This window comes from Aythya fuligula, chromosome 4 (genome assembly GCF_009819795.1).
Source record: "Aythya fuligula isolate bAytFul2 chromosome 4, bAytFul2.pri, whole genome shotgun sequence".
Classification (NCBI taxonomy): Eukaryota; Metazoa; Chordata; class Aves; order Anseriformes; family Anatidae; genus Aythya; species Aythya fuligula.
Genome location: NC_045562.1, coordinates 56879591 through 56951679, shown reverse-complemented (window position 1 = coordinate 56951679; position 72089 = coordinate 56879591).

Genomic DNA, 72089 nt, shown 5'->3' with positions numbered 1-72089 from the left:
TTGTAACTTTTAACAAGATACATATTTTAATTAGGTTAAATCTACTAAATACTTTTACTCTTTAAACATTTGACTTTGCAGGTCAAATCCAGAAAGGCAGGAAACTGACAATTTTTATAGAAGTTCAGAGTGGTTTTTTTTTTTTTTTTTTCCTTTGTTGTTTTGTTTGTTGATAAATTTTATGTTTAAAACATACAGACATCTTGGAAGTGGGGATAGGACAAAATATGCAGATATAATTCTCTTCAAGTTGTAAACTTTGTACAAATAATTAAATCTTAAATTAAGATATATTAAAAGAAAAGACTCAGAATAATACCAAAGCTAAGTAATAGTTAGAGGGAAGAGCATATGCATGATAAAATAAAAATAGAGTCTACAAAGACAGCTTTTACAGAATTAATGAAAAACCTAATTTACTTGAGATGGTCACTCCTGATTGTCAGGCAAAGCTGATCTCCTAGCAGCAGCAATACCATGATAATCTTATGTTTGTTTCTTTTATTTTTAGTCAGCTGTTACAGTTTTGAAAAACAAATATAATACAAAAACCTGAGTAAATTGTCTGGAAAACTGTTACTGACAGGGAATCAGGGAATGAGGGACAAGAAGATGTAGAGCTTAAGAGTGATAACAGAGATCTGTCCTTCTTTATTTCCATTGCTCTCATTCATACACTGACACATATGTTTATATTCACCTTTCCAGAGGGTAAATTAAGAAAAAGGGCCCAATGGAAAGAATGTTGTACAAAAGTAAGCTTGTACTCACTGATCCTCTCTGTACATCAAAAACATACTTCACGTCCTGTGAAGCAAAGGTCAAACTTTTTTAGCCCTAGGTATTTATAACATAAGAAATGTTAAATACAATTTTGCTGTAAGAGGAAGAGGAATGCACTTGCACCTCCATTTGGACTGAACAGTTGCTTTTGGTCTGGTTACTCCCTTAGGTATAATGTGTGTAAGGTACAAGACCTCTAGACAGGCAGATCATCCTTCTTCCCATACAGACCGTATTTTCCAAAACATGTCAAGCCTTGGTTACTATGCCCAGTTTATGCATACAATTTGAATGGAGATCCAGGAAAATAGGGTAGGCTTCTGTATATGGGCATCTTTGTAGAGTAAATGTTCTGTTTTCATATGAGTTAGTCTGCAATGCAAGCAGAACAAGTGACACCTCTATCACACTCTAAAAGGGCATCACTTTTACTGAGTACATCAATGCAAGTGGTTTTTCAGCCAACTTGCCCAGTGTACTGTTTGTTGAAGTGATATTAGCTGCTTTTAAATGCAGTCCAGCTATTGGACAGCTATTGGAGTGGCACCACAGTTCAAAGAGATTATTTTGAATACTTTTCTAGTAATACAAAATTTAATTAAAAATTCTCAACATAGTAAGTATAGAGAAAGCATACAAAATAGAAGGGAAAGGTGCTGAGCATTGCTAATGCAGCTTTATCACAAGTCACACACTGGAAATTTTGGGATAATTAGCAGAGACTTCAGACTTTCTGGGCTATGCAGAGACCTGAAGAAAGTCTGTCTGATGGCACAATTACACATCAGAAACAATTTATGATAATACAGGACCAAAATTCTATTCCTATCTACTCTGTTAGAGGTCTAGTACCTGCTCTGTGTGGTATTAGCAATGGTTGGGGTGAGTATCATTAAAGATGTGCAATGTTATGCAAATATTATTACAAGCTATGATAATAAGTTAACTACGTATAACCTGTTATAGCTCCAGAAGCCATATGCAGAAGCAGCAAAGGCAGAGTACATTGCATACAGCACTTACAATGGACCTTTGGGTGACAGACACCAAACAGTTCTGGAGGCTCCTGCCAATGCTGAAAGACCCCAGAGTATTTCACATATTCCAGACTGTTCAGATTCTGTTCGTGTAATACAGTTTTCATCTCCAACTTTACAAATATTGTGCAATAATGGACGATGTAACCAAGCCACCAAACCAGAAATATTAAAAATGTATTTAATTTACTATGACAAAAAGACTGCATTAGAACAGAAGTAGATGTATTTTAGTGAAGACTGCTTTCACAACAGGTAAATCACTATTGTTACCAATTTGAATAAAACTCACTAAGATCATAGGGTATTATTTCATCATCTGATGGAGGCTGCTTGCTTGGGTTTTTACTTCAGTAAATATCTTTTGGCATAGCATAGAATTTTTGCTATAACACAATAGACAACATCCAACACTGTAAGCACAGAGCTTTATTCATCCTGGAAATTTATGCAAAAACCTACTCAGAACTGAAGAACTAAACAGTAATAAAATCTATATTTTAAGATATGAATATAGAGATTTTGCGTTTGGATAATAACTTTGTAAGGACAATAACAGGAATTTGAATGCAATGATATTTTGTTACACCTTAGAGTACTTCCACCATTTTCCTCAGAAAAGAAAGCAACTGAAAAAAAAAATTCCTTTTGGTTCATTATAGCAAGAACACTCCTGTATCACTTCAGTTTCCATACTCACATAGGCAGATACATAAATTTCATGGATTTAGAATCCTTTATGATGTTAGTCCCCAGTGTGTCATGTGAATCTTTTTGCAACAGCATAGGCAGACTGGGAATATTAGGATTCTTTCTCTGCTATATGAAATTGAGAAGTTAGAGTGTTTTGTTTTGTGTTTTATTATTATTATATATACATATTATTTATTTAAAGTTATTTAACAGTATTTTTCTTGCAGAAGAGGAAGTTTTTTAAATATTGCACATTGCCCAACATTAATACTAGCTGACAGATTCCAAGTAAAATACACCAGCATTCAGTAAATGATATTAAAATAGTTGTGGGATTCAGGAATTCTGCACCTCTGTTCTTCACCAAGGACTCTGTGATTTCTTTTTACTTCTTAGATTTTGGAACACCCAAATTGGTTTTGCTATTAGTAATTTTTAGGAGTTCTGATAGGTAGCAGGAGAACAAAACAAAACAACAACAAAACAAAACAGTCTATGGGGAAAAATTATATTTGTAAATTTATGTAACTGTACTCAACGTAGAACTTTTTTTAAGAAAAAAAATGTTTTAAAACAATGCTGAAATGACAAGGTTATAATAACCAGGTAGGCTCAGTAAAATTGTACTTTTAGACTGTGTTTCTTAGTACTGAAATAAAAAGAGACTTTAGCATATCTGACTATTACAAATCATAACGATGAAGAGTCTGACACGTGAAAGCAGTATACTGTTTAGCAATGGGAATTAGTTCAATTATTCACATAAAAGATTCACTCTTCAGACTTGCATTATCTTTGAACTCTTTTGCAATGCACTAGTTTCAGTGATACACATCCTTGCATTGCAAAATAGCAGTAAACTGGCAGTGACATATTTTTGCTGTTTCTCAGGGCACAAAGTCAGAATTGCAGTGGTGGTAACATTTGTTTCACATCATGGCGCTTTTTAAAAAAAAAAAATTATTATTATCATTATGTATTTATTAATTTATTTATTGTTATTTTATTTTTTATTCCAGACTTGCATTGACAACATTCTGCCTGGACAGAGCATCATCTCCAACACTCATGTGCACTTGCTTTTTGCTCAATAAAGTAGAAAGACTCATATTTGCTCATATCCTCCTTCCTCCTTCTTCTTCATAACAACGGTCTGTAGAGATAAAGTTCTGCAGATTTGCCCCAAGCACAGAATCTACATCAATTCTAGTTTTCACAAGAAACCCTAATGAAACTTTGGGGCTTTCTTTCTTTCTTTTTTTTTTTTTTTTTTTTTTTTTTTTTTTTTTTTGTTTTTTATGAATATTTTTCAGAAAATAATTTCTCTGTCTCCAGATTAGAGTGGTCATCATATTTAACTTGAAAGTTAAGCACAAGTGTGGTAAAGAAAGAAAAAGTGTAGTCAAAGGCCAAAGGAAAATTCCATAACTCCAAGGTGTATCTTCATGATTTCAAATATTCCAACTGACTTCAGCATGTGATATTATCACTTGCACGGCTGAGGTTTTTATGCAGGATTTCAATGGAATTGATCTTCAGATGCACTAAAAACTGTGTCTTTGGAAGACTGCCTCTAGATGTAGGTATTCAAATCTAAGTTTTAACCTCAAGAACTCTGCTCAGTTTTCTGCTAGCCCTAGGGACATTTACCTTAACTACTTTTCAGTAGCTAAGTCATTCCCAGTCTTTTCAAGAATTTAGCACTTGCAAATATGTTAATGTGCCACCTTAGGGCCCATGATAGCTGATGTCATAAGAGTTTCTGAACTGGCTACTCTTAACTGCTGGGAAATCAGATGATTGAAGATTTAGGCAAGATCATTAAACTTCAGACTCAAGCTCTTCCACTCCTTTGGCTGAGATTCTCTCATGTGGCATAGTGCTTGTCTGGAGAGTATATTCATCATCTGAAACAGTGATATCATCTCCTCCACTATTTCCACTGTCTGCCTTCTGCTCTGGGCTTGGCCTCAGGCTTCTTCATTCTAATGTAACTGGTGAGAGACCTTTTCTCCAGTTCCCTAAAACATGTGACTCACTACCCATTTGCATCATCTGATTCAAAATGTACTCTTCTCTCTTCAAGGGGATGAGAAGAGTTAGATTTTTGAGAGGGTAAACTATTTTTCCCATTAGCCATTTTAGAGTATAAAAATGTTGTTTTGTGAGCTGAAAGAATTTCTGTTTTAAAGTTCTGTGGCATTTATGCCACTGTAATTTGAAGGAGTAGAAAAAGAAGTACAAACTTTCAAAAGAGAAACTGCGTCGTCATGCAAACACTGTTTTTATGAGTTCTCAGTTATCAACAAGAAATCATAAGCTCTTTGGAGACAGATTTCCCTAATTGTCACACAGGAGTAAGCAATAAAAAACTTTGGGAAATATAAGACAAAATGTTTTCAGTATGTTTTATAGCAAACAATGAAATCATATCTTTGTATTTTAATAGTAAACAAATATCTATATGTAGAATTACCAGAGACTGAAAAGTACATATTTATGGAAATCAGTGATTAAAATAAACCATTCTTTTATTTCTCAAGGCTACTTTCTCATGATAATGAAACTAAATGTTGTCACAACATCATCAATTCTATTATAGATGCTATGAGACATTCCAGCTGAAAAAGCAGAAGCAAATCTTAATGCTCTTCACTTTCTAACCCTAGTGTAAAGGCTCTTTTGGGAGAAAGAGAATGACCTTAGGCTTTGGTGCTTCTCAGCTGCTGGAGTAGCTCCTTGGGCAGACAGACTGCTGTAAATTGCAGTACAGATTAGATTGCCCCTGGCTGATTCTCAAGTCAGGGGAATAAAAATATTTCCATTTTCTCAGCTGTGCCAGCTGAGGAACCAACCTTAAAGTTCACTACTTGCTGAAGGCATGAAAGGGTGCCATAGACGGGGCTGATACTCATGTCTGTCTGAAGGAATGAGGGCTACCAGCTTGCCTATGAAACAGCACATTTGCTTGTGTTCTTCTGTATATTTGTGCAGTGCTTTCTACAGTGAATGCCTAATGCTTTCTGGGACCTTTAGGTACTATTGTGCAGCAAATAAATAATGCTTTGCTATGCATATATGAGTGAGATAAAATGTTCCTCAGTATTCCTTCAGTAAATTGTCTTATTTTACAAATAGCATATATTCTGAGAATTAAAAATAAAATAAAACAAAATAAATAAAATAAAATAAAATAAAATAAAATAAAATAAAATAAAATAAAATAAAATAAAATAAAATAAAATAAAATAAAATAAAATATGGAAAGAATGGATATGCAACACAATACAGAAAAACAATTAATATAATTAAAATCTAGAAAATTATAATGCTTAAAATGTTCTGAAAATGCACTGTTTTATTTAAAAATGTTTAAAGTTGGTTGGATGGTAACAAGTTACATTGAAATTAGTATTTTGCCTATGAATTGCAAACAAATTGCTTTTTCAGTGCTTTAATTTCTATTTAAAAGGCTACACTAAACTGTGGGATGTTGACTTTCAAGGATTTTAGCTCCAATATCAGCTTGACCATAAATTCAGCTCTATTCACCCCATTTCAGTAAACATTCAAAACAAGTAATAGAATATCTTGTATAATAAGAATTACCTTGGGTGTCTCAAGTCAACACTTAAATCTATCAATAGTCATGATTGATAGACCTATCGTAGTTTTTCACTTTTGATATATGTACACTCATGCAGGAAGGAGTATTAAAAATCTTTCTATTTAGAATTTCTATTGTAGGCTCTTATAGACTCTTTGAAAGTATATAAAAGCAAGATACTGCAAAGTGTACAAAATGATATCAATACCCTGGTGACACATTTATTATAGAAGAAGTAAAGTATTATAGGAGGTAAATATCAATGTATGTCTTCCTATACCCTTAAGAATTTAGTCCCACAAAGAAACGTCTCAACTCTTTTTCAAGTTTTATGAGGGCTTCTTTAAATATTTAGAGTTGGGAAAGCCACTTATTTTCTACCTCAGGCCAATGAAAGAGGAACTTTCCTTTAGTCTTTTTAAAACATGAAAGGGGCAAGATCGCTAACATCAGAAGCCTCTTCCCTTTTCTCTAAGAATGGTTCTTTCAAATCCTCAAATAAAAAAATAATTTTCTCTGTAGTTTCCTGATCTTGCACAAGATGTTGATCCACATACAGTGCTTTAATCCCACCAGGCTGTGTGTGTGTGTTTGTTGGTGTGTCCATGTCTCTGCATATGTTAGAGGAAAAGAACAGTTTTTAATTTTCAAACTCTATGAAGAATGTAAGAATGAATGCTCGTTATACGTTGTTGCTTTAGCTAGTCTGCCTATATAGTCAAGAATTAAGGACAATAAAATGTTATCATTTCTTATAGATAAAACAAGGCAAGAAATAAACAGGCCCAAAATAAACAGGCAATGCAGTTCTGTTTATTTTTCAACAATGGATCTACCCAGCCTCCCATAACCTTGCAAAATTTCATCTGAATGTTTTTAAATACCCTGGGAAAGAAATGTAGTAGTAGTAGTAGTAGTAGAAGGAGAAGGAGGAGAAGGAAAAGGAGAAATACAGAATCATACAAATAAAATCATCTAGGTCAAAAAGACCTTCAGGATCACCAAGTCCAACCATCAACCCGACCTACCAAGTCCCATAACTAAACGATGTCCCTTAATAGTGTTACTGGTAGTATTAGTGGTGGTGGTAGTAGTTGTAGTATAGTGGATACCATATATCAAAGAAGTTGGTACAACTACAAAAGGGAGCAACCAGCTCTCATGATTTCCAGAATCCCAAACCTGTCACATCCTACTTTCATAGTGGTCCATAGAATCTGAAGCATGCAAAGGCAACTGGTATGTGCATAAAAATGGTCTGATAGATGGTGGGAAATAAAACAAAACAAAACAAAACAAAACAAAACAAAAACCAACCTAGATCAGTGCTCCCTCTTATGTTCTATACACTCAAAATTCAAGCTGAAGGGAATCACCCTAAGGATTTCTGTGCAATCGAACAGTAACAGTGCAGAAGAAGATGAGGATGGACTCTCAAGCAGTCAGACTCTAGTCTTTCAAGTCATAAAATCATAGGTTAGATCATAAATCTGACTTGAATGGTAATTAGGTCCTCAGGCCTTACAATAGTCCTGCAAACCTTCTCCTTTTATGTCTAGATCAGTGCCATGCTTACATAATTAAAATGAGTTACTTTCATACACTTTTTAAGTATATTGAAAAATGCCTAACATACACTTTTAAAGGAAATAGTTCTGTGGTGACATAGGGTTAGTGGATTTACTTCAGTTACATGCACTTAGTGAACTTTTCAAAGTGCTTGACACTAAAAGCTGCTTATACATAATTTATATCATACTTGCTAGCTGAACTCTGTCTCATACTTCATGCCTGCTATTCTCATGAGCCTAATAGCAATAATCCATCTTGTATATGTATTGTATTCTGATGCTGTTTACAGGTTGATAAAGACACAATGAAAAGATAAATAGATGGTAGTTGCAACAAAGCCATGTTATTAGAATTTAGGAACAGAAATGTACATTGATTTTTGGGTACCATGTTTTACACTCCAGAGATTAAGTGATAAATGTTATCTGTCCATACTTTTTTAAAGGAAAAGGACTAATTAATATAAATTCCAATTATTTTCTATTCTTATTAGGGCAGCTGCACTACTGTCATAAACATATTTAGCTTTCTTGGATCCACTGGAGTCTTGTCAGTTCGTAACAGCTATGGAATTGAATATCATATGTATAATTTATTCCAAGTATTACCAAAGTAAACTGAAGTAAACTGAATAAAAAGATTTGAATTTAAATATTACAATTTTTAATGGATTTCTAGAGAGTTTACCTGAATATTTGGAGAAGACTCCATGTTTATAGTATATAACACTGCAAATATTTTTTTCCTCAGCAATGATATGAGCCAAGAAGTTTGATGCTTCTCAGTGATTCTTGCAGAACGCTGGACCATGTCTATGTGACTTTTTAAGGCATCAAGTACATGTAGATGATCCGAACTTTCCCTTTTTTTAGTGTGTAATCTGATATTTTCTACAAAGAAAGAAAAAAAAAAAAAAAAAAAAAAGATTAAGACAATTAAAGTAAGAAACTGGACTGAACAGATATATTAAAGAAGAGCTAACTAACTAAACATTTTTAAATTTCCCTCCTGCAATTTAAATTTAAACAATTTAAATTGCCTCTATCTGTCTCAAACTTTTTGTTGTTGTTATTGTTGCTTTAAATTATTTCAGAAAGTATATTTTGGAATAATATTTCAAAAATATGAGATTAACAAAGATTTACATCAAGTTGTGTTAACAGACAATTAATGGAATCTCTAAACTTACAGAACACTGTCACATGATTGATCGCATCAGGAGAAAATAAAATGTAACGCTTTAACTTTTATCCTACTGGCAAAAAATATTAGAAATTTGTAGTTCATGAGTACTGATTTCAAGTGTGTGATAATACTTGACGGTAGTTGGTAATAGAGGTCAGTTATTGCATACATGAAATCTGATTTTCATTCACATAAATGGTGAGTCCAGTTGTTGTTTAAAAATCCTGCTGCTTTTAACGAGACTTAGTCCTTTTATCTCTTTTAGATTCGAGTCCATTAAAAGGAAAGTACTCTGGCACTTCAGCAGTAAAGATGATTATGTGCAACAGCAAATCTAGAAAGGCTAAAAACAAACCAAAAAACAACAACACAAGTAATGTACGTAAAAAGAAACATGGAAAGGGGTTCCACAAAGTCATTAAAAAAAAAAAAAAAAAAAAAAGTTTATTACTTCACAGAAAACAAAAAATAACAGATGACATAATGAAGCATAAAACTTTCACTATATTTTATTTTTTCTTCATTCTTCACCAAAAAGATTAATTTTTAAATTAAGCTTAAAATATTTAATATTAACAACAAAGTGCTAGAACTACATGGCAGAATTGGTTGAGATACAAAAATTCTTAGATGAACCATATCTGCTAAAACCGTCATGATTTAACAACATTTTTCCCTAAAGTATTTATGAAGTAAAACCCTCTCTGAACCATTAGCAGTCACCTTTGAGAACTTTTCAGTACAGATAAAGGCTGAAGGGACATCTAATGGAAAAATACAACTAGTAAACTAAAAGAAGAAAAGAGTATTATGTATCATCTGCCTAGTTCATACTATGATACAGGAATAAATAATTAATCAGTGATTTTCTCTGTCAGTACCTAGAAAATCTGAAGTTGACTAAAAGTAACAACAACAGAATTACTGAAATCACAACACAGTTACAAATCACAACAGGCCAATCTGATTTCCTTCCACGATGGCAGAAATTGCTAAGTGGGTAATGGGCAAGCACTTATGTACTTTTTCTGTTTTGACGTGTGATAATTCCATATGATACTGTCATATTTCAAAGTATGGAAATATGTTCTGACTGAAATTACTGCAAAATCAGTTGAATTGCTTAGCAGAGACAACTTAGCATCTGTTCACTGTCAGACTGAAAGAAGTGTTTTAGTGCAGCATTATGCAGTATTTTCATATATACTTACTTGATGGAGCAGTATTTGTGGGTAACAATGACCAGGAGGGATATGGACATTCTGGGAGGTAGGATTAGATTCAGCATGATTTTAATGAACTGAAGAAATGGTACAAAACCAATAAAATAGAATATAAAAAAGACACATTCATACTGCCTTGGAAGGAAATACAAATGTAAAATGTAGAATGGTTCACTAGGCAGATATACTGCAGAAAAGGGGCTAAGGATTACAACCGAGTGCAAATGGAGTGTTAGGTAATGTTGTAAAACTAGAAAAAAAAAAGAAAAAGAAGAAGAAAAAAAAAAAAGGATGATTTAAAGTAAGTCCAGAGACATATGGAGCCCATATTTCAGTCTAGTCAGCATTTGTGATGTCTTGATGGGATTACTGAATGTAGCTTTAAGTACTAATAAAAGAAAGGAAAACGAAAAAAGCAACAAAAGGTTAGTAGATTTGAAAATATGAACACTGAGCAAAGGATGAATGAAAAAAAAAAAAAAAAACAACAAACAAACAAACAAACAAAAACCTTTATTTGTCTTGAAAAAAGAACTGTGGAGTGCCATGAAAACAGTCTTACAATGTACAAATTGTTGAAAGGAGAAAAATCTTTTGATGTTAATGTTGCCACCAAATGTGAAACAAAAATAATCATTTGCAATAAGAAATATTTATGTCATATATCAGAAAAAAAAAAATTCAATACAGTAATTCTCAATACAGTTATTCCAAATTATTCTCAAAAGTTGCATGTTTAACAAAATAATAAGTATTTTTTCCCCTCCAGAAAAATATGAAAGGATGATACAGCCTTGAAATTGGAAGGGCCAGGTTATTTTCTTTTATTTGTTTGTTTATTTAGTATAACAGAGTGTATAAGTGAGTATTATTTTCCATTTACAAAAAATAAAAATATATTTTAATAAAAGTGTTCAATATTTTTTTCTAGGTTTCTCTTCCAAATGAAGGGAGCATTCTTACAGCTTAGCAGTAGTAGATGTTGCCATTTACCCCAGTGTTTTCATAACTATTATTTCATAATATCTTCTGTAATGTACGCACTTATATTTCACCATTAATAAATAAATAAATAAAAATTTCTTGAAAAAATTCCACGCTACCTGTAGCTATAACTTCCCTTATACTTAGAAAATAAAGGACACTGAGACTTTTTTTCTTTTTTTTCTTTTTCAGTCAAAAAAAAAAATGACTTTTCATAAGTTACAAATGGTAAACAAATCTTTGATCAAGACCTTCAGTCACTAAGTAAATAAGGATCATCATAATGGATAAAATCTTAACAAAACTCCCCTGAAGGTCAGTGTAATCCTGATTTGGTTGAATAGATTCATCTATGTCATTAAAGGTACATCTATTTCACTATGAGAATGAAATTTAATTTGAACATTTATAGATAAAATGAACTGGCTTTTGTGTTGGTGACTTTATCTTGAGCAGAAGGAGAGAGTGCTCTTGTGTATGGGCCTATCTGAAATAATAAAAATTGCTATTCCACCTTAACCACGATTCTCTTAGCATTTGTAGAAATACATATCTTGCTTTCTATTGAAAATGCCATAATGACTCATATCAAATCATTTGTGTCAATGATACCAAAATTTATGTTACGTTGTAGTTACCTGTTTCTCATTCCATTCCTCCAATTCCTATTGTTTGTGGGAAGTTTGGAGTTAGACATAAGTTCATTATTACTCTGACTTGTCACAAGTGTTCATTGTTAACCAGCACAAGCATCATAAGCTGACCTACAATGTAACACTTCTATCAGGATGAGATCTGTTCTGCTCCAATTGCAAGTTTCATCTCAAGTTGCTTACAATGAACAGAGAACACCATATGTTTTTTAATATATTCACAAGTAGTTTCTGACTTAAAATGAAGCAGTCCCTCTGTGAGAGCACATCTGTATCACTGTGCAGAAAGCCTTCACTGTAGTAAGAAAAAAGAAAAATACCTGCTGGGACAGTCCTGTTGAAGATATAGACACAGAAATGCTTATTTTCAAGTCCTGATTTGGGGTTATGTGGGATGGTCAATTTGTTATGCTCAGAAACAGAAGGATGGATGCTTACAGATGTTTTATCTCCCCAGTCAGGCAGCTGCTGAATGGTACTTTTTGGCACATAATTCTGGTTTAACTCCACCTTACTCATTTGTGAATACAGTATAAAGCCTAATCATGAGAAAGATCTTTATTTCCCTCAGTATAAACATGAAGCTATTAAAGAAATAGTGACTATTGTTTTCTAGCCCCAGAAAGTATAAAAATGGAAGAGAGTATAAATATGGAAGAGATTTGCCTGGAGAGTCTGTTTTTGAGTTTGCATTATCATTAAGAAAAATTTCAAATTGTTGTGTGATTTAAAATAATGTACATTTTCTGAGTTTTCATGACATTATTTAACTAGGGAAAAAAAAGAATAAAATTAGAAGAAATAATAGGTTTCTGTGGCCATTTGTTGTACTGAAAAATACCCAAAAAATAATGGTTGATCCATTAGGTATAGGGTATTTCTTATCTCTGCATTAGTATAGAATCTAAGTGTTTTAAATTTTGTTTGATACTGTAAACAGAAACATAATCTATCAGATCTGAAAAACAAATTACTTAAATTACCTTAACTGTGTTTTTCTTTCTATTATATTATAAATGTTGATATTATTTATCTTCACAAAAGAAATCTTTTTTTTTTTTTTTTTTTTTTTTGAAGGTGAAATGTTACCTCAATACAACAGAATAGAGAAACAGGACTTTCAAAACTTTCTAGCTGTCCTCTTATTGAGGCAATTCCATGAGTTAGATAAAGGATCTGACCATATAATTCACCAATAAGACAATATAGTCAAATGAAATTAATTCATTTATAGAAAAACGACAAAAGCAATTAAATGTAAGTTTTGGTCTTGGCTACTATGTCTTGCTATAGCCCTCTCTGAGTATCTAGGTTGTGAGATTATAAATTTCAGCAGATTTAAAGTTTGACAGAGTTACCTTCTCTTGTTTATCTACCATGTATAAAGAAGTGTAAACTGAATTTTTCAAAAGTCTTAGTTAAAAGAGACCAAAATACAATACACTTTTGGATTAATCACTATTAATCTACAAACCTTGAATTTTTAGTTGTATTATTAAATATATATATATTATTTGAAACACTCAATCCACTGAAATAAAAAACAAAATAAAACAAAATACTTGAAAAATGTCTTTAAATAATTTGGCTATATATTATATTCTGTGAAATCTACTTGTGATTGTTCAATTTGAAAATAAAGGAAAAATGATCTTCATTGTACTTCTTCCTTGTACTTTTAAAGTCATTTCTAAGGCTCTGGATAACACTTTGGGTAACTATAATACTTCAAAATAATAAATTGTAAGGTTTAAACTTTTAAACATTTATACGCAGCTCTCTGATCATGATTCCAAACAGATTTTAGAGAAAAAGAATCAGTACAATCATCTGGTTTGGGATTACTTTCAACTGCATCTTGGTCACCATGGATAATAAATTTTGATTAGTAATATGTCTTCTTTGAAGAATCATTTAGAAATTACATCAAACTTTCCAGTAAGGATTTTAATTTCATGTATTTAGACATATTTTTAATGATATTTAATGGTACATTGAGGACTAAAATTAGCCAGGAAATTAAAAAGAGACATTCCATAAAGCAGTACAGTAATATATATTACATTACAAAATACAAAGTAAGGAAAAAATGTTGGAATATTGAAGTATTATGTCACAAAAAAAGTCTTCCTAAGAGGCAAATTAATTATTCAGTAGTGATAGCTTCCTTCTTTTAGGAAGTAACTAGGAGTGTATACAATATAGAAAAATGACCAAAAAAATAAAACCTCTGTAAAGACCAGCAACTATGTTAGTCTCTGGGAGGGATGAACTTATAGATTTTAAAAAGAGAACTAATGAAACTTTTCACAGTTGTTTCCAGCAATTGTTCTAGTGCTGACAGGTATATCTATAATGCATCTCAGAGAACAGTACAGAGATGCTCAAGGCCATATGGGATAGGCCTCTGGCACAGAAAAGCACTGTGTAGTACTAATTTGTACACTAAAATATGTGCAGATAAATAAGCAGTTTATATACTGAAATAAACAGTAGCTCAATGAGGCATTTGTCCTGCATTTGCTGCTTGTGCTACTGTCTCAACCAAGCTATGATAACTCCTTGCATCATGTGGTAACTTGAGCATAGGGTATTTGAAACCGCTTTTCAATCTACAAAAGTATGAAATGTTTACATATTTTTATCCAACTTTAGAATTCAATTATTTTGTAGTAACAGCTAATACTGGACATAGCAAAATAAATGATACCAGGGCACCTATGTCTGGTCTTTTTTTACCAAAATAGTGAAAATAAATTTAAAAATTGGGTAAAAAAAGAAAAAAAAAAGTTTTATAAAGCATTTTAGACAGGTAAGAAACTATATTTTCCCTATATTTTCTGTGGTCATAGAATTATTTTCATTATTGAACTTCAATACACATTTTACTCAGAAACAATATTGTGAGATAAGATATTGATAACTATAACATAATCATACAGGACTTTCAAAAACAAACATACTGACTAACCACCAAAGTCAAAGTTAGTTTTGATTTTTTTTTTTAATGGCAAAGCTTGATAATCACTAAACACTCCAGAAAGTGTTATGAAAGCAAATTTATTTATAAGAAATTTGAAATGGTAAGATTTTGAAAATTCTTTTAAACATACACTTCTGCGGAATTTATTTATTTCTAGTCATTTTCTATTGATACCAAAACATTAGTAACTTCTTCAGTCTGTCTTTGAGATCTTTTTTTTTTCAGCTTTAAGCAAATTATTATGATCTCCTTACTGTCCTGCTTTCAGCTAGGATAGACTTAATTTTCCTCCTAGTAGCTGGTATGGTGCTGTGTTTTTGGTGTTGTGGATTTAGGATGAGATGATAACACACTGATGTTTTAATTGTTGCAGTTAAAGTCCAGTGCCAAGGACTTTGCAGCTTCTCACTCTGTCTTGCCAGCAAGCAGGCTGGGGTTGCAGCAGGAGCTGTGAGGGGACAGACCCAGGACAGCTGACCCAAACTGGCCAAAGGGATATTCTCTACCATATGACACCAAGCTGAACAATTAATATGGGGAGGATGGCCAGGGTAGGGGGACTGGCTGCTTGGGGATAGGCTAGGCATGTCTCAGTGGGCAGTGAGCAATTTCATTGTGGATCACTTGTTTGTACACATTATTATTATTATTATTATTATTATTATTGTTATTGTTATTGTTATTGTTATTATTATTGTTATTATTATTGTTATTATTATTATATTGTTATTATTATTATTATTACCCACAGTCTTCATTTTTTCTGATTCTCTCCCCGATTCTAGAAGGGAAGGAGGAGGGTGAACGAACAGCTCTGTGGTGTTTAGCTGCCGGCCATGTTAAAACACAACACTTAGAGTCCCATGTCAAAAATATGCAATGTGCACTGCATGTATTATCCTGTTATATTAGAATTCAAGCAATAGGTATTGCATTAATATGATAATCACCAGCATGTGAATTTTGTGAATTAGCAAATATTTATCATAATATTATGGTTATTATAACTGGAGTAGATCTACTGTAGTGTCCATGCAGTAGGAAACATATAAAAGTCCTCTTTGTAAATGTGATGTTGATTTTTTCTAGGTATTCTTATGTTCAAAGTCTAGTGCATGTTACTGTACTTCTGTATTAGAGTTAGCTTTGTCAGATCAACAGAGCCTTGAATGTGTTTAGTGCCAGGGGAGGCTGACAGAGGGTTCCGCTCCAGGGATTTGTGAGCTTCATTATCATACAGTATGAGTTATAATTACAGTTCTTGAGAGTAGGAGGGTGTTTTGTAAAAATCTTCAGGATATATAAGATATTATTTCAATACCTATTTGTAGGTCTGGAACAGTAGACAATGACATAAAAACTAAAGTATGTCTGTTCACTACATTGATACAATTATTTTTATTACAGTTAGCATATATAATTTCTCAGGTTTCCTATTCTCTCTGCTTCATTTCAAAGAAGTTTTCATGTTTTTCCACATCTCATAATGCTTTGCAGCCCAAGGGAATAAAAATAAATAAATAAATAAATAAATGGCCCTAATTTTAAGGCCCTTCTCTAGGCTCTGCTACCAGTATAGGAGGGTGGGGCAGATGTTGAAGGAATCTTTTTTCTCTGCTCTTAATTTACTCTTGTTGCAGTCAGTGAGCATACACCACTGAATAACTTCTCAGTTCAAGCTTTTGCACATGTGACAGGACAAGACACAAAAGACTACAGTTTGATAAACACTTATTTCAGCACCTGTACTGACTCAAGCAGTTTGTATATATCTGGCTCTTCTCATCTTCATTTCCTTTGGTTAAAAATGACTAGTTTTTTTTTTATTATTATTATTATTATTATTATTATTTTATTTTTTATTTTTCCTCTGGATCAGTTTCTCAGTCCTGTGGCACAGAGTTGCAAACAGTTATACCAGCTTAACTGAGGAGGTAGGATAAAGGCTGCAATGATTGACGAGGCCTCCTTAAGCCATAACCGATGCTGAAATGTTCTTCAAAATAGACTGCAAAGACACACTTTTCATGAATTTTCTTTTTTTCTGTTGTGTGTAAATGTGAATAGGAGAAACAGAAGAGTTGTTTGGAATGTAGTAGGCATTGATTTTTCTATTGTACACTACTAATTTTTTGACATTCCTGATACTTGCTGTATATACCTTTATTTTTTTCTTAAACAAATGATTTGTAAAAAAAAAATAAATGATTTGGTAAAAAAAAAAAAAAAGTAAAACACCAGGCAAATTAAAAAATGCAATCCTGTTTTAACCTGAACTGATCTACCTGTCCAGGAAAACTGGACTTTATTAAATTACTAAATTACTTATTACTACTGAATTCCTACATTATGACAAGATTCAATAAAATTCTTAACATGCTATTAAACATTATAACATAATAAAAATTGTTTGGAAGTATAAAAGAGCTTCACTGATAACTTATCTTCAATGATCTCTTCTTATCTTTATTATATTCTGATAAACAGAACATGTCTAGGAAAATGTTGGATAATAGCTCAGGAGGCTCTGCTGTCTCTCTCTCTTTTCTTTTTTTTTTAATCTCTCTCTCTCTCTCTCAAAATAAATAAATAAATAAATAAATAAAAATAAAAAAGTAACCTGAAGAGATTTTCTTTGTTAATGGTTGCACCATCAGGTTCAGAAGTTGATGTGGGGTTATACTTCATTCTGCTACTTCTTGGTGTTATATTAATGCAGCATTGTATATGGAAACTTAAATGGATAAAGTTATCTGTTTAAATTAAAGTCTAATCCAAGTTATTCTAGGGTCTTGCTTTTAAGATCCCATCCTTTCCAAGGAAAAATAGGTAAGAGTGTCATTGATTCTATTATTAAAGTTTCTGCCACTGAATATTTCTTTGCAAGAAAAATACGACAACAGCTATAGTGGTATACAAAGGAGTCCAGAGACTGTGAAGAAACATTCCCAAATGTCTTTTTATTTTGAATCTCAGTAACAGAAGCAGTGCATTTATTTTTGTTTTGGTGATTCTTCAGTGATTTTAATCAATGTCAGCTGTACATCTTTTCGGTTATTTTTCATTTTCTCAGTATGTTCCTTTCCCTTCATCTTTTTGTCATCTTGATTTTTGCAAATGTCATTAGATCAAACTTCAGTCTACTCTTCTGTATAGTGCATCCAAGAGGATGCCATTGATTATTTGTCATTCCAGTACAGGGATTTTTATTTTATTTATTTTATTTTTTATTTATGTAAGATTGAATTTGTATTAAAATATCAGAAAACAAACATTTTCAAATTTGATCCTTAGTCTAAAAATAGTTAAGCAGTATATTCATAGGATCCAGCTGAAATTGAAATGTATGTCAATAGGGACAAGGCCACAGAATTCATAATTCTGAAATATTATACAGCTAAGGGCTTTGGCTGTTAATGACATTTGCCATTCACCTCCTCATTTGTCTCTTCTAATTTGCAGTTTTCTGATAACTAATTTTACACCCAATATATGTAAATGTTCATTGTTTTATGAGCAGAATTAAGTTAAATTTCCTTGTAAAAGGAAAACATTTGCGTTATTTTAAATATCATTTCAAGGGACTATGTACATTCATCTCAGTACTACTCAAAAGGTTTCTGGATGACTGCTCATATTGTTATTTCAATGCCAGTGTTAGAAGTCATGTCATTTCACTGCTAAGCTTGTTACCTCTTATTTTTATTGTTATTATTATTTTTATTTTATTTTATTTATTTTTTTGAATATTAATTTGTATTGACAAAATTGTATGTGGCTCATTCATTTTATCAGCCTGTTAAAGTATATTTGCCCCCCCCAGCTACATACTGTGAGACTTTTATTATTGTCCTGTCTGACCTAATTTTTCTGTGTATGACAAATATTTGTCTTAGCGTGTGAATATGTTTCTTAAATGAAACTTTATTAGCTAATATTCCATGTTAATGATTCCATGTATTGTTAAACATTCAATTCATTACATTAAGTTGAAAGAGTCACTTTCAAAAAATAAGTGCTTAAAAATGGCAAGAATAATGAGTCTGGCTTTAGGCTTAAACTAAGCTTTCTACAGGTTTTCTACAGGTCTCAGAGTTTAGGAATACTCATTCACAACTAGGATGGCTTCCTTAAATTGCTGCGGTAAGTCTTGACCCTACTGTGTGGCCTGCCTCTCTCTGTTTCCTTCATGCATAAGCAAAAGTTCATCCAACAAATAATGCAGAAATATTTTCACTTTGGATCTTGGTGTTTTAAAGAAAAATAGCCTCAGTGCAGATTTTCTTCTTTCTATGAGTCTGTGGTTTCTATGAGTTCTGCTCTCTGTGCAGGAGTGCAAACCTCCAAAATAGGGGCAGAGTATAGAGCTGTATATAAAATTTTCTCTAACTGTTTATGAATCTGATCCTTCATATATACAATGACTAGTGTAATTCACAGATCAAATATTTTTCAAGGTCACTTACAATAGTCTTCACTGCAATTACTTTAAATTTGCTGCAGGGTTTTGGCTGGACTTTGTGTTCCAAGAAGAGTCTTTCATATTTTGTAAAACAGACTTAAAAAAAAATGTTTATTAGAAACTAACCCAATTATATTTTTGTCAAAAATAATAGCCTCTCCATATTGCTTGTTTTTGTTTTCTAGTTAGACAAATATTTTAGTAGCTGTAGGCTATAATATCTGTCATTTATTGTGAGAAATAGGGTGGAGTAGAGTTCTTCCCATCACAGCTGATGACACCTAATTATATACCAGAAAATAGAACTCCCTGGGGAAGAAAAGAATTCAGATCATGCTCAAGTGCAATTGTTTAAGGCTATTTTGGATAGTGTGAGTATTTATGAGCTCCATTAATAATAAATGAACTAATGTTGTAGCTCTACAATTTCCAGACAACCTCATCTGACCGTTGAGATGTTGTCTGTCTGGCAATAACGAAAATACATAAATATTAATATCTTCAGGAAAGAAAAAAAATAAAAAGTCTTACCACTGATTGAAAGTACATAAAACATGATGAAAAATATAAAAATTGTTGGGCATTGCAATTTGGGATAGCTAGCAATGTTTCTCCATTTACAGTTTAAAAGACACATTAGGTATTTTATCTGTAACAAAAGCCATTACATTTTTACTCTTCAGCCAATTGCTTAACAAAGAGTATTAATTACTTGTCGAATCATAATGCTGGATAAATATGCAGTTGCACAAAAAATTTGTAACTCTTTTCACACAAATTTTTGGAGTTGTTTTTGAGCCTAAAAGATAAATGAAGGCTACATAATTCCAAGTAAGATAAAACAAACAAACAAAACAAAAAATTAAATGAGCCCCATGTAAGAGTACTTATCGTACTCAACATGGAATTTTATGTTTATAGAAACACAGAAACCTGCACAAATGCCATAAAATGCTTTCTAAACCCCTTTTCACTGAAAATACTGATAATTACAAAGTTTTTAGCATTTTGTTTGTGGCTATTCTTTCCTTATTACATAATTAATTACACAAACATTATATCATACTCAACAGGAAAATAATGTGTTCATACTTTCTGTTGTTTATGATAGTCATTATAATGCCTAGGAAGCCTGTTGGAAGCCTAGGAAGTCCTGGAGGAGAACAAAATACAAAAAACAGTATTGTCTTTAATTTCTTAAAATCTGAAGATACGCTTTTACCCACCTTCATCAACGTGGGTATCACACTCCACAATTAGGAGAATAAGAAGCACCCTGAACTGTGAGTCAGGAGAGTCATCTTCCTTCCACTTAGATTTACAGCAGAGAAAGTTTCTACTTGCTGAAGGATTTCTACAATATGTGATGTAGGTGTATCCTGGGAGCCCTGTGCAACATGAGACAGGGACAGGAGGGGAGAGAAGACACGAAGTGTTAGAAAACTTTCACAATTCTGCAAGTCACATAGTCTTGTTTTCCTGGTGGTGGCAGCAGTACTGTGCAAGCTTTTTTTTTTTTTTCTTTCATTTCCTAACAGATAAACTGTTAATTATACAAAGCAGGGACAGAACATTTTAATCTGTGAATTCAATCAGCATAACCAGGGACTGTAAAAGATTAAAAAATAATAATAATGAGTGCAAGTTAATTGCTTTTATCTCTTGTCAATGAATTTAGTATTTATTTTTTTTCAGTAGTAAAAAAAAGTATCTTTATCATCACACAATTTCACACAACTGCTCATATATTTATGTATCAGATCTAAGAATAAAGTGATGAAATAACCCTCTGGCATGAAAGAAATGACATAAAAGTATAAATATATGAGCAATTTTAACCCAAAATCCAAACTCCGAAACACAAAACAGTACCAAGGACACAGTTATAGTTCAAAGTCTACAGTAGCAGGTACAGAACAGATATGATTTCTTCCACAGCTTGATACAGTTTATATACCAAGTCACTTTGTGAACGATATCAAAAGATATGGCTCAGAGAAAGACAGTCTGTTGAAAATTCCTTTCTTCTTCTTTCAAAAAATTTTCATTGTCTATTTATCTGGTTAATTAACCTGTTTTGTATACCACCTTTGAAACCCAGAACCTTCTCTTTCAGAGAAACAGGATAACGGAACACGAGAAATGTACAAGAGATAAGAAAGAATCCATTATTTTTCTGGTTCTTTTCCTATTGTTGAGGCCTATTGTGCAGAGGCTTTTGCAACATCTAGAAAGTACAATACAGAGGAAATATGAGAAAACTTACCTTTGTCATAGTCCCGAGTCATTATTTAGTTGGTTATCCCCATGCTCACAGAGTTGGGTATTTGGTAACTCACATAGACTGTAAAAAAGGACACATGGGAGTAAATTACAAGATCCTAAAGCAAGGAGGCCATTATTTATTTTCCAACACATGAAAAATGGTAGTCTCTTTTAGCATTATCTTAATAGCAAATAATCTGTACTAATTTTGTTTTGTGGTGTTCATTTAAACCTCTGTTGTATTATATGCACTGACATGCATATGAATTCTTATATGTATGCATACAAAGACTACTACAAAATTATCTGTTTAGAACCCCACCACCTAAAAAAAATAAACTTAACAGTTTCTAATTATTCTTTAATTCCTTTGCCTTAGAACTCTTATATAGCTGTTATACAGAACTGTGTGCTCCCCAAAACTAGAGACTTCCTTCTTATTCTTAACAAGGCATCTGAGGCATTAGCGGGGTCAAAGATTCACCCTCATTCACTGAGCAATATTAAGCACGAATAATTGGAGACACTTTTGCTATTTATAAACAGCTAAGGGAATCTCTACACCAATAATTTATTTAAACCATTAGCAGTGAGATGGCAATATTTAATCCATGAATAATTTCTATTTTATGGATTTCTGTTTTACTTTTTTTGAATCAGAAGGGTAAACCCATCCCATATATAGTAATTTGCAGAAGACAAAAATACTTTTCTCCTTTGTTTTAATAATGATAAAGCTTGAGACTCATTCTAGTTGACCAGTATATGTTAGAGATGCCATGGCATTTTTAAAAAAGGTTTTCTAATAGGAAGAAAAAGAAAATTGCAAGATCTGTGGGTTTAACGTTGGTATCAACAAAATCTACTAAATATACTACCTTTCATTGAAAAAAAAAAAAATAATAAAAATGTTCAGAACATCTTTTGGGTGAAATGTAGACATCCTTTTTCATTAAGAACTGAGTCTTATTCCACTGAACCGTATGATCCAGATCTTCTCATAACACCTCCACATTTCACTTTGGTCAAAGGAATTTCTCCCACTGGTGCTGGATGGTTTTCTCTTGGGATAGACTATCTTAAAAATAAGTGGCATTACCACCATCTTAGAAAATAACTGCTCAGATATGTTTGGGGAAATTAATGCTCAACAGAATTAAAGGGCAACGCAGTTGTAGAAAGAAAGCCAAATCAAGTAACTGTTCCCTCCACATTTAAATATGATCATGTTAGAATTATACAGTTTATATATATTTTTAGTACTGAAATTCTGGTGGTGTCCTACAGTAACCATCTCTGAAGCATTCTGTGCACACACAACAGGGACTTTTATTGCAGTGACCTTCACTCGTTGTCAGCTGTGCACTATGCTATGTTGAGCATAGCATGCCATAAGAACAGATTTACTGTCTAGGTCTAGTTCTGGTTAAAATTATTTAGTATGTATCAATTAAACATTGTGGGATTTGAGATGGTGGATAACAAAGTGCTGTCAGCTTCACTGCATGGAAAGAAAATTCAAGGGCATATGTACTGAGCTGACCGCTTTTCTAGATCACAGTTTATAATCTCTAAGGGAGAATTCTCATTCAGCTCTCAATGAGTTCTGTGTGATCAGAGGCCAGATGTGCACAGGGGACTTAGGAGGAGCTTTAAAACAAAACAAAACAAATAAAAACAAAACAAAACAAAACAACAAAACAAAACGTTTTTCTTATCGTCACCATGATTTTGGAAGTCGACTTAGCCTATATTCTGAATGAGAAGAAGGGCTGATATGATGACATATCTACATTCAGTGCTGTTGGAGAACTTGTCCAAGTTACATAAATGAACACAGTTTGTGCTGACATAACCAAGCCAGTACAATTTGGATTATGATTTCCATACACTTTGCATTCCCTCTTATTCTATACTGCACTGATTGATATCTTTGTACATTGACAGCAGAATCAGAGTTCTGTCTGGACACTAGGAAATATATCTTATTGACTTTTAATATGTAGATGCTTTCTAAGTAAATGTCTTACATCATCCATTTCTTAATATTCCTTTCCCATGGTAGCCTCCTTTAAAAGGTATGCTGGCTTCATCTTTTCTTCAGTATTTTCTAACCAGCTGTATCAGAACGAAATACTCTGCCTGACCACAATAGCTAGAAGGGAATTCTGACATTTCACACTATGACTTAATAACAACTTTTACCTGTATCATCATGGCTGTTTTTCTGCACCTTCTCTAAATATTTCCTTAGAACTGTGTTCTTGCCTCGGCTGGTTTTTGAACCTTTGTAGTATGAATTTGAATCAAGACTATCTGTCCAGCCTGCTGTATTTTCAGTTTCCCCATTGCTTCCTGAGACCTGGCAGATGGGTATATTTTCAACATGGTCATGCACATATATGACTGAAACAATTCTGTAAAGACAGAAGAAAATGTGTTGTTGTTGTTCTTTTTGTCATAAAGCTGTCTAGTATTTCTTTACTCTTTGTCAAAAAAAAAAAAAAAGAAAAAGAAAAAAAAGCTTTAAGAAATCGTACACATTATCTTCTGCAAGTACTGCAATAAAACGTAGACTCACAGAGAGCTATAATACTTTTAAAATTAGAACCATAGAATCATCTAGGTCAGAAAAAAATACTACTATTTCAGTTCAGCATAGTAGAATTAGACTTAAATAAATTCTACCTGTCTCCTAATAACTGCTTCAGCTGCATCTTAAAATGGCCTGATTAGATAAGCAGTTCAGTCTATCTATCTGAAAAGAAATATTTTTTTTTCTATATCTCTTTTGAGCTTTCAGCTACTTTTGAATATGCATAAAATCCTGATACTCTTCTCCAGTCTACAGTCCCTTTAGAATGCAAATACCTCCCAAAATGATTCTGCCATGCTGAATTTTATGGGACATTCCACTGAGCCCCACCCTGTAAAAGAGTTTAGTTTCATATATTTGATGTAGATATGAAAAAATACATTGCAAAAAACAGTTCCAATTTTGAGTGCTATTAACTTCCATGACAATATAGAAGGTGCCTGAAAGAAATTTATTACATTCTTTGTCATTCTTTGTCATTTTTTGCACTCAGTACTAACCTAACTAGAATAATCATAGAGTAGTCAGAGAAAATAATGACACTGAAAGGGACCTTTGGAAATCATCTGGTTAAATCCCTAATATAACTCAGGTTGCTTAGGACCTTTAGCATTCAAAAATAAAATATCTCCAACTGATATTTCAAAATCTCATTGGAAAATCTGCTCATGTGTTTGGCCATCTTCACTGGGATTTATTTATTTATTTTTTTTCTTATGCCCAATGAAAACTTCCATTGCCGCAGCTACTGCCAGTTATCTTGTGCATGTCACTGTGCAGCTCCACATGCAGCACCATCATCTTTGTAACCCTTGAATATTTCAACTAAATCTTTCCTAATCTGTCTCCAAACTAAACAACCTATATCTCTGTCTTTTGTTGTGCAGTGTGTGCTACAGCCCTCAACACTCTTAGTTCTTCTTCACTGGACTTGTTCCAGTTTCTTTATGTGTCTCTATTGTTGATGGGCTGATAGCCATATACAATATTCCAGATGTGGCTCAATAAATACTAAATACCATCAATAACCATCTCCATCAACAGCAAAGCTACACTCTTGCTATTGCAACCCAGTATGTAGTTAGCCTTCTTCACTTATTCATTTTTGCATTTTTTTGCATCATTGATGCATTTTTTTTTTCATTTAATCACTGATACATTTCATCAAAAGCTGATTACTTCATCCGGAAAGAGACACATATTCCTTAGTTTTATTTAGCCAATTGTCTGCCAGCTTGTGAAATTGCATTGAATTCTTAAGACAGGTTCTTCTAATTTTATTCCTGTTTGCTGAAGCAGTTCTTCTGTTGTCCTCCTCAGTAGCAAAAGCCTGTTGTGTTCAAGCTGAGAGAAGAGTGCTGGGTTCAGCCATTGCAGTGTGTGCCTTACCCACTCATTTTCTTGTACATTCATCTAGAATCTGTTGTTTGAAGAGGCTGTCTCTGAAGCTCAAGCTGTTACCTTGCTTTCTTTTGCCCTTCAGGCCAGACCTCCTGACAATCCACTAGTAAAAGCCTCTCACAAGGTCCAAAGAGTTTATTTAGGTATCACTTTAGGATTTTAAAGTTTAGTATATCATGATCACTGCAGTCAAGGCTATCATGAACCACCACACCACTGGACAGCTTTTTTGAATTTGTAAACAGCACATCCAGTACAGCATGTAGTCCAGTATGCCCATCAAAATCTTTGTCAAAAATTGCTCCCAACACACCTGAAAGATTTTTATGCTGACCCACCAAATCTCTGCAATCTTAGAGATGTCATATCTCCGCATATGTCCATGGGTTTCCTGTCCTTTGTCTTTGTTCCTCTTGGTGCACAGGTTTGTGTAGAGTTGAGGCAGCAGCAAACTTCCTGCTCCACAGCCCCAGCCAGGCAGCAAAAGAACCAGAATACGTTCCTGGGGATGGAGATGGGCTGAGGCCAGGCTGGGATGTCAGCCTGGTGGTGGTCAGTATCAGGTCTAGTGAGGGGAGCAAGGGTCAGACACAGCTCTGGATGTTTGGACAGGTTCATGGAGACATGTTGTACTGGGCTTGGCTGAGATGGAGTTAACCTTCTCTGCAGTGGCTTATAGTGTGCCGTTCTCTGCACTTGTAGAATCTTTTGCACTCCACACCAGTGTTTTGTCTATTGCTGAGCAGTGCTGGGACAGCACCAACAATCCCTCTAACCCCCCCAAAGCCAGCAGGCTGGGGATAGACAAGAAGTGGGGAGGGGACACCACCAGGGTAGCTGACCTAAGGAATATGCCATTCCATATGATGACACACTCATGTGATGACACACTAAACGTGATGACACATTGACACATTTTTTGGTTCTGCTTTCTACTCACAAGAGGTCCCTAGAAGACTTCTCTAACTCTGATTTTATAAAGACTTTTAGCTCTATTCCCACTGTAGCAAACAATTGAAAACTCTTAAGGCATTATATATATATATTTAAATTCGTCCATTACATTAGATCAACTCACATCCACAAGGATAAAAAGATCTGGCAAACCATAAAAAAAAATACACTGTATCAGGTCTGTTTAAAAATAGTAATAGTAATAATAATAATGCATAATGAATGCAAAAATACTGAAAGTTCTTAATATATTTTTATTTGATTATTATGAATTTCAATAGAGAAAATTCAGTTTACAATAAGCAAGCTCAAAACAGAAATAGAGGGTCTTGAGATTCAGACTCACTTCTGAATGTTTGTCAAAATACTAGATCTGTTTCATTAATTTAGTTCTCTTTTATCTTGGTTGCCAGCATAATATATTAAAATATTTATGCTTAATATATTTTAGGAGTTCTGCTAATACGCTGTCGAAACATAGCCCATTATGATACTGTTTCATTTCCATGATTTTTTTTCTTTAAGTTTTCAATTATTTGCAAAACACACAAATGGAACGGTCAGTTGAGATATTCATAATGGTAATAACAATAATTTAATTTACAGATGAAACCATACCAGACAGTAGATATTGCAGTCTTTTTTTATTATTATTATTTTTTTTTCTGAATAATTAGAATGAAACCTGAAATATCATATCATTAATCTGTTTCTCGTAAAATTAAAAGTAGTGGAAAACCTCCATTGTTGGTAATGATAGTAATATTATAACCTGTTCTTCCTTCTGAGCACTTTAATATCTTCCATTTAAAATTAACTCAATTAGCTAATTAATTTAATTTTAATTTTATAACTAAAATACATAATTACTTGTCACAGAGGACTAAATATTCACATTTATTCTCAGGTTATCAAGTCTTCCACTTCTTAACATTAAGATAGTATTGCTAAGACATGTACAAACCATAGAATCACTAAGGTTGGAAAAGGATGTCTGGTCCAACCATCCCCTTACCACCAATATCACCCACTAAACATATCCCTAAGCACCACATCCAACCTTTCCTTAAACACCCCCAGGATGGTGAATCCAAGACTTCCCTGGGCAACCCATTCCAATGCCTAACCACTCTTTCTGAGAAGAAATTTATCCTAATTTCCAACCTGAAACCAAAATGAAATAAAACTATAGAAACAAAATTTCTTCAAGATTTTAGTTTAAACCCAACATTAGAAGACTAGTGAAGACTTACATTTTTTTCTTGTTGTAATTCATAGAAGTTCTCATTTAGACAAAGTATTAAGCCCTCAAAATATCATCTGTTTCATAGCAGTGAAAAGTTCAGGATCAGTTCGTAAGAGTGCCAACAAAGACAGGGTGGAGCAAAGGCAGCTTACTTCAGCCAACAGTCTGGCTTCTGAGGGTAAAAAAAGTTAAAGAAGTGACTACAGTGTTATCACAGAATTTGTTCTAAAAAAAAAAAAAAAAATTGATAAAAAGAGAACAAGCAAACAAAACAAGCAAATCACTTTTACCCTTTACTTGGTTTAAGTCCACAAAATGAGTTTGATGTTGGTGTTATAATGGTATAAATGAGTCTGATGGTAGGAAAAAATCAGATAAGAATCAAGAACATTTCACTTCCCCAGTGCAGCACAGAAAGAAGCATCTTCCTGGTCACTAGTTATCACAGTTAGTATATCCTTCACGTGTTCTGAGAAAATATGGTCATTGAGTTGCGAAGTCTGAATGATGCCCCAGGAGTTATTGCTTTGGGGGAGAATTACCAGTATATAATAGAAGTTTGAATTCAAGGGAGGCAGTGGGGAATAGTGTGTGTTAATCCCTAGACATCTGTAGGTCCTTAGAAGTTAGCTAGAAGGTCAAGTAAAGATGACTAGAAGGGGTTGCTTATCTTCTTTGGTTGATGTGGTCTCTATAACTTTCAGCTTGTAGTTAAATAAGATGTTCAACTATTTTTGCATCATTAGATAGGTGATACAGCCAGCATATTTTTAATCTCAATTTAGCTGTTATGTCACAATCTTATCTTTAAATTTGTCAAGAAAATGTGTCAAACTGTTAAAGGAAATATTGCTACCCTCTAGCTTTTAAATCAAGGTACACTTCTTTCTGCATACTTGCAATATTTAAAGTACAGAAAATCAATTTAAATAGTCTATTAAAAACTGTCATACAGAAATTCTCTGCTTTCACAGAAGAATCACAGAATGGCAGAAGTGGAAAGTTGTGTCTTCTGACACAACACCCTGATAAAGCAGGGAGTGCTAGAGCAGGTTGAGCATGTCAGATTATGAATATCTCCATGGACACTTCTCTGGGCACCCTGTTCTAGTGCTCAGCCACCCTCACAGAACTTCTTTTAATTTACTCTTATTAAAAGTAAATATAAATATTTACATCATAATATACTCCACAAACTTGTAGTATATATATATATTACAGCCTATGTGGTTTAAAGACTTTTTTTTTTTTTTTTCTCACAACTTTTCTAAATTAACAAGAGGAAAATTCCCTAGTTCTGCTTGCAGTGCAGCATTATTTTCACACTGTTAAACTGCAGGCAACGTACTATCAAAGCTTCAAGAGGAAGTCAGTGTGCCAGGTCTTTCTTCTCAGTGTAATATCCCTGACAGTAAAGCGAATATCGATGACAGCATTAAAAGTCCCCTGGCAGGGCTTTGCTAAATCTGAAAAAAATAAAAAATAATCTAGCCACTCAATACAAGCTTGCATGCATCTTTAAAGTCAATACAAGAAAAAAGTCTCCTTACATGCAAATTGACACATGAAATAACTGAAAGATCTGCACTTTTTCTTTTTTTAACTCCTCATGGAATGGCTAATGACAAAGAAGAAGCTAACCATAAATAAAATGCAGATTGTCAGATCAGGTAAAGCAGAAGGTAATATTCTAATTTTTAGCAGTTTTTTTTTTTTTTTTTTTTTTTTTTTTTTGTCATCAAACTCAGTATCTGGATGCTGCTTTTGTATTAGAATTCAAATTACAGTAAAATAGTAATATAGGAAGATGTTGCTGCATGCATTCATTTTGAATCACAAAATATCAAAAGAGTGAGAATTGACTACAAATGTTGTGAAGTATTTAAACATTTTTCAAGTTTTTTCTTCAGAGCTCATTTTTCAGAACTCAATTTCATAGAGCAGATGAGGTTGCAGTTACAAGTCACTGAGCAAAGCCAGAACACCAAAAAATTTTTACAGTTAAAGAACATTTTTTTTTTTAAAGTCTCAGAGTATAAGGCTGTTCTTGGTGATACAAATTTATGGTCGACACATTATTTATAGTGTTATTGTAAAATAACACTGTAGTGTTACCATGATTTACCATGTAGTTTATGCAGAATACCAGATGGTGTTTTACAGTAGCTGTGGAAATGCCATTCTTTACTCTAGCCTTCTGACAGTGACTAATAACGCCACATGAAGATAAGAGGCTAGAGAGTACAAGGAAGACATTTGACCATGTATCTTTCCCTGGCATTCCACTCCCTTTTATGTGCCTTGACATCACAAAATCACAGAATGGTTTGCATTGGAAGGGACCTTGAAGATCATCTAATTCCAACCTCCTGCCATAGGCAGGAACACTTTCCGCTAGAACAGGTTCCTTAAAACCCCACCCAACCTGGCCTTGAACACTTACAGCAATGGGGCATCCACAGCTGCTCTGGGCAACCAATTACAGTGCCTCACCACCTTCTTAGTGAAGAATTTATTTCTAATACCTAATCTAATCCTACCTCCTATCTTTTAGTTTAAAACCATTTCCACTTGACTTAAAGCAGAGAATTGAATAGTCTTGCATGGCACTGGCACCATTCTGCTAGAAAACCAATTATGTTTCACCAATGGGGAAAATATTGGAAGAAACAGATTATTAACTGATAAACATCATCCTTCATAATTTCTTAAGGGCTTATTGACTATTGGCATATCCATTTTTAACATGGGATCCTGTTCAGAAACTAGTTTTACATAACAAGGGAAATGTTACATTTTGGCTTCCCTGTAGAAGTATACATCTTTCCTATCACTAGAAAATTTCATACTTGTTGAAATTATGCTCGACTAGTAATAGAAAGGGAATCATTAAGAAACTAGAGATAAATTATAGTAGAAGTATCCCTGCTAGCCTGCTAGCAGTGTCAAGCAAAAATGGTATGGAATATCCCTTTGGTTGGTTTATGTCAGCTGCTGTGGTGATGTTCCTTTCTCACTTTTTTGCCCACCCCCTTGGAGAGTTAGAGAGAGTCCTGATGCTGTGCCAGCACTACTCAGCAGCAGACACAACACTGATGTGATACCACTGCTGTTCTAGCTACAACTGCAGGGCACAGCACTGTATGGGCTTCTTCAGGGAAAGTTAACATCCCAGCCAGACCCAGTACACCGTCACAGTTAAATCCTTGGTCTCTATCCAAACTCTACGGATTTCATTCATTAGCAAAAGTGAACAAACCTGATTAATTTGTGATTTAAGTTAATGTTCTTCATAAGTGAACATGCTTCTTATAATTTTGAATCTGAGAAACAAATTCCATTATTTCCATCTGAATTATCATCACCAGTACATTTCATCTAATGGTGTATAAGAAACGTAGTGAAAGTGTTCATATCTGACTAGGAAAAGAGAATTTTGATTTAAAACTTTTTTATTTAAATAACTTTATTGATTGAGTAAAAGAGAGAAGAAAATCTGCCTTCGTTGCCTTACAACTTTATTACTTCTACAGTTCTAACAAAATTAAAAGCAATCTAAAGTGTATTACTAGTAATAAAATACAGAAATATGCCTCACAATTAGATAAGGATGAATATTTTTAAATTGTAACTGAAAAACCTGCTGGTGAATTTTGCTGAAATTCACAAAATCCACCAAATGATGTTTTCAGTTTTATTTAATTTTCTTCCAGAATAAAAACAAACATCCTATTGTGGTAATAAAGTAGTGCCATTACAGAGTACTAACTATACACATACATTAATCTTTAATTAACAAAGAAAAGATTACATTAAAGAAAAGAATAGCATATGACAGGTGATTATTGATGGTATTTTGTCTACTATGTGTGCTGTTAAGCACAGAAGTTGGTAAAACAGAATAATTACTTTTCATATTGAAAAAAAATGAATAAGGACATTCCCTTTTCATTTCATACAGTGAAACTATGATAATAATTATTAGCATTTTCTTGTCAACACAAATGTAATTATGTATTATTGATTCTAGTGGAAGCATATATAGAAGGATTTATGTATTTTAGTTTAAGCAAAAATGCCGTTTAATCAGAAATATATTGGATTTCACTTTTGTTTGTTTGTTTGTTTTTTCTCTTTATTATCTCATCTCTGTATATAATTAAGTCAATCTATTCAACATTTTTTCACCTCATAAGAGATGATACTTTCAATAGATAATAGCACAGAAATATATTCATGCATGTTATGTCAGAGAAATTAATTTTTTTTTTTTTTTCATTTGCACTTATCTCCCTGTATATTGCAGTTCTTTTTTTCTGTGTCTCTGTTTTATTCTAGGAAGCAGATTTCTTAGCTGATGAATCAGCGCTGCCTGATATATTTTGATGCCTGAGTGACTTTAGAGTAGTAATGAAAACTGCCACTTCCTAACAGGTATTTTGCTAAGTCTAGTGAAAAAAAGAAATGTTACATCTGGATTTATAGACTGCTGAGTCTTAGCTGCAGCTTCTTCTTCTTTTGGTTGAAAAACATTAATAATAGTATCAATACCAATTATAACAGAATAAATTGTAATTTTGTTGTTGGTGTGTGTGGTTTTTTTCCCCCCTCTATATTTTCAAAGCATAGATCCTTTGAATTATGGGGCAAAAGAACTTTAATTGCTAATGTCTCCAAGCATCTAAATCATTAATTGTGAGCAGTCAGCTAACAAAAATTCTTGGTCTATGGATAACATAATCAGTGTAAAATTTTCTGCCCTGATTCACTGGCAGTCTCTTGTTCTTTCCATTTATTTTGTTCTCAATATTTACATTCATCTAGAGTTGATATTTTAATGGCATCATTAATAGAAGATGTCTACATGGTCTGGATATTTGTGGTACTGAATTATTTTGGACAAAGGAGTCATTTATAGTCATGTTTCCAGATGTTTTAGAAATTCTCATGTCTTTATTGCTTTCCCCCTAAGGAAGATGCAAGCCCTTACAAATTTGAACTGAACTATGGAGGACTCTAAAAGCTCTTATGTACTTGCCTTAGGTTTCCACTGTAGTTCCATTTTGAAGAGAATCATGAGATCTATAGGCATATCTATAATTGGGTTTGTATGAATAAATAAATAAATAGTTGTATTTAAAAAATTCTACTGTAGTTTAGTGTCTGTAAAGATAGAATTATGACTTGTTTAGGCAAAGGATTTGCATGATCTACTGTAAAATGTTTTTTATTCCAATGTCAGAGATCTCAGTCAGGCTTCATATTATGGAAAAATGTTGGAAAAACTTTGTTAAAATACAGGAGATTTCAAACAATCAAACGATTGTATATCATTTGTTTAAATCAATTTGGTTAAAATCATTTGTTAAACTGATTTTAAATTGTAAATCATTTGGTTCCAAGCAAATAAAAAGCAAGCAAGCAAATAAACAGATGAGATAATGTTCCTGATTATTTTTTTTTATTATTTTTTATTTTTCTATATTTTTTTCTGAGCTTATCACAGGTACTACATTAAATCACATCTGGAATTGTACCTGCTTATAAATTGTGGGAAAAGACTATGCTATACAGGCACAAACTATAAGTTTTGTCCTTCACAGAGTTACTTTTCACTTTTGCATTTAGTACGTATTGAACGTTAAATTAAGAAGGAACAAATAGGGTTCACAGAAAAGTTTGCAAAAATAGAGGTTCATTTGTTAACCAAAATCGATCAACCGTGAATGATACTTAATATTTGTGATGTGCTGGGCCTTTTTAGCATTCATGTATGTAAAATTCCATTTCTGAGGATATAATTAGCTCAAGAATGACCAACCTTACTGTGATTTTTTTCCTCCTCATATATAATCAGAATTTATTTTGTTGCAACTATTGTCTATTTCCCCATATCCTTTTTCCGTGCACTTGTGAGAAGCAACCGACTCTTTCATCTCTATAACTTTCTGCTAGGCAACCAAAGAGAACAATAAACTCCCCTCTTAGCCTTCCTTCCTAAACCCAGCTCCCTTAACACCTTCTTACATCCTGTGTGCTCCAGCTAATTTTACTACATTGCTGACTTTCTGAAAGACTCGGTCTCTTCAGGTTGTTTTTTAGTGTCATATAAAAAATTCCACATAATGTGCCTACTGTTTCTTTTCTTTTCAATGGTCTCAGTAAAATCAAACATAACATTTCAGATAAACATTATGAGACAAGAGAAACTTCTTCCTCATAAAGAACAATGAAGCAGTAGAACAGGCTTGCCAGAGAAGTTGTACAGTCTCCATCCATGGAGGTTTTCCAAGCTTGACTGGACAAAAAGCAGGGAAACCTGGTCTGGTCTTATTTTGAGCCCAACGTTTGACTGGATGACGTCCTGAGGTATCTTTCAACCTGAACTGCATGTACTATGAGACTACAAACAAATGGCAAAATACAGAACAGATTAAAGATGGGTATTAATGAATTCTCTTTGACTCCTGAATGCAGCTGGACTCAGTACCAAGTATCTTTTGATTTTATACTCCAAATAAGAATAGGTTGGAAGAAGTTTCAGGTGGTCTAAGTTTAGGGACATTTGTTTGCAGATTTTGTTTCAGTTTGTAGCAGTGTGCATACTTGGATTTCTTTGGAATTATTTTCTACTGTTCTTTCACCTCAGTGAGCTTCAGAAAACTGTGCTTTATTTTGAAACAGAAACAAACACTTGAAAACCACTTTGAAATTCATCAGTTTATATCTATTAAATTGGAAGGATACTAACCTGAACATCTTAAACATATGGGACTTTTTAGTTCACTATAACCTAACAATAGATGGATTGCAAGTTGATTCCTTCCCTTTGTACATGGCCAAGTAAAGGGACTAATTAAAACTCATTTGTTATAAAAGATTTATAGCTATGGAAATTAACCTGACTATACCAAGATATTTGAAGAGATTTTTTTTTTTTTTTTAAGAGGATTAATAGTAAAAGAAAATTCATTAAGAAATACTGTGCTTTTGAATACATGCAACAGTACTGAATAAAAACAAAGTGGTTTAATGAGAAAAAAGAATTGTAATAACTAGAACAAACATGTTTATTTTTGCTAATAATATCATTTTTGACTACTTAATTTCATTCACTACACACAAAGATTTCTGATTCTTTTCATAGTGTTAAAAATCATTTGTCAAGAAATATCCTACAAATCACATAATTATTTATCACAAACACAGTTATGTCCTGAGCTCTACCATTGATTCAGATCCTGTACAATTATTAACTTGGTATACCTTTCTTGTTGACAATGAGCAATGCAATTGTTCAGCTGGAGATTTGGCTTACCTGAATATGACTGGTTTTTACCTTATTTGTAGCATTAGAGGTATTGGCTAACATACCAACAGAAAGTATCTTAAGAAACTGTGTATTTCCCAAAACACTGGGACAGATAATAGGCTGCCCACAGTGGTACTCCATATAATGCAGTGATAATCAGTGTTTTCATGCAGTCTTAGGTACCTCAATAAAATAGTCCTAAAGCAGCACTCACTTTGTCAAAAATATTACTACCAGAGATGTGAATAGTAATATAAAAATGAAAATGGGAAGACTTCTGGCTGCTTCTCTTCAGAATGTTTTTTTTTTTCTTTGTTTTTTTTTTTCCCCCGCCATTAAGACATCATAAATGTCTTGATAAGAAGCGAGAATATAATATAAAATACAAAACAAATTCTTATAAAGCTATAAAGCATGCTTGCAGAATAATCATGTAATGGAATAATTTCCTCGATATTAAATTATAACAGTATAGAATATTTCTAAGAGCATAGAATATTTCTAATTAAAAAATGTTGTGAAAGCTTTAGTTAAATGTTATCTGCATCTTCCATATATTTTAAACAGTTCCAGTTCTTTTCTGAATATCAATAAAGTACAATAGAGAAATAATAATAATAAAAAAGTAAAATCACTTCTTAATTATATATTTTAACTGATATGACTCTCACTCTATGATAATGTTTCTATCTTAAAATAATTATGCTGAAATTGCCATCTTCAGTTATTAGCAATTCTGATGAAAATAAAGGCTCTAGGATACTACAGGCCAGAATAGCAAAATGTGTTTAGCTACACACCACACTGTGCTAGAAGGAAAGACAAAATGCAGTGCTACTGTAGTTAAAAAATGAGATTTCCTCTGAGTTCACATCCCCTTCAAGGTAAAATGTGGTTTGATGTCTCTTGGTCAACTCATGTACTGGGGATTAAGTTAATTAAGAGTTGCCCTACTCTATTAAGGCTCCCTGTAGACTAATTATTAAAGTGCCTTGGACCATTACAAACCTACAGCAATATAAAGTTACAAAAAGGGTTGCTTATATTATGAGCACTCCAGTACAATAAGAAGATTGCCTTTTCCTCTGTTTTTCTGCCATCTAAAGAATAGAAAAATATACCAACAAAAAATCTGCACATTTATTAGTTTTTGTTTTTTGTTTGTTTGTTTTTAATATATGCACATCCATCTGCTTTTATCACTTGTACTCAAATTCCTTTTAGGTGGAAAAGGTTACCTTTGTAATTTTGTATTTTTCTTTTATTTTTCTAAATTCAGTCAGCATATGGGATTTAGGGACTTTTGAAAGATCTAATTATGAAATTAAAAATATATAGCGTCATTACATAGAATTTCTTGTAGAAATACTGAAACTATGTAGAAATTACATGATTTTTTCTTACACTTTGCTATTTTATCTTTTAAGAAAACAGAAATCACAGGATATGACTCTATTATCTCACCCGTTTCACACCAGTATAGCTCTACTCATTTCACTAAAGGTTATCATAGTTTAGAACTGTGTTGCAAAATTATGAATAAGACGATTGCAAAAGAATATTTTTTAAATGTAATTTTGTTTAACATATTTTTATATTTGCTCTTCATTCTTAACTGAACTGATAATGATGAAAAGGGGAAGAACAGTAACAAAATCACCCTCCCAAATCCAAGTAGTATCTCCTAGGCATAGGTTTATTTGTCTCTGACAACTAATTTTCCTGAATAGGGATAACAGTGTCTGCTTGCTAGTCGCATGAGTTTATCAGCAATTTCAGTAGAAGCATACAAGGAAACTGTGTGCTTTTGAAAATCCACTTCTGCATTTCCCCTAGAATTTCTAAGTATAGGTACAGCTGTTTTGGCCATTCAACATGAAAAGAAGTTGTAATTACATGGTCCTTCTTAAAAGCAACACTGAACTTCAAGCTTATTACCAGAGCAAAGAGGCAACCTTGTACGTAAGGTCAGAGGTTGGACTCGATGACCTTGAGGTCTCTTCCAACCTAGAAAATTCTGTGATTCTGTGATAAGGCAGTATACTGAAAGTTACAGATTTTGAAAAAGCTGTTCAGTATAAATGGCTTGTTCTTGTGCTTTGCTATTATACTGTGTAATTTAACAGTTATGTTTACTGGATAAACATGGGCCATTTAAGACTGTTCCATAAGGATGAGAATGTCCTTTCTCTCACAGTTACGCACAGTGAACAAAATGAAAATAAGTTTTACAGACCTACTATTTAATTGGAGACACATAAAAAGAAACTTCTGTATTTCAAATACAAATTACACTTCTGATCTTACTATATCATCTTACCACGTAATTATTAATAGTCTTTGTTAATCATAAATTATGTATTGCAGATTATGCTTTTACAGTTTTAAATAGATAAAATATCTGATTGATTTGACAAAAATAGCCCTCTTACCTTTAATTGTTGATTTGCATATGTTTGCATTGGAAGAATATTTTACACTACTTCGTTAATCAGTGTTAAAGACAAGAGCTACAACAGCATATCTGAATGACATAAGACTAAATTTAGTAAAATATATTTATCTCTATATGTATAGGTATATCCTATGAAAACTGTTTCCCTCTGATTTTGAATTGTTGAAAGACTCACATGAGATAAATCCTGTCATAGGTCTGTGGAGTCTTGTACATGCAAATTAAAAGCTGAAAAATCTAGTTTGAAGTAGAAATTTAGAATTAGATTTGAAGTAGAAATAGGGACTTATAAACAATAGAGATATTTTAAGCTCAAAAGACAAATTCAGGAACCCTCTGTTGAGCTTTTCTATCAAATTGAGGTCATTACATCAAAAAATCATAGAATGGTTGGGGTAGGTAGGCAGCTCTTGGGATCGTATAGTCCAAGCTCTGTGCTCAAGAAGGATCAGCTAGAGTACGTTGTTCAGGACCACATCAAGTTTGGTTTTGAATATCTCTGCCATAACATCTTGGTGCAATCTGTTACAATGTTTGACCACCTGCTTGTGTTCAGATGGAACTTCATGTGTTTTGTGTCCATAGCTTCTTGTCCTGTCAGTGGGCACTACTGAGTAGAGTCACACTCCCTCTTGTTCAATCTCTCCCGTACACATTAAGGTCCCCTCTGAACCTTCTGTTCTCCAATCTAAATAATCCCAGCTGGCTCAGTTTGTTTTGTGACATGTTCCAGATTCTAGATCATTTTCATGGCCTTGTGCTACACACACTGTAGTAAGTGCAAGTCTCGTACTGGGGAGCCCACAACTGGACCCAATACTCCAGATGTGGTCTCACTGGTTCTGAGTAGAAGGGAAAGATCATCTCCCTCAGACTGCTGGCAATACTTTGCCTAATGCAGCCCAGAATGCTGTTGGCCACCTTTGCTGCTAGGGGACAGTGCTGGTTCATGATCAATCTTGTTATCCAGCAGGACACCCAGGTGCTTCTTGGGAAAGGTGGGTCAACCCCCAGCACATACTGGCACTTTGGGTTATTCTTCCCCCAGTGAAGGACTTCATATTTTCCTTTGCTGAACTTCATCAGATTCCTCTCTACCCATATCTCCAGCCTCTTGAGGTCCCTCTGAATGACAGCACAACCATGCAGTGTCATAAGTCATTCTTTTCGGTTTGTAATGTCTGCAAAGCTGTTGAGGGTGCACTCTGTCCCATCATACAGGTCATTAATGAAGAGGTGGAATGGTATTGGCCACAGTGTTTACAACCGGGGTACATCATTATTGACTGATATCCACATGGATTTTGTGCCACTGATGACAGCACTTTGGGTGCAGTCATTCCAACAGTTTTCAGCTCACCTCACTGCCCACTTATCTAACCCATATTTTGCCAGTTAGTCTATGATGATGTTATGAAAGACAGTGTCAGAGTTTGTAGTGTCAAGATAAACAATATCCACTGCTCTCCACTTATGCACAGCAAGAAGAACACCCACATAGTGCATACACAATTCAACAATAGATGACAGTCCAGTCATTAAATTTGGAATTTCCTGAGCTTGTGGGCTGGTTTGAGTCACTCATTTGAAGAAGACACTATGTCCTGTTTCTTACCAGCCTGCCTGATAACCACTGTTGTATAAGTCTTTGCATGCTCAGATATTGAGTCTAGCCCATTATTACTGGATTACAGAATTTTATATTGATTCAAACCATATAACTCTTCTACTGAAATGACCCAGATAGTTGTAATACCGATTTATGTTTGTTACTGTATTGCTCTGGGGGGATAAATTGTTTATCCCTAAAGCTGCTGGTCTGCTGTCTATTACTGTATCCCACATCTATAAATTTGTCAGGGCAATGTTAAGTCCTTACACCCTGTAACTGCACATAGACCTACCTCCAAAATTTCAGAGTTAGCATTCATAGGTACCAAAAACTTGTTAGAAGTGCATCAGTTTTTAAAATACTGATCATGTCCACATAAGGCCCATTCTTAAATATAGAATGTTTCAAATACAAGGTATTTGCCTCTTCCTATCCTTCACAGTTCAACCTAATAGCTATCATTCTTGAGCTCTGATTCTGTGTAAAACTTGTGTATCCTAAGCCAGACACATAGTGGTTTTTTTTTTTTGGAGATTTCTGTAATTGTGGCATTAATGTTAACAACAATGAAATTCTATTGTAATGAGTTGTTCCACTCATTTATTTTTTTCTTTTTATGACACAGTAGTTATGGTTTAAATTTCTTGTGCTAAAATAAACACACCTTTGCCATTTAGGAGGATAAAAAAAAGTGGACATGAGATGTAACAATTTGTACATTATTTACAGTTTTATAACCACAGTTACCATTGTTAACATGTTTCTAAAAGTTGACAGAAATAAGCACCTACCTAACAGTGTTGTTCAGAAACTATTTGTCACGTCATGTGCAATTCCAAAAGTTGACATTTCCTGCATGCTATGGCTTAACCCTGGTAGGCAGCTAATCCCCTCACAGCTGTTTGCTCATTCCCCCACAATGGGGCTAGGGAGAGAATCAGAAGGGTAAAAGTTTGAGAACTCATGGGTTGAGATAAAGACAGTATGATAGGTAAAGCAAAAGCTTCACGTGCAAGCAAGGCAAAATTAGAAATTCATTAACTGTTTCACACCAGCAGACTGATATGTAGCCATTTCCAGGAAAGCAGGGCTCATCACATGTAACCATTACCTGGGAAGACAAACACCATCACATTGAATGTTCCTCTGTTTTTTCCTTCTTTTCCCCAGCTTTTATTGCTCAACATGGTATCATATGGTATGGGATACCCCTTTGGTCCATTTGTATCTGCTATCTTGGCTATGTCCCCTCCCAGCTTATTATGCACAACCACCTCCTCATTGGCAGAGCAGAGAGAAGCAGTAAAGACCTTGACTCTGTGTAAGCTCTGCTCAGCAATAACTAGAATATTAGAGTGTTATCAACACATTTTTTTGTCATAAATCCAAAACACATCACCATATGAGGTACCACAAAGAAAACTAACTCTATCCCAGCCAAAACCAGTAAACCACACACACACACACACACAAAAAAAAAAAAAAAAAAAAAAAAAAAGTAATGAAAATCCCATCTGTCCAATTGCAACATTGAGAACTACAGAACATGAAGAATATTAGACCACTGACTATTGCTGTCATGAAGGTGATAAATTACTGTTTTGTTTACCTTTCTGGTCCATATCAATGACACAATTGTTCAAACTAGTGTAATTGCTGCGGGGAGATAACGTTTCAGAGCAAGAAACAGAAAGTGACCAAGGACAGAAGGAGCAAATCAGAATACTAGTGGGAGCCACAAACAATCTAGATGTTTTTAATTGCATTACACTGCCAGGAAGCACTGAACAAAATTATCTTTTCCCAAATCAAGAGCACCAATAAGGATTACAAAGATTAAATCTATTCTTTTTTAGGCAGCACAAAAGAATCAACTATCTGTATTCAAGAGCTCCCAAGTACAGTTGCTTTACCTAATAAACAGAGTTGAGTTTTATATATTCAAATACATTTAAAAAGAAAACAATAATTAAAAAATCAGACAATAATTTTGTCTTGAAGGTATTATTTAAAGTCATCTTATCACATTTTATACCTTATAGATACACTTCTGTGTCACATGTTCACCCACCTTAAAGTCTCGCACATAGCTGCTTTGTCAAATAACATCAGGAGCATGAGGAAAGGCAGAGAGAGAGAGAGAGAGAGAGAGAAGAGATTCAGAGAAAAACCACAAACAAAAGACAGATATTTGTCTTCTATTAGTGACAGTGGAGTATTTTGGTATTTAAATGTGCGTGGAGTCTGTTTTTAAAACTTGCCCTGAAAAAATGTACTGTAATTCTCACTCCAGTGAGCCAATTGGTTACCATAGGAACAGCTGAAGACTTTCAGTTTTTTTAAAGTTGAATCTGTAACAGTTCCTATATATGGCTCCAGGAATAAGTCTGGCCTGATTCTGAAAAGGGATATCTATGATAGCTAGACCATTCTGAGACCCTGTAAAATTACCATTATATGCATTATTTATATGCATTATATGCATAATTATAATATGTATTATAATTATTTAAGAAAAAGTTGTAAGAGAGATACCTAGTAATTACAGCAAGGAAGCCATCTAGTTAAATGAAAGACTAGGGTGATTCAGCAAAGCAAAAGAATCCAAAAGGTGTGACATAGGAAAGGCTGGGAAGAACTAACAACTTTCTAAGGGTTTAATGGGAATTTCTTCTTCATCTTTATTCATAGTAAGGTCTCTATATTTATTAGATCCTCCAAGTTTTATTTCATTTGCAATATATTCATAGGTTGATCATTATACCTGATCTGTTTCACTCACTGGCAACTGTTGTGCTTCTCTACATTTAACACTTTCAAAAACTTGTAGAACAAAACACAAATGTGAAGAATGGAAAAATACAAATCTGCCATTCTATATCAAAAATGTAACTCAAGGTCTTAAATCAGTTATTAGGCTTAGGAGTAATGCACTCGTCACCCTGATAAGGTATCCAGAGTCTTTGCTGCCCTGACTGGCATCAACTGGGAGGAGAAGGATTAGCCTTTGCAACCCTCTGGAACAAATCCTCAGTGTTACTCAGCTGGCATCATCCACTATCTCTGCTGACACAGACGAGTTGACCCAAGGATTCCTCCCTAGTCTGACTACCTTTTCTGGTTATTTTAATTTAGCATTTTACATCCTTCCATGCTGGTATTTTCCTTCCTGTATCCTTCAGCACAAAACAATTCAATTTTAACAAACCCAGGTCTGTAATTTTGCCTTTCTTATCTCTCTACAGCTCTTTCTTACAGCTCTTTCTCAGTAGTGTGAATCAAGATCTGGCAGCTGATCATTGGAGTCTTGAATCCCCAACAGCTAAACCAGGGAAGAAGGGAAAGATTAAAAAAGGTAGTTACAACATTCTTTCTTAAAGTATTTATTAAGCAGACCAAAGAAAATGCAAGTGAGGAAACAACAGGAATTAATAGTTGCCTTGGAGCCAAGGTATGAAAAAAAGCATTGTTTCCTTTTATCCTCATAAGTGTTAGGACTCTTAGGTCATCACCATAATAAAATCTTTAACAAAAGGGTATTATTCTCAAAACAAGATGGGACAGAATGTTATGAGAAACAACCTGAAAATCACTCAGGAAAAAAAATAAAAGAGATGAAACAAAGTTATTATTTTTGCAGTCATTTGAATGTTTTATGCAGGTTTAAAAAAAATCTAAAATTATAAAAAATAAATAACTAAACTGAGCTTGCAAAACAAAGAGCTAGTGATTTATATCAGCAGATCCTGTGACAGACTAACATCATAGTTTTATGTGACTGCTTATCTATTATTCTGTATATTCTTATTAAAAATGTTTTTGTGTTTATTTGTGTATGTACTATGTATGATTCTAGATGAAATCTAGGGAGAAGAATTTAGAAAGAAATATTGAAATATTCTTTTTTAACTGCTTTTTAAAAATATTCAGTGTGAACAATAAAACATATCAAGAGGTGTGAGCTGTCATTATTTAGTCAATACTTAGTATCCTGATTTTGACTCAAGACACTGTTGTACACATTGCCCTATGTTTCTGTGTTTCTTTGGTATGGTGTAGCTTACACAGTCTACAGAAATGGCATTTCACATCCATGGTCAAATCTTCATAAAAAAAAACCAACTACCTACCTTACAGAAAATGTTAATATTGTAAATTTTACTTGTATATCTTGCACAATTTTTTTCAGATTCTAAATTTTTTTTAGCATGTCAGGGAAAACTTCAAGCAGTCAAACCATTCTGAAAAGACAGTAGGACTTCACAGAGAAATTTCTGAATGCTAATGTTGACTCAGATTGACAAGACCTTCTGAGGTTCAGTGTTGATTGCTTTGTTGTTAGATAAGTCTTTACACATTTCTGTGTTGTGTTCTTTGTAAAAGTCTGACTAAACTCCATCTGTGGAGAAATTTGAAAATTTTGAATTTTAGTTCAGCCACATAAGAACTGTAAGTAAGTATCTTAACATCCTTTCTAAATTTTAGGGCCCAGAACTGAACATAATATTCCATCTGAGGCTGCATCAATGCTAAATATGGTGGGGTAATGTATGCCAGAATATGCACTTTTGGCTGCCAGGGTGCACTGTTAGCTCATATTGAGCCTACTGTCAACCAGCAACCCCAGACCCTCTCTGCAGGGTTGTGCTCCAACCACTCATCTTCCAGTTTATACTTCTGTCCAGTATTCCATGTGCAGGATCTAGCTTTTGTCCTTGCTAAATTTCATGCTGTTGCTGATAGCCCAATATTCCAATCTGTCTAGATTCCTCTGCAAATCATCCCTCAAAAGAACCCAACAGCACCTCCCAATTTAGTACTGTTAGCAAACTCATTAAAGATGCACTCAACATCCAGATCACTGATAGACACATTGAACAAAACTGGCCCCTGGGTTGCTCCTTGGGGAACACCATTAGTGACCGGCCACCAGCCAGGTCTAGTCCAATTAACTACAACCTTTTGTGCCTTACTGTCCATCCAGCTCTTCACCCAGCATACCATGTACCTGTTCATCTCAGATTTGGACAATTTTTCCAGAAAGATACTGTGAAGGATACAGTATTAAAAGCCTTGCCAAAATCCAGAAAAAAACTATATCTACTGCCTTCCAACTAAGTGGATGATCTTACCACAGAAAGATATCAAATTAATGAGACAAAACTTTCCCTTCATGAACTCATGTTGACTAGACATGAAGATTATGCAATTCTTTAAGAGTCTTTAAATGGAACCCAGGATAAACTCATCCATATTTTTTTTTCAGCTACTGAAGTTAAACTAACAGAAACTGGTCAGTAATTTCCAGGGTCTTCTCTTGTGCCTTTCTTTTTCTGGTGTTTTCACTCTGATGAACAGCTAAACTCCACCACAACCATTCTCTCACTCACCCTCCTCAAGGGAAGAGGGAGTGAAATTACAATGAATGAGGTCTCAAGGGCTGAAATAAGTATAAGGAGATCACTCCCCAAGTAGCTTCATGGGCAAAACAGACTCAGCATGAGATTGATATAATTTATTGCCTGTTACTAACAGACTAGAGCAGTGAGAAACCAAAATCAAACTAAAAACAACTTCCCTCCATCCATCCTTTTCTATTACCTCTCCTGAGCAGCACAGAATTGGGAATGGAGGTTGTGGTCCTTCCATAGCACTTCACCATCAGCCGCTGCTCCCTGGTCACTCTCTTTCCGCTGCTCCATTGTGGAGTCCCTCCCACAGGATACTGTCCTTCCTGAAGCCCAATGGGCTTCCCACAAAGTGCAGTTCTTCACTTTGTTTCTTCAAGAACTGTTCTAATATGGGTCCTAACTAAGGGGTGCAGTCCTTCAGCAATGGCTCCTCTCCACAAGGTTAGAGATCCGTCCCAGAGCCTGCTTCTGCAGGAGTTCTCCATGGGTCACAACCTCCTCCAGGCCACATCCACCTGCTCCACCAGAGGATCCTCTACAGTCTACAATGTGAATATCTGCTCTGCTGTGGTACAGCATGGGATGCAGGGGGACAGCCTGTTCCACCGCAGTCTTTTCTACAGGACTCAGGGGAACTTCTGCTCCAGTACCTAAAGCACCTCCTCCCCCTCCTTCTTCACTGACCTTGGTGTTGTTTCTGTCTACATTCTCTCACTTGTCTCTCTCAGCTGCTGTTGTACAGCCTTTTCCTTTCTTAAATCTGCTCCCACAGAGGCATAATCAGCATTGGTCATTGGCTCAGTTCTGGCCAGGGATGGGTCCATTTTGGAGCTGGCTGAAACTGTCTCTTACCTAACATGGGGAACCTTCTGGACTCTTCTTGCAGAGGCTATCCCTTCAGCTTCCCTGCTACCAAAATCTTGCCATGTAAACCTAGTCCACTGGTAAACTGGAACAATGTTGTCTAGCTTGAAGTCATTGAGGACCTACCTAGATTCCCAAGACCTTTGGTAGATAAGCGAGAAGAGTCCTGTTATAACATGCACTAACTCCCTCTGTGCTTGGTGAATGTCATCAGGACCAGTAGACTTGTAAACATTCAGCAACCAAGTCCTCTTGGATCCAAGGCAACTATTATTTCACCTTCATTTCCTCACTTGTATTTTCTTTTGTCTGATTACTCTGAGAAGACTGTTGTAAATACTTTTGAATGATACAACTGATTCCTGACAATTTCAGTGTCAACAAATGAAATGTTGCTGCTTCCGCAGTCATGGTCCTCCAACTTACAGTACTGGGCAACCTAAGGCCTATCATTAATATTAAAGACTGAGGCAACAAAAGCATTAAATACCTCTGCCTTTTATCATCCCTATTTTTCATGTAATCAGCTTCATCCAATAACAGTTCAACATTTTCCTTATACATCCTCTTGCTATTAACATACTTAAATAAAAAATCCTTTTTGTAAATCTGAAATGTTACTGGCCAGTTTCATCTTTAGCTCAGCTTTGTCCTTTTGTAATTTTCCTTCCTTCCTTACTGTAGCTCTGTAATCTTCCTGTATGGCCTGACCTTGTTTAGAGATATCACACACCTTTTTCTGCTAGAGTTCCAAGAGGAGTTCCCTGTTCATCCAAGTTGTTCATCTGCCCTTCATATTTGTCTTATGAAACAATGGGATTGCTTGCTTCTTTACTCTTAAAAGGTAGCTCTTAAAAAGTAACCAGCTGAGGAACTACTTTGTTGCTGACTGCAAACTGATTGTAACTAAATAAACAGTAAAGTAGGTGTGCCCTTGTTTAATGAAAAACATGATCCTCTTACAAAAATATGAGTTCTCTGTCCATCACATTAGTCTCTCCATTTCTTCTCTTTGTCCCAAGCCTAACTTGAATCCCCTAGGACAGAAAAGTGAATGCCATTTTTAAGTAAAAGTGGCAGATTGTTTTGTTTGTTTTATTTTATTTGTTTGTTTTACTGTTGAACCTAGCTCTGATTCATGACTAAATCCATTTTTGCAGTAGAACTGAATACTAAAATACCACTATCATTTAATTTCTTTGTTCTCTATCTGTTATAGCCAATCACCCATATTGCAGTAATTATTGTTATATGTTGCAATAGAATTCTAAACTTCTTGGAAGAAATATATCCTAGGAATGTTCTTTTGCCCAGATCTGATCCTAATTCCCATTCAGCCACTCACCAATTCTTTAGTGTCATAAATAATGAAGAATAAAATTTAAACAAAAAAACACGCAGCCCTGGAAAGAAAAGAATAAAAATTAAACAAACTTTTCATTGGAAAATTCCCTCCTTCTGCTTCCTGTAACAATAATGTAGGGATGGCTACATTCATCCATTTAGTAGTTTGTATAAAAAGGTGTGTGAAGCTCACATATACAAAGAACCTTTGACAGGAATTTTGAATAGGGTGGAAAAATATTTGCAAGGAAAAAAAGATCTCCATCCTTCCATAAAATCTATCAAGTCAATGGATTGAAGATTTCACCTGCTGGGAAGAAGATGGGCAATGAGACTTCTCATAGAGCTTATCAATGATTTAATTCATAAATTACTGTAGTGTGGGGAGAGAAGCACCTAGGAAAGAGGTGAAAAAAATAAAAAGGTGAAAAAGGTGAATACTTATTATCATTTGTATACCTGCTCTTAATTAAATATATTTATCACATATGTAAAAATATGTGAAGTGTCTATGTAGAAATATCTATACCACTTATATCTGTACATAGAACTATTAGCTACAGACAAATTCTAACAAAGTCCTTTAAAAAATGTCCAGTGAAAACTTTCTCATAACTTTGTGTGTTGAGTGTCTAGTCTGAATTACACTTCTGCAATTTCTCTCTGGCCAGAAGTAGCATAATGGCACTTCTGGAAGTGCCTGTAGAGGAAGTCTTAACAAATAACACAAATAGCTTGCACTACTTGCCCAGTGTTTTGATGGCCATCTTTAAGTAAGATGAATCCAGTATAATTACCAGTATAAGCCTAGGAAATGTACAGTCACCACATGTATCTGAAGGTATATATACCTTCATTTTCCAGAAATAGCTCTCTCTCTCCATTAATGTTGAGACTACTGAAGTAGTTTAGACTTAATTTTAGGCTTCAAGAAGATGAATATCATTTTTAGTTGCAAACTGCTAAAAAGCAAAACAACAACAAACACAAACAAACAAACAAAAAAACTCTGATTTTGCAACTCACATTACCTCTAAGTAGCTGTTACGTAGTATTTAAAATCAAAAAGAAATAATTATTTCATTACAGCTAAAATGCCTAATGTTCAATAGTTCATGCTGACTCAAACAAGTCCACATTCCCCTAATATTTTCTGAAAAAGTGTTTATCAGATTTTATCTGCCTTTTATTTTATTTTATTTTTTTCCAATGTTGCCTTTTCTTCTGCATTGCATTTTGGGTGGAATCTAACCTATTTTGAAAGACTAAAGTATCTTTGAATCTATATGGTTGTATAGGGTATAAACAGACAGTATTTGCATTCTAGAAACAGGTCAGAGATGCTGACAATTTTCACAATAGCTGTGTTGTTGAAGGCTGAGTAATGCCTTTTGTCCATGGTGGATTTACTCATATGAGTTCAGTGCGGGATTAGAAATGCAGTCTTTATTGATGTCAAAAGACATTGTGCTTTAATTGAAGTGGAGCCTAATTCTCCATAAAATACTTGGATACTTACATGAGCCAAATTATTTTGTTCACTTTAAAATAAATTCATTTCTGAGGCACTTTGAAATCTAGAAAAATAAATAAAAAAAAAACATATATATATATATATTTATCTTAGAACTAAGGTAGTAATAATTGTAGGTGTTTTTTTTTTTTTTTTTTTTTTTTTTTTTTTTCCCCCCATTTGAACCAACTTTCTGCTCATCACATCCTGCTCATCACATCATGCTATGGCTTAAACAAAGGCTAGTCCCTAGTCCTGGAAATTTTTAGTGGTAAGTCATTACAACATTCATATTGCCAGTAAGTAAATAACTAGGAATTAAGATATAAAGGAAAAAAAAAATAATTCCCGTGACACAAAGAAAACAAAAGAGGTACTTGTTATGCTTAAATAAATAGCTCTGACTCTTTGGGAATGAGGCATAAGAAAATCCCCTGTGCCCACTGATTTTTGAATCAAGACGATATTTAATTCTTAAGCTTGGTTCTCCCTCTAAAATAATCATCAGTCTTGACTTAAATGTTTTCCATTTCATCATTAATTATCATAACAGTAAAAACTATTTTCCTATAGATCGTGGATTAGCTCTTAGATTCTCTCTTCTTTTTTAAGTTAAAACTATCACCTCTTCGTCTGTTTTCTGATAAATTAATTACATTTTGCTTAGTAATATCCTAAAAGACATGATGTACAATCACAATAAAATCTGCAGTATAGAATTAGGTAAGTAAATAGCATAAATGGTAGCTTTTGAGGGTACTACACTGTGGAACACAGTTCCAGGAGTATTAGGCACTAATGCAGTGTAAGTGAGGAATTATGGTAACAACAAAATTAACCATAATAATCATATAAGAACCATAGAACCATAGAATCATAAAATCATAGAATGGTTTGAGTTGGAAGGGACCTTAAAGATCACCCATTTCCAAGCCCCCTGCTACAGGGATACCTCTCACTAAATCAGGTTGCTCAAAACCCCATCCAACCTGACCTTAAACACTTCCAGGATTGGGACATCCACACCTTCTATGAGCAATGCCTTCTACTGCCTCACCAGTCTCACAGTAAAGAATTTCTTCCTTATATCTAATCTAAATCTACGCTTTTTAAGTTTAAAACCATTGCTTTTTGTAATGATTTTAAACCTTACTCCTATCACTATATTCCCTGACAAAGAATCCCTCCCAGCTTTCTTGTGCCCTTTTAGGTACTAGTTGGATAACCACTGCCTGCTAACAAAAGGCCGAACTTCTTGTAAGACTTAATGAAGTCTGTTACTTACCGGTTGGAAAGCTTCTAAAACTGATTTCAAATGCTACACATAAGTAAATTGGTCATTTAACATATATTTTACTAAGCTATTTACACAAATGCTTCTATATAAAATTTATACAAAATCCAATGCATAGTAGAAAATAAAATACTTTCTGACCTTTGGAAACTAAGTTTGAGAATGCTGTCAAAAGGGTTTACTTCTGCACATTTTATAAAAGGAAATAAAATGTTGGTACCTGATAAAAAAAAAAAAAAAAAAAAAAAAAAAAAGTAATGCAAAATATCTTAGCTGTCCTCTCTACTTTTGAAAAATTAATTGTTAATAGAAGGACTGAAATATTGGTTAGAAAACCTTTCAATCCCTACTGACAGAATCCGGATATGCTATGTTGCTCAATTGCCCAGCTAGTATGAAACCAGGTTGCTTCAATCTGGTAGCTCCAATATTAAAACTATATCTTATGTTCAATCTTGTGTAAACTTTTAGAAACAAATCCAGTATTTGATTTAAATGTTTCATTATAAATTATAATAACAATTAATATAAAATACAGTGTAGTACTCTTTTCCTTTTTTTTTTTTTTTTTTTTTTTCAGAGTTCACAACAAAATTAAACAACTCTTTAGCATAGAATAAACATTTAACTCTGTCCAAACATTTAATTTAAACATTTAACTATGTCCAAACATTTAACTCTGTCTGATTTTTGCAGTCGCTTGATCTCTAAAGGACACTAATTCACAGAAAAGATTTCTGATACACCTGGGTAATCTAGAAAGATCTTATTATCTTTACTTTTTTACTTCCCTCCCCGCTTCTCCCTCCCCCCCCATCCTTCAAAGTGCCAGGAGAAAAAAATCTCCTGCAGGCAATGTCATAAGCCAGTGTTTTCAAACCTGAAATTATTAACATATATCTTTAGCCCCATGCATAGATGATTGAATTTCAGCAGTGTTTTCTAAAAAAAGTGTTACAACTACCTGAATAAGAATTACTTGGCAATGGATAGCTAAATTTCTCTAGCTGTTTCATGCAAATGGTGATATTAAGTGAACAAAGTGCTGTGGTTTATACCTGGTAATCAGCTAAGCCCTACATGGCTGCTTGCTCACAGTGGGATAGGGGAAAGAATCAGAAGGGTAAGAGTGTGAAAACTTGCAGGATGAAGTAAATACTGCTTAATAAGTAAAGCAAAAGAGCAAAAGCTGCATGCACAAGCAAAGTAAAATAAGGAATTCATTCACTACTTCCCATCAGCAGACATGCTCAACCATTTCCAGGAAAGTAGGGCTTCATCTTAAGTAATAGTTTTTTGAGAAGACAAGTACTGTAACTCCAAATGTCCCTCCTTTTCTCCTTCTTTTCCCTGAGCTTTTATTGCGGAACATGGTATCATGTAGTATGGGATATTTCTTTAGTCCATTTGGGTCCAAATTTGGGTCTTGGCTGTGTCCCTCTCAACCTCTTGAGCATTTCCAGCTTACTTTCTGGAAGGGCAGAGTAACAGAAATACTAATTTGACAAAAATAAGAACTTTGATAGGGAAAAAACATTTTCTTAAAATTAAAAGACCTTAAATTTTATTTATATCAGCATTAACTGGAATTAATACCTAATAATGTAGGGACAGTGGGTGAAAGTAGAAGAACACACAGAACTGTTCATTCCAGCTTGTTTGTTTGTTTATGTTATGCTTTGCTTTGTTATATTATGCTTTGTTTTGCTTTGTTTCAATTCTACTTCCTGGGGAGCACCTTCTCTCCACTTCCCCAGCACAAAGAAATAAATGAATGAACATCAAAATCTCTTGATCACTACAGTCAAAAATATAATGCCAAAAGAAATTTATAATAAAGTGGATGTTTAGTTTTCAACTTGTTAAAAACCAAGGACTGTTTTTATTATTGTTTAGTTTGTTTTATATAAAAGAACCTTAAAAATATTTGAACTGAAATCTTCAACTCATGAATTTGGCAAAACTGGCAATTTTGTACAGTAACTTTTGTTCACTTTTTTTTTTTTTTTCAGAAATAATTTATTTCAACACAAATTGACTGATTGATTGCTGTCTAATTTTAAGATTATTTTATAGAGCACATATGTACTTAACTGCACGTGTTATAACTTCCCTAGAGAAAACATAGATCTCAAAATGGAACAGTATAGAGCAAAACAGATACTGAAGAAATATAAACCAAAATATACTCTGGCTTTAATATCCCCTCTGAGAGCTATTCTTTATATAGGGTTTAGCATACTCTCACTGTAGCTGTATTGTATTTCTATTTAGTTAGTGCACAATATTTTCTTTTTCTAATACAGAAACTAGCAATGGATGAGAAACGTGTCAAAAAGAGCTTTAGGAGAAATAAAAGATGTAAAACATCAATGAAAACTTCAGATAAAAATCATACCCTCTCCCAATACACGTATCTGTCCCCTGAGGAAAAAGTCCAAACTCAGAATACATACACAGGCTTATTTGAGCACTGTTTTACAGTCAGATTTAAAGGATCATTCAACCTCAAATATTCCTCTAATTGGCTTATGGAAATAACATCTACGTGTTTTTTTTTGTTGTTTGTTTGTTTGTTGTTTGTTTGTTTGTTTGTTTGTTTTTGTTTTGTTTTGTTTTCCAGGAAACCCTACTTCAGTGAAAGGAAAAATAATGTTTTTTCTTTTTATATTACTTTTTTTTTTTTTTTTTGAGGTGGCTTCTGCACATTCCCACTAATAGGATCCATCTCTGCTAATGCATGTTTATACTGATTATCAGTATGTCTAAAGGCACCACATACCTAAGGACATACAGAAAGTTAATTAATCATTGAAACTGTATACAAATCTCATGTTTCCTCGGTGACAAATGTGGTTTTTAATTAGCATTTTATTGCCTTGGTTGGAAAGGAATATAAAGAGAGTGAATACTAAATAATGCAAAGTTAATATACCACAGAGCATATATAGTATTGCTACAATTCAGTGAAGACTATTGAAAGTTCATGAATTTTTAAATATTACTTCTGTGTTTGTTAAACTTCCAGTTAAAAACTGTGATGGAATTGCACCACAACTTCAACTAATCTTGCTAGGAACTCAAATGCCCTTCGTGTCATTTCAAATTTATGTAAGACAATAACCAGCCTGATGAATTCATATCATATTTCCATTCTGTCTAGAGTCTCAAAGGTACTACTGAATGTCTACTACTTCTTTCACAGTTGATAACTCCAAAGAAGGGATGTCACTACCCCTAAACAATAATATCTCTATGTTTTTGTTTCAGTCTTCCCAAAAAAGATACAATTGTTCTTGAAATAAATGCTGCTAATACACTTTGAAATGCCTGTAATCAGTTATAAACTGTGGTAAGTCTAGATCTCTTTAACAGAATTTTAAATCATGTTCAGGCAAAAAATTATGACAGCTTCTGTGAAGCAATTCCACAACTTCTGTGAGAGCATAGACAGAAAATATTAATGCTATTCTAATTTGGTATCACTGAAATATGAAAAAAATATACTAGTGTTGGATTGGCAATAATTAATTATGAATCAGCCTTATATAAAAAAGATAAATTGCTAGAAACACATTTTATATGTTACAACTCTAGTGTTATAGCAAAACAGATGGCTATGATAAAGATTTAAGCTGTTGCCTTTTAGATAAGCTATAGTTGAGAAATGTCAAGATGTGAAACATGTGATAATCTATCCCTTAAGTAACAAATCTGCTTACTAGTACTTCCAAATTATTCATATTTAGCAAGGATCTCAACCTGGCAATATTTCTCAGGTAATAAGAAATATTCCATTAGCAGATTAAAAAAACATGTCCATAGGCAAAGTAGAGTTGAGTGTAGGTATTTTATACGGTCAGCAAATATTTGAAGCCAAAAAAAAAATAAAAAAATTCTAATTTAATTTAGGATTAGTTTTGTTTTAATGTTAATTTTTCAATCAATATCACAAGAATAGTGGCTGGAATCTAGTTAAATGTCTTTGCACAAATAATAGACACACAGATAAGGCAATTTAAAAATTTAACAATAAATAACACCTATAAAGACATAAAAAACAGATAATACCACTAGGAAAAAAAAAAAAAAAAATCAGTGGCAGCATTTCAACAGATCACAGAATCAAAGAATCATAGAATGACTTAGTTTAGCAGGAACATTAAAACCATTTAGTTTAACCTCCATGACATGGGCAGGAATGCCACCCACTAAATCATGTTCCCCAGGGCCTCATCCAACCTGCCCTTAAACACCTTCAGGGATGAGGCAACCACAAACTCCCTGGAAAACCTGTTCCAGTGCCTCACCACCTTCTGAGTAATGAATTTCCTCCTAACCTCTAATCTAAACCTCCCCTCTTTTAGTTTAAAACCATTCCCCCTTGTCCTGTCATTATCTGACTGAGTAAAAAGTTGCTCTCAATCTTTTTTATAAGAAGTATAAAAGTACTGAAGTTGCAATTACATCACCCTTTGGGTAATGCTTTCTCTTCTCCAGGCTGAACATGCCCAGCTCTCTCAGCCTTTCTTCATAGGACAGGTGCTCCAGTCCTCTGATCATCTTTGTGGCCCTCCTCTGGACCCACTCTAACAGATACAGACCCTTCTTTTGCTGGGCACCCCAAACCTACATGCAGTAATCCAGGTGGGGCCTCATGAGGACAGAGTAGAGGGGGACAATCACCTCCCTCGACCTGCTGGTCATTCCTCTTTTGATGCAGCCTGGGATGCAGTTGGCCTTCTGGGCTGCAAGCTTGTGCTGCTGGCTCATGATGCGCTTTTTGTCCACCAGGACTCTGAAGTCCTTCTCTGCAGGGCTGCTTTCAATGAGTTCTTCTCCCAGTCTGTACTTCTGTCTGTAACTGGGAAACTATAGGCCTGTCAGTTTGACCTCAGTGCCGGGGAAACTCATGGAGTAGATTATCTTGAGTGTCATCATGTGACACTTACAGGACAACCAGGTGATCAGGCCCAGTCAGCATGGGTTTATGAAAGGCAGGTCCTGCTTGACGAACCTGATCTCCTTCTATGACAAAGTGACATGCTGGGTGGATGAGGGAAAGGCTGTGGATGTGGTCTACCTTGACTTCAGCAAGGTTTTTGACACCGTCTCCCACAGCATTCTCCTCAAGAAACTGTCTGCTTGTGGATTGGACTGGAGCATGCTTCGTAGGGTTAGAAACTGGCTGGATAGCCGGGCCCAAAGAGTCGTGGTGAATGGAGTCAAGTCCAGTTGGAGTCCGGTCACTAGTGGCGTCCCCCAGGGCTCGGTGCTGGGGCCTGTCCTCTTTGATATCTTTATCGATGATCTGGATGAGGGCATTGAGTGCACCCTCAGTAAGTTCGCAGATGACACCAAGTTAGGTGCGTGTGTCGATCTGCTTGAGGGTAGGAAGGCTCTGCAGGAGGATCTGGATAGGCTGCACCGATGGGCTGAGGTCAACTGCATGAAGTTCAACAAGGCCAAGTGCCGGGTCCTGCACCTGGGGCGCAATAACCCCAAGCAGAGCTACAGGCTGGGAGATGAGTGGTTGGAAAGCTGCCAGGCAGAGAAGGACCTGGGAGTATTGGTTGATAGTCGGCTGAATATGAGCCAGCAGTGTGCTCAGGTAGCCAAGAAGGCCAACAGCATCCTGGCTTGTATAAGAAACAGTGTGGCCAGCAGGGCAAGGGAGGTGATCATCCCCCTGTACTCGGCTCTGGTGAGGCTGCACCTCAAGTACTGTGTTCAGTTTTGGGCCCCTCGCTACAAGAAGGACATCGAGGTGCTCGAGAGAGTCCAGAGAAGGGCAATGAAGCTGGTGAGGGGTCTGGAGAACAAGTCTTATGAGGAGCTGGGTTTGTTCAGCCTGGAGAAGAGGAGGCTCAGGGGCGACCTTATCGCTCTTTATAAGTGCATTAAAGGAGGCTGTAGTGAGGTGGGGGTTGGTCTGTTCTCCCACGTGCCTGGTGACAGGATGAGGGGGAATGGGCTTAAGTTGCGCCAGGGGTGTTTTAGGTTGGATCTTAAGAAGAACTTCTTTACCGAGAGGGTTGTGAGGCATTGGAACGGGCTGCCCAGGGAAGTGGTGGAGTCACCATCCCTGGAGGTCTTTAAAACACTTTTAGATGTTGAACTTAGCGATATGGTTTAGTGGAGGACTTGTTAGTGTTAGGTCAGAGGTTGGACTCGATGATCTTGAGGTCTCTTCCAACCTAGAAATTCTGTGATTCTGTGATTCTGTGTGATTCTGTCTGGGATTCTGTCTGCTGCACCTCTGACCCAGGTGCAGCATCTTGCACTTAGACTTGTTGAAGATCACTAGGTTAATGTGGTCCCACTTCTCCATCTTGTACCAGTCCCTTTGTATGGCATCCCTTCCATCTATTGCATCAGCTGCTCCACTCAGCTTGGTGTCATCCATAAACTTGCTGAGTGTGAACTCAATCCCACTGTCTATGTCAATGATAAAGTTATTAAACAATACTGGTCCCAAAACAGGCCCTTGAGGGACACCAGTCTTCACCAATCTACACCCTGTGTGTGACCTTCAAGCCAATTCCTTATCCACTGAATGGTCCACCCATCAAGTTTATATCTCTCCAATTTGGAGATCAGGATATCATGTGTCAAAAGCCTTACAGTATTCTAGGCAGATGATATCGGTCGGTCTTCCCTTGTCAACTGATGCAGTCACTCCATCATGGAAGGTTACCAGATTGGTCAAGTATGATTTGTTCTTGGTGAAGCCATGCTGGCTGTCTTTTATCACCTTTTTGTCTTTCATGTGCCTTGAAATTGCTTCCAGGAGGATCTTTTCCAGACACAGAGGTGAGGCTCACCAGTCTAGTTTCCCAGGTTCCCTTTCTATGCTTTTTGAAAATGGGAGGGATATTTCCCTTTTTCCAGTCACTAGGGATTTCACCTGGCTGTCAGTACTTTTCAAATATGATGGAGAGAGGTTTGGCAACTACATCAGCCAATTCCTTCAGGGCCCTCAGATGCATATCATCAGGTCCCATGGACTTGTACCTGTGCAGTTGCATCAGGTGGTCTCAAACCTGCTCTTCACTTACAGTGGGAGGGACTTTGCTCCCTCAGCCCTCATCTATGAGTTCAGGAAAACAAGAGACATGGTAAGCAGTGAAGATTGAGGCAAAGAGTTACTGAGTATCTCAGCCTTCTCCATGTCTGTTGTTGCCAGTTCACCCTTTTCATCCATCAGAGGAGGTACAGTCTCCTTGGCCTTTCTTTTCTGAGTAATGTACCTACAGAATCCTTTCTGGTTATTCTTTGCATCGCTTGCCAAGCTCTTTTCCGTCTGTGCCTTGGCTTTCCCAATCCTATCCCTGCACATCTGATGACCTGTTTCTATCATTTCTCATTCCTATTCTATCAATGAACTTTAACACCTATATTAAAGTCTGTGCAAAACTTCTTTGTTTGAATGTACTTTATAATTTGAACCATAAAAAAAAAATCCAAAATTGCTACAATTTCTTTTTTTTTTTTTTTTTTTTTTTGAAAAACTTTAAAATACAGACAAATGTGCAATGTGTTCTGATCATCGGGCATTGAATACGTTTTAGACCCGTCAGCCTCTTACATTGCTCTGAATGTCTTTGGATATTGCTTCGCAGTTTCTACTTGTTTTATGGACTACGAAATACGAAACATATTATGAAATATGTTATTTCAGAAATGAGTCCACTTTCATTAGAGTTATATAAGGATGTTCAGCTGTGACAGTACTTCGATGCTGAATCTATGTAACATAAGCAAATATCAAGAAGAATGTCTGAAACTGACAGTAATATAGTCTTTCAGAAAGGTGGTATCTTATTTCCCCCACAGGTAACAATACAGTTTTTTGTTTGTTTGTTTGTTTGATTTTGTTTTTGGTTTGGTTTGGTTTGTTTGTTTGTTTGATTGATTCCCACTACTCCTGTAACTGGTGTATTGTCAAATACAATGGGAGTGCCATGATTTCCAGGTTATAATCCTTTCCATTAGAATTCATTTAAATCTTTTGAGAATTATATTTGATGTATCTGTGTTTATGATGTCAGTATTGAATTGCATACAGGCACTAAAGACTGGTCACTCTTTTGTCTATTATACTGATAGGAATTTGAGAAATTTCAGAGGCAAACTCTTCAAGTTATATAAGTATCAGTGTACTTGAATCATTATGGATATAATAGTATATAGGCACTGGAATATTATATATATAATATATAATGTATAATGTATAATGTATAATGTATAATGTATAATCTTAAAGGTTATGTACAAAAATACCTGAATAATGTTGTCTCTCCATTGCATTTTATTGGTATTTCTTCACTAAATTGAATGAAAAATAACAACTTGCATTCGAACTGAGTGTAATTCACAAAATATTGCATTAATACCACAGTTTCCTAATCACACGCAGTAAAACTGAGACATGTAACCAAATGTGAGCTCACTCATTTGAAAAACAGAATTTGACTGTGTCTCTTCTCTTTAATCATAGAATCGAATTAATATCCTGAAACTAAGAGAAACAAAATGTTTCAAGTAAAAATATCCTACATGGAGCTAACACTTACCTGTTATACAATTGCACCAAGGATTAAATGAATAGCTGGTATTTGTCTGGTTTCATTTGTTTGAAAATTCATTTGCTGTATGTGGCATCTGGCAATCTGCCTGATTCCTTTGAACCTTTAGTCATTCATTACATATTGTTTATTTCCTAATGGTATCTATTTAATCAGAATGTGTATTTCTGAAATAGTTTACATTCTTCAAGACAAATGAGATACTATGTATGTAATACATATTTGTTTACTCACCCTTAGTCAAAGCTGTCAGATTTTATTCAGAGACAATATTCCAAAAGGTTCTTTCCTCTTTCCCCTCCCATCATAACCATCACATACTCTGCCCTTAAACACAGAGGTTCTATCAATGTTTTATTTATTTTTTTTTCCCTACACAATAGCTCTACTTAATTTCTACTTAATTAAATATTTTTAAATAGAAATTATTATTTCTATTACCACTGTTCCTAATTATTTTCTTCATACAGTCCAACATGTTAAAGATATTTCTGCTGCTTCTTAAGTGAGAAATCCATTTGTGTAATAACTGGTAAAATCAAACTAAGGAAATAGAAAACAAAATTAAATTTCTATTCTGTTTGGCTGATACCAGAACTAATTAGTTAGTGCAGTTTGGCTATTATGTCTATTTTGATTATTCAGTTATACAGGGAAATAGAAGTACAAACCACCTTTGTAAAATATGAATGCAAATGTTATTCTCATTAATAGAGGATCTTAAAAGTTTTGATTTTATCCATTGCTATCCATTTTTTCCCAATTTATTTCTTAAAGGAAGTTAAAAGGACTGGCCCTTTAGCTAAACAAAACAAAACATAAAATAAAATAAAATAAAATAAAATAAAATAAAATAAAATAAAATAAAATAAAATAAAATAAAATTATACTTAGTTCTTCTGGACTCATTTTTAATATTTAATGTCAAATTATCAAGGAAAATTTCAAAGAGATAGTATGTGCATTTACATTTTTCACATCTATTTCCACAATGACAGAAAGGTTGTATATCACTGAAAGTTGCTGAACTGCTTGTAAGAACCTACCATTTTCGACATTTATCACATAATTTGATTTAGTTTGGACTCTCTGGAGACCATCTGCTCAAAATCTTTCTAATTTTAAAGTTGCTCAGTTTTTTTTCAGTTCCATATCCAGTTGAGTCTTTAAAATATCTAAGGATGGAGATTCCCCAGCCTTGTCTGTTTTTGGCTTTCTAATATGATCTCCCAGCTTTTTGGAACACTGTAATTAGTTGTCCTCATTAGCTTTTGCTCCTGCAGGATAAACAAATTAAACTCCTTCAGCTTCTTCTCATATTACATTTGATCCAGGTGCCTGACAAACTTAGTGGCACTCCACTGGGCCAAAATGTTGCATATGTATCTTTTACTTGGAGGACCAAGGCTTGACAGAGTTATACAAGTTTGGCCTTGTGAATGTTGAGTTACCCTCTTGTTAATACAATCCAGCAAGCGATTATCTTAAGAGCACATTTCTAACTAGTTTGGTTTCTTGTCCACCAGGACACATAGGTCCTTTACTGATGAGTTGTTTTCTAGCCTGTCTACTTTAACGCATAGAGATGTTCTGTCCCAAATGCAAGACTTTCCCATGCATCTGTCAAACTTCAGGAGATCCTGTTGCCTCATTCTTCCATCTTGCTAATATCTTTCTAGAGAGCAGCCTTGCCCTCCTGCATATTGACAGCTGACCTCAATCAAGTGCTATATGCAAATATGCTAAGTATGCATCTGTTGCATGAAAGAAGTGTTCAGTCAGAAAAGAGCACACATATTACTGGATATAATTCTCCATGTTTGGGGGACTTAAAGAATAAGGCCTTCTCTTATAGTGAAATAAACTTTTTGTACATTTCTAACATTGCAACTATACCACCTGCACTTACTGTTGAAGTCCTAGACAGGCATATGCTTAATAACAACTTTTGTTAGGCAGGATCCTAAATTCTAAGAAAGGATCCTGTTAGTAAGAACAATATACTATCTTTATCTAAGCAGTTATCTCTGATAGCAGTGCTGTCAGAGATAATGCCTAATAGAAGAACAGCCCTCAAACTGAGCATCAGCCAACTTGCCCATTTGTTTTATATGCTTAACCCTCGCAGAAAAACAAACCAACCAGCAAACATTGCATTATCTAAGTTTTGGATCAGTTTCCATCTTGCCCATTCATTTGGTAGATACTTTCCTCCCAATATACTGTTGCCATGATGCGTAGTTGATTTTAAGATTGTGGTGACCCTATCCATTCTTACACAGCAGTAAATCTTATTGAAAGGGTCATATGTCACAATACCTCAGTGTGTTTTTCCTGCTCTTTAAAAATTATTTTCTGTACAATTAATTAATTGTTGCAAAATTATTTCATGAACCAGTTGTATCCTTGATTCCAAAGTTAAACATATTTAAAATAAATAAATAAATAAAAATCCAGAATTAAACAATAAAAATGTTTTTTAAAGAATGAATTGGGTCATGACAATTTATACAAAATTGGAGTCTAACTAGTCTTCTGAAACATATTCCTTTTACGACTATCATTCACTCTCTGAAATGAATAAGAATATTTTATTACAGTGATGACAATGGCATCTGAGGTTGCAAATTTTAATGAGACAATAAAATTAAGCATTGAATATAATAAAAATATGCTATCAATATGTATAGATTTATTTCAAATGAGCTATAGTACAATTTAAACTGTATTATAATCTAAATTCTAGATTGCTGGAAGTTATAAAGAAACGGGCAAATAATTCCCATTTTTCCAAACAATGGGCAGACTCTTCAGTAACAGAAATTGGTAAGACCTTTTCTGGTTAACTCAAGATCAAGCTGATATTTCTACCCTAAGAGGAATATATTAAAATATTCATATTTTATCCTTTATTTTTCTTACTGAATCTAATAAGTTCTTTACAACCTCTGAGGTCAAAGGTGAGAGTGAATTTTAAACTAAAACATTAAGAAACTATTGTAGTAGTCACTGCACATATAATGGAAATATCTAAGCACTGGGGGCAAAAACACTGCATCTGATGAAAAAGGGAGAGAGACAAATCAGGCAGACACAAGGCTTAATTTAACACCATATGTGAACTGAGAAATACTGACTAGCAAACATGAAAAGAAAACACCTGAGGAAGATTCTCTGAATAGAAGTCACTTTACTTAGCAGTAGTGACTCATCCAAAAGAGTTTCACGATTTTTTATCTTCATTATTTCCACACATATATTTATAAAATGACTGTTTGTCTTATGTTGTCTAAGTTTGATTCTGGATTTGTTAGTGTATGACTACCACAAAATAACAACAACAACAATAACAATAACAACAACAACAACAATAATAATATATATCAGTGAAATGCTCATCCAGTTTTGCATATACAAAATGAATATCCTTGCTTCTGAAATTATAAAATGGGAAAGGAAAATCATAACCTGTTTCTGGACTATAAGAAGTATTTTTCACTGGGTGAAAACAAGTGTTTTTCACATTCCTTAAATTCTGTTAAAAATAGGTTGTTCTATCAGTTTATATATAGATATATATATTATTTATTTTTTTTTTATTGAGACAGTGACATCCAGACATTTTAAATTACAGTCTAAATATTTTCAGAAAACTGAATTGTCATATGCTATAGGAAGTTATCTATACTTTTTATTACTCTCTACAACTTCACATAAAAGTGGACATAAATGTCCAGCAAGACATCCTATAGACCATTTCTACCATGGGCATATATAGTATAGCTAGTTCTTATGCCTCTCTTCCTAAAAAACAATATTTTGAGGAAGGCAGAGACATATGATTAAGATCTTTATGCTGTGATTATTTCTTATTTGTATATTTACTGGAAGTGTCCAAATTCCTGACATTTTAATGCAGACTTTTAAAATCTTCTCTGTTATAAAGGGAGGAAGCTATCAGAAGAAAGCATGTAAATGAATATTATCAACTTCTCCTCTTTCCTGAGTAAGAGTAATGTCTCCCCAAGATGTCCAGGAAGCAGCAGACTTCCAAAGTAGTATTGAAAAGACTGTTAGCTTATCAGAAATATCCTGATAGATATTCTGTTTAAAATATACCATTTTTTTGGTATTCCTCACCATAAAACAAACAAACAAACAAATAAAAAAACACTGGATATTTGGTATAGTTCAGGCCACATTTTCCCCATAACAAAAAAACTTATTCTTGATGATTACTTTTAAAAATAATGTGGATCAAATTAAATCCCTGTTTCTGACTTCGTCAGAAAAATGTTCAAGTATTCTGAGTAGACTTTATCATGCAACTCTTCTCACATTTGTATGTGCTGGTATTAATATTCCAGTCATGACATCACTGTTGTTTTACATAAGTCATGTAACTATGCAATTAAAAACAGTCTAAACTTATTCTTATTCCAGTGCAAACTCAAAAAAAAAAAAAAAAAAAAAAAAGAGTAAGTAAATTTTATTATTCTCTTCAAAGTTAGCTTGATATACACATGGTCTCATTATTCTTTCTCCAACATATAGGAAGTCTATTCAATTAATTAGCAACTCGGGATACTTTACTGCTACATATTTCTGAAGGGTTGCAGGAGATAAAATGATAATAGAAGTCAAGTACACATATTATTGTAAGAAAAAATACATTTTCACAGACTGTTATGAAAATACTTTGTTGCCTCTGCAGTTAGTGTAGGTATACATATACCTATTCCATCACTTACATTTGTCAATGGCCTACATTTCTGTAGGAAAACATGTTATGTTCTAATTTTTGCACTGTTCCTTGGTGTTCTTGTAGTTGATGATCTGACAGTATTTTCATGTACTATATTAGTTTTGTTTGTTTGTTTATTTGTTTGTTTTTTTGGTAAATGTTTACAAATCAGTTCAAAAGATTTACTGCAAGCTGAAATTTAGAAAACAGAGTTTCAGATAGAAAAATTAAATATATATTCTGTTAAGAAAAGGTAACTTAAACAACTTCATATAAACATTATGCAACATAATGGAACTCAGGAGTCTTTCCTGTATCTGCAAAAGAAAACAAATAAATAAGTATTTATAAACTTGTAGAGCTATAAATATGTATAAACTTGTTTCACAATTGTGAAAATAATCTGAAATAATTGTGATTAATGGTTACATAATCTAATTATCTTACTCTAGTGGCTGGATCACACAGATGACTAGGAATCTGATACATAAAACAAAAGGAAAATACTATTTCCTAAATGTTCTCATGCATTTTTTATGCTTATTATTTGATATATAATACTTAGTCTAAGACTTTCAGACAGCAATACAAGCACTCAATAAAAAAGGTCATTACTAATTGTAACTAAGAAGCAGTACATCTGAACAAAATGCTATCTAAAACATCTGAGATTATCATGAACTCTTTTTTTTTTTTTTGTTAATAAATTGGAAGAACTTTACAGAAGAGACTAAGAAAGACTCATTGTAGAATATATCCAAGTATCCAACAGTAAGTTGATGTCACTGTATATATCTGTTTTTTCATTTCTCAGGGAGCAGTGTAGCTGTTGCTACTAATATAAATAGTACTAACTTGACTAAAATAACTTTTTTTTTTTTTTTTTTTTTTTTTTTTTTTTTTTTTTTTCATGAAGGATGATTTATTGAAATGCCTCCAAGACTGGGAAAACAAAAAATAAAATACACTCTGAGGAGCTCAGAAGGGTTTAGACAAAAGTCAGGGCTCAGCACCAAGAGTAAGAATTCTCAGGTGTCATAATACTTCCTCAGACATTTAAAAGCCCACAGATATTGAAAGTGTTTGCAGTGATAGCTAGTTCCTCAAAGATATTTATGTACTTCACACTCAACAAAATTAATACCTTTGTGGATCTGTATTATAAGGAAATCCACCAGATCAAACACTGAAAAGTCTAAACAGTTTTGAAGGTATGAGAAGACAAAGTGGCATTTAGGCACTTGTACAGAGCAAGCGCTTAGTCTTTCCCATAAATAACAAAAAGAAACAATGACAAAAATCCCCTTTTCCTTTCTAGTAATATTTGTTACATTAGTAGGAAGAATTAATATAAAGTCTGTGAATGGAAACAGTCTGGAAGACAGGAATGGGAGGCAGAAAACAGCACTGAATTGCAAAATATCCTGTTATCTGTTAACTGCAAAATGCCCCTGCAGGAAAAACACTGCACTGGGGCTTCAGAGTGACAAGATAATATGAAAAGAGAAAGACTATAAAATGTGATAGGCAGGGCTGGCTGTAGGCACTTTTGGTTGCCAAGGAAGCTTGCAATCTTCAGAGTGTTCCCAAGGGAACATTTTAGTTACTCATTTAACATAAGCTGTGGATAGAGTGCGATGGGTAAAAGTGACAAAGCTGTGCTATCAGAGAATTTGTTCTCTCACCTATAACAACATACCTCCTGCCTCTGCCAGTCATCAGTCCTCTAAAGTCTAATAAAACACCAAAAGGAGCTTACTTAATGTTATATTCTTATATTCTTTCATGTTTATTTACAATGTACAACCTAATATGATTTAAAGTCAGAACAATGTTTTCTTCACAGTACTGTTATTGAATTTTTTTTTTTTTTTTGAGGAAAATGTCTATATTTTAAAGAATACATTGTAACTTATTAACAATTTCCAGTATGGTTTACTGTTAAATTGAAATAGTGTGTACACAGGGTATTCCTTTTGAAATAGTTTACTTATTCATCAGTGTGTACTTAATGCATTAAAGGTAAATAAACTACAATTAATTTTGTGTCATTTCCAGAAGGACAAAACAAAACTGTTGTGAAAACAAATTTAACCATCTACAGTGAAAATATATGTAACAGTTAATTGTGTTATAGGTAATTAAATAAGAATTCATTTTATTCCAAGTAAGTTAAAAACACAGTTCAGAATTAAAATAGGAAATAATTGGTTGTATCAATATCCAGTGATACTTTTGTTTTTCAATATGATGAATGGTTGAGTTATGTTGTAAGTTAAAAAATGTACCAGTTTTCTTTCTTATTGCCCCTAAATCAACTAATATCTTTAGACATCAGTGCAATTTTGCACAATGTATAGAAATGAACAAGAAACTTAGAGATACCTATTACAAAGTCTCAAGGAACATTTCTGGGAAAATTAAATACTATTAACAATTACAGTATGGTAATAATTTACATTTTTTTTTGTGTTAGAATCATAGAATCATAGAAACACAAGTTTGGAAAGGACCTACAAGATCACCTAGTCTACTGTCCTCCTAACACCAATACTACCCACTAACCTACTAAATTATATCCTGTACCACCTTGTCCAGGTGCTTCTTGAACACTGCAAGGGATGGTGACTCCACCACCTCCCTAGGCAGGCCATTCCAGTGCTTGACCACTCTTTGAGAAAAAAAGTTTTTCCTAATATTTAATCTAAATCTCCTCAGTTGCAACTTGTAGCCATTTCCTTGAGTTCTATCATTAGTTATCTGGGAGAAGAGGCCAACCCCCTCCTCATCACAACCTCCCTTAAGGAAGCTGGAGAGTGCAATGAGGTGTCCCCTGAGCCTCCTCTTCTCCAGACTAAACAATCCCAGTTCCCTCAGATGCTCCTCATAAGACTTGTGCTCCAGACCCTTGGAGTTGCCCCAAGTAGTGTGCCCCTTCTTCCAGCGGATGTAGACTCAATTTTTCTCCCGGAGTCTCAACAGAAGTTCTCGGTTCATCCACGGCAGTCTCCTTCCCCTCCGGCTTTCTTTACATGACTCAGGAACACCCTAGCCTGCTCCTGTGCCTTTAAGATTTCTGTCTTGAGGAGCGTCCAGGCTTCCTGGACCCCTTTGCCTTTCAGGAGTGGCTTACAAGGGGGACCCCTGCAACAAGTGTCCTGAATAGGTCAAAGTCTGCCCTCTGGAAGTTCAAGATAGCAGTGTTGCTAATTACACTTCTGACATCACCAAGAGCAGAAAACTACAATTTCATGGTCACTCTGCCCAAGACAGACCCCAATTTTTATATCCTCCACCAGTTCTTCTCTGTTAGTGCAAGTCTAGCGGGGCACCTCCCCTGGTAGGCTCTTGAACCAACTGGGTCAGGAAGCTATCTTCCATACACTCTATAAACCTTCTAGACTGGTTCCTCTGTGTAGTATTGTACTTCCAGCATATATCAGGGAAGTTGAAGTCTCCCATGAGAACGAGTGCTGGCAATCGTGTAACTTTTTCAAGCTTTTCATAGAATGCCTCATCTACCTCTTCTTCCTGATTAGGCAGAACCTCCACCAAGATGTCACTCCTACAGGCCTTCCCCCTGATCCTTACCCATAGACACTCAACTTTATCATTACTAACCGCAAGCTCTTCAACATCAAAAAACTCCTCAATATACAGAGCTCTTCCTTCCTTGTCTACCCCTTCTGAAGAGCATGTAGCTGTCCATCACAGTACTCTGGAGTAATCCCACCATGTTTCAGTTATAGCAACTAGGTCACAGTTAGCACATTGCACAATTGCTTCCAACTCCTCCTGTTTGTTTCCCATGCTGCGTGCTTTGGCATAGATGCACTTCAGATGAGACAACTGCCTAACCCCCAGCTTCAGCATTATTCACAGAATCACAGAATCACAGAATTTCTAGGTTGGAAGAGACCTCAAGATCATCGAGTCCAACCTCTGACCTAACACTAACAAGTCCTCCACTAAACCATATCGCTAAATTCAACATCTAAAAGTGTTTTAAAGACCTCCAGGGATGGTGACTCCACCACTTCCCTGGGCAGCCCGTTCCAATGCCTCACAACCCTCTCGGTAAAGAAGTTCTTCCTAAGATCCAACCTAAAACACCCCTGGCGCAACTTAAGCCCATTCCCCCTCATCCTGTCACCAGGCACGTGGGAGAACAGACCAACCCCCACCTCACTACAGCCTCCTTTAATGCACTTATAAAGAGCGATAAGGTCGCCCCTGAGCCTCCTCTTCTCCAGGCTGAACAAACACAGCTCCTCGTAAGACTTGTTCTCCAGACCCCTCACCAGCTTCATTGCCCTTCTCTGGACTCTCTCGAGCACCTCGATGTCCTTCTTGTAGCGAGGGGCCCAAAACTATAACAGACCCGGACCAGGATGCTAGCCTTGTTGGCCTTCCTGCCGATCCTAACCCAAAGGGACTCGACCTTGTCATTCCCAGCCTTGAGTTTTACAACATCGAAAGATTCTCTAATATAGAGAGCCACACCACCACCCCTTCTGTGCTGTCTTTCCCTTCTGAAGAGCTTATAGCCAGGCATTGCAGCACTCCAGTCATGAGACTGGTCCCACCATGTCTCCGTGATGGCAACCAAGTCGTAGCCTGCCTGCCACACGATGGCTTCCAGCTCCTCCTGTTTGTCACCCATGCTGTGTGCATTGGTGTCGATGCACTTCAGCTGGGCCATTGCCTTATCCCCCGGCATTGCCTTTGTTTCCCCTGGCACAGCTCCAACAATCCTTGCTTCAGCTCCATCCCCCTTCTTACCTATTTTAAAGCCCTCTCAATGAGCCCTGCCAGCTCCTGGCCCAGGATCCATTTTCCCCTAAAAGATAGGGACCCATCTGCGGCCATCAGGCTGGGTGCCGAGTAAAGTGCCCCATGGTCGAAAAACCCAAGATTTCTGTGTTGGCACCGGCCCCTGAGCCATGTATTTACCAGGTGAGCTTTCCGTGTCCTCTCTGTACCCCTCCCTGCCACCGTAGGGATGGACAAAAACACCACCTGCACTCCTGCTCCATCCACTAACTGCCCCAGTCCCCTAAAATCTCGTTTGATAGCCTTCAGGCTTCTCTCTTCAATGTCATCACTACCTGCCTGGACTATCAAAAGAGGATAATAGTCAGAGGGGCGAACCAGGTTGGGAAGCATCCTGGCAACATCCCTGGCCTTGGCCCCAGGGAGGCAGCAGACTTCCCTATGGGTAGGGTCAGGCCGACAAATAGGGCCCTCTGTTCCCCTGAGAAGAGAGTCTCCCACAACAATAACCCTTCTGTCTTTCTTGGTGGAGGCAGTCCTGAGGCGTGGAGTCGACCTCCTTGCCCTAGGCATCCTCCTGGGTAGACTTTCTACCTCATCCTCACCCACCAGTCTCTCAAGCTCCAGGGCCTCAAACCTGTTGTGTAAGGGCACCTGGGAAGGTGGGGCCGGAAGGGGAGGGCATCACCTGCGATGTCGAGCAGGGACCTGTTTCCAATCCTCCTCAACTCCCAGATTCCCTCCCTCTGCCCGACGGAGACAGGGCAGGGGGTCCACCCCCATTTGGGGTGTCTCACCCCGGTACCTCTCCTTGAGGCCCTGCAGGGAGTCGCTCCACCAGTTTATCTCTCGCTCACACTCCCTGATGGCCCTCAACCTCTCCACCTCCTCCTTGAGCTCTGCCACCATGTGGACCAGGTCATCCACCTGCTCACACCTCACGCACGCAGTTTCTCTGCCTCCCGCCGATGGCAGGAACAAGCTCAGACACTCCCTGTATCCAGTGACCTGAACTGCTGCATTTTTTAATGGATAGTCGGTCTGCGTGTGTACTGACTTCCTGGAGAGTGCACCGTGCCTGGTGGAGACCATTTTTGCCTAGCTAACAGCTGTTGTTACAGGAGGTGTTCGTATGGGCGGGGGAGAGTGCTCTGCCCTGCCTGCTCACCCTGCCTGCCGCGCTAACTGCCGCGCCACTCCCTTCTGATGCGCCACACCCTGTTTGCCCGTCCTGTTCGCCGCGCTCCTGGTCGCTCGCACTCCCTAGGGGGCAGCTTTTGAATGGCTGGGGAGGGGGCGCTGCTGGCTCCGCCTAAGCCTCGTCAGCCTCCCTCACGAGGGCTGCCGGGTCCTGGCGGCTCCCTCAAGTAGGCTCAATGCCGGAAAAATTAGCCCTGCCTGGCCCGATCCCCCACTCCGCTGCAGAACGCGTCTGCCCCAGAGCCGATCGCTTCGGCAAATGGCAGTGAAATGGCGGTGGCACCTGATTTAAATAGCCCGACGCTTTATTTTTTATTTAATATTCCTCTAGGGACATCTCTGGTGAGCCCTGTTTTATCCCCTTCCCCTGCCATAGCTAGTTTAAAGCTCTCTCAACAAGTCCTGCTAGCTCCTGCATTAGGATTTGTTTCCCCCTTTGAGATAAGTGAGCCTCTCAGACGATCATTCATTGCCTGTGTTTTCCAAGCCCACTCTGTGTCCTTCACCTCCCCAGAAGGAATAGAACAAAACACTTTCTCTCCTGCTCCTTGAACTGTTCGCCCTAAACCCCTGAAATCTCTTTTCGTAGTTTGCAGGCTTCTCTGAGCGATTTCATCACTGCCCGCCTGAACTATGAGTAATGGGTAGTAATCAGTGGGGAGAACCAGCTACAGGAGTTTACTAATTATGTCCCTGACCTGGGCCCTGTGTAGGCAGCACACTTCCCTACAACTCTGGTGTGGTCTGCGAATGGGACCCTCCGTTCCTCTGAGAAGGGAGTCGCCTACCACAACCACCTTTCTTTCTTTTCTGTCAGAGGCAGTCTGAATGTGTGGAGTCAACTGCCTCATCCTTGGTAACCTCTTATGGGAACCTTCCCGCACCTCCACACACAGTTACCTCCCCTTCAATATCCAATGCTACAAACCTATTGCTTAAGGGGACCTGTGGACACGACGGAAGTCGACGGGGCTTCACCCACGATGTCAAGTAGGGACCCTCTCCCAACCCTCCCCAACTCTCAGGTCCCCCTCCTCTGCCTGACAGGGACAGAGCAGGGGGACTACCACCAGTTGTGGGGTACCTCCCTGGCACCTCTCCCTCTGGCATGCCAGGAAGCTACTCCACCAGTTGATCTTCCACTCAGTACCTGATGGCCCTCTGTCTTTCAGCCCCCTCTATCAGCTCTGCCACCATGCTGACCAGATCTTCCACCTGCTCGCACCTCATACAGATGGAATACCTGCCTCCCTCTCCCAGCAATAGCAGGCTCAGGGACTCCCTGCAGCCAGAGACCTGCATAGCCACGCTTCTGGATAGGCTCTCCATTTGGTTTGCCACAGTCTTTTTGGGGCAAGCTCTCTGGTGACAAAAACTTCGGTCACAGACACTGCAAGTAGATAGGATGGACTCGAAAGGGAGGAGGGACAGAATTCTTGTGCCCTGTCACAAGCTCCCACACCCAACACTGCTGCATGCTGCAGGCGGTTCTAACATGCTGGGCACCCCTCCCTGTGCCCTGTCCTCCCAGAGGCTTTTTCTAGGCAGAGGGCATGGGTGCAGCTGCCATTTCCCTGTCAACACCCACTCCCTGTCAGCCTCTCTCACAAGAGTTGGTGGGTGCGACCTGGTTGCGCTGCTGTTTTGGGCCTCCCCAGCGAAGCAAGGGCCCGAGATCCCCTAGTAACTCGTTGTTGTGCGCTGCGGCTGCGGCTGCACCAGCTCTGAGGTGGCCAGCCTCGACTACCGAGGAGAATATTTATACAAGGGAGAATATTTCTACAGTGGACATAATTACAGGTCTCATTAATAAAAACTAAATCACTCACAACAGAGGTCCTCTTCTGTTAGTATCACAGGTGTTAGAGAATAACATATGTTTATTACAGAGTCAGAAGAGGCCCCTAGGAAGGACCTCAAGAGGCCATGTGGTCAGTTCCTCTTCACTAAAAGTTATTTATATTCAGAATCAACTTCGAGAGTATCCCACTAATTTTCACTTAAATCCCATCTATTTAAGGATAATTATGCTTTGCAATGTAGCCTATTTCACTTCTACACCAACATACCAGTTAGAACTTTTTATCTTTGTATTGAAATATTCTGTCACTTATTAAGCTTTTTTTTTTTTTTTTTTTTTTTTTTTTTTTTAAGGTTGACATCTTATTCCTTGAAACTTTCTTCATTGCTTAAATTTTTGGAAAAAAAAAAAAATACTGGTAAAAGTAGCAAACCTTTGTTTTTCTGACTAATACTATACTCTGTACTCTGTCCACCTGGGATATCCAAATTATACAGGATCTTAATCATGACATCAAATGGTCCAATGGCACCATTTGATGTCAGACAGCTATGAGTCAGACACCCATTTTCTTCTTCAGAAGACATACAGTATGGTCAACATAAATAAAATTTCCTATTTAGACAGCATCACTGACCAAGTACAAACAGAAATGTTATCTTCCACGTGTTACAAGTGTTAACTTATACACAAATGTAAGTAAATCTTGCAATGTAGTCACTTTTTTTTTTTTTTTTTTTTTTTTTTTTTTTTTTTTTTGCCACAGCAACACATATTCTTGTTTAATTTGTGGCCCCATGCAGTCTTACGTTCTTTTTGGCAGCTCTAATGACTAGACATAATTTCATATAATTTCATTTCATATTTGTACACATTTTATTTAAGCTTTCTAATTGTGACATTTCATACTTTGTTTTTATTGATGATTTCAGATCAGTTTTCTATTTTCTCAAGATCACACTGAATTGTGATCTTCCAGAGAACTTATAACCCCTCCTATCTTGATGCCATCTGTACATATTATTGTATATCAACATCTAATTCAGTAATGAAAATATTAAACAGAATCAGTCATAGAACAAACCCTGGAAGGACTTCACTTGAAATCTCTCCAATAGACACTGAATCGATAAAAAATACCAAGTGTAGGCTTTCATCCAACTGTACAGAAAATTTATACAGATAAAACATGAACCATATTTCTTGAGGATACTCATGAGAATATTATTGTAGATGAATTTTTTTCTCCCTCATTCATTATCTTGTATTATAGCAGAAAAAGAAACTGGGTTGATATGAGATAGTATGTTCTTGTCAAATGAACAGTAGGTGCTTTTTACCTCTTCAGTGTCTTCTAGCTATTTAATAACATAGCCCTTATGATGAAAACAGTTGGGTTACTACTCTAGGTTTTTTTTTTCTTGTTTTTTTCTTTTCTTTTATTTTTTTTTTTATTTTTCTTTCTATTTTTTGTTGGTTTTGATGTTTCCCCTAATAGTGTTATTTTCTTTCATACAGAAGTTCTCAAGTATGA